This window comes from Lactuca sativa, chromosome 6 (assembly GCF_002870075.4).
Source record: "Lactuca sativa cultivar Salinas chromosome 6, Lsat_Salinas_v11, whole genome shotgun sequence".
Lineage (NCBI taxonomy): Eukaryota > Viridiplantae > Streptophyta > Magnoliopsida > Asterales > Asteraceae > Lactuca > Lactuca sativa.
In genome coordinates this window covers 197,999,601-198,071,689 of record NC_056628.2, presented here as the reverse complement: position 1 = coordinate 198,071,689, position 72,089 = coordinate 197,999,601, and the positions used below count along the sequence as shown (strand labels likewise).

Below are 72,089 nucleotides of genomic sequence, written 5' to 3'. Positions count from 1 at the left end.
CGGAATTATTTCAAATCTGATAGGCAGTTTTGTAAAATTTGCCAAAAATAGTAGAAATATCGTATGAAAACATGAGAATAGTCATTTTAAAGGTAATAGCCTGAACGTTTTGCATGTAAAACAGTTTTGAAAAATATTACCATTAAGGAGGTCAAAACAGTTCGAGATTGGACTAAAACTTTTCTGTCAATGGCTGATTTTTGAGTTTAAGTTATCTAAGTTTGTTCACAACACTTGTTTTTGCTATTTTAAGTGGATAAATCTCATATCTACAAGTTTACAAGTATTATATGTGAGGACACATACTTTTCTCAAGGTTTATATGAAGATCCAAGTGATAAACTTCATTTTCAAGTAAAGATCTAAAAGTTAAACACATAAACATGCATATATACATAGATCTAACACAAAAGCACTTGTATCCTCCCCCTAAAACATTATAAAACCGAAAACAATGGGGTATGAACTCACCTTGGGGTTTTTGAGATGTAGAAGAAGAAGATGATGAAACTTTGAACCTAGCTTGAGTTTTTGGTGAGATCTTGAAATTGTGAGGGTTCTAAGGAGTTTATCACACAACAAAGTGTGTAAATTGAATGTTATAAGCAAAATCATGAAGCAAAATACTTGAGTTTTAGTCTAGAACTTACCAAGTTATGAAGGCTAGAAGAGAACTTCTTGAAATCACACACAAAGTCACGAAATTTGAAGGAAAAATGAGGAAGTTTCTTTGAGTTTGAGAGAGAATATGTTGGAGATGAAGTTTGGGAATGGGGTGGAGAGGGAGGGAGGGGCTGATTATAAGGGAGAAAGAGAGAGGAGATAGGAGTGGACCTAGGCTTGGTGATGTGAGGTGCATGGAAGTTTGTTGAACATTAAGCTTTGTTACATGTTGTGCTAATTTGAGGTGGCATGCATTATCCCTCATTTCTTTCTTCTTTTTTTTATTTGTTTTATATGGGCCAACTAAACCAAGGAGGTTCTCGGCCTAATTGGAGGCCCAAAAATAGGGGTGTTCAATTTTTTTTTGCTTGGCCCACAAGAGTTTTCGACCACTAATATTCTATGTAAGGGTTTTGGCCCAATTAAGAGGTTTTCGGCCCAACTAAGGTCCTAGTATATGTTTTCGGCCCAAAAAGGCCCAATAGGAATGTCTTTGTCCAATAAGGGTTTTAGGTTGAGAATTTATGGGTTAAGGCCCAAAAATGATTGGGCTTGGCTTATTGGATCGAGACTCTATGCCAACTTCTCCAAATGTGACTTCTGGTTGCATGAGGTTCAGTTTCTAGGACACATCATCAACCAGAACGGTATCTTGGTCGATCCATCCAAGAGAGAGGCGGTGATATCATGGTAAGTACCGAGATCTCCATCTGAGATTCAGAACTTCCTCGGTTTTGCGGGATATTACCGGAGATTCATTCGAGACTTCTCCAATATTGTTGTTCCTCTCGCTAAGTTGATGAGGAAGTAGGTTGTGTTTAATTGGTGGTCTTAGCAGCAGGACTGTGTGAGGCACCGGTACTTGCCCTCTCTGAGGGAGTTGAGGATTTCGTGGTCTACTATGATGCATCAATTGCAGGGTTGGGTGCTGTGTAAAATTAAAAGTTTAATTCATAAATTGATTAGAGTAATTATCTTAGTAATCATATATCCTTATCTTGAATTTGTGAATTATCCTTATGTTTTTATTATATTTCATTATTTGATTAATTAAAAGATAAAGATTAAAAACATAATTGATTTATTAAATTAATTTTGAAATTTTGAAATTTGAATTTAAACCTAGTATTTTGAAAATGTTTTTAAAATACACCTTATACTATATGTAAAATTAATAGTTTAATAATTATTATATGTATAAGACTAAGTCAGTCAAATCGTTAGTACGCCTCATTCACGAAGTCATACTATAAAGGGGAGTTTAAGGAAGCGGTCTATAAAATGACCAACATTGGGTATCCATTCTTACCCACCGTTCTCTTATATGGTGGAGGGTCATTAGCCGAATGGATTTGATAAGACATAACCTCATTAATAAGTATAATTTTATTAAAGTAACTAAAGCATCTTTTATAAAATCTCACTTGTTAGAAAACTCTGATTATTCCTTAGTTATTAGGTGATGTTCGGATTGTTATCAATGGTATCAGATCTATAGTTTCAGTGAATTTGGTTTGGTGTATATATTCCTAGTCTTAAATTGTGAAAGATAAATATGAAGCAGAGGGTATGAGCTAGTTTTGTGATAAACCATGCTAAAGTGTTTCAAATTTGATAGAATTCTTCACTTGTTAGGAAACTCTGATTATTTTCTAATTAATTAGATGATATATGTTTGGGTCATTTCGGTGTGCGTGTTGGGCACGCGCGATTACAACTACTAGTAAGTCCCAATGATAAGGAGTTAGTAACTCCTCTCTTCTCAGTTTCAAGTTATATCGATACTTTATATAGAAAAACATTAAGGTTTGATTGTTAAGCCTCTTAATGGATATTCTTGTTTATAACATAACACATGATTTTGTTTTTAGTTCATGATCCATCAACTCATAGTTATTATTGTTGAACATTCATCGGATGCATATAACTTCAAATTTGTATGAAGAATGCATATAACTTAATCAAGGCATTTTACTAACGGTTTCTATTATTTGTGTTAGTAGTCAAACATGTTTTATATGTTGTTTATTTACTTTTTAAATTTTGAATGATGAAACATGTTGTATTTATATGTACATTCAATTTTGTTTTCATATGGAATTAATATAAAGGAAAAGAGGCAGTGAGAAGAAGTTTTTTTACCGGAGCCGGCCCTAGCCAATTGTAGGCCCGGGGTAAAGATTAAAAAATAGTTTATTTTGGATTACTGTAATGTTAGAAGAGAAAACAAACACCTAAAAGTTTAAACAAAATTATAAACTATAAAATTACAAAATTAATATTTGTATGTCTTTGTCTGCTCTAAAAACCACAACCAATGTTAGAGTAATTATTGTTTTTGTTTTATTATAAACCCTAAACAAACATTCCAAAATAAATAAATAAATAAAAAATGCTAGAAGTAGGAAACTCAATAAGGCTAAGGCATTATGAAGAATTCCGGTATTCAATTATTCTCCACTTAAATGCTTTAAATAAGACCATTGTTTATTCCAACCTTTTTTTTATTTGGCAATTCATTAATTTGGTTTAATTTTCAAACACATAGCAAACAAATGGACCACTTGATAATTTTTACGTTTAACTATTTCAGACTCATTACCTGTAAATAGGAATTACACTATAAGTGGACTCCAATCGAATTCGATTGAACGATGTCTGGTGTCTAATGGATAGATTATTTTACATACTTAAATCAAATATCTGTAACGACATAGCTTCATGATTTGTTTGATTGTGAATTATTCGACCAAGTTCCTCGTTTTATGGAGTGCTAGCTAGTCCAAATAGTTAAATAAAAGACGATACATGCGGTTGGGTATCAATTACCTAAGATTGGACACGATCAAGATGAAGGCAAATAAGAATCTTCATCCTACTTTGCTTATGGGTGAGAAGATGAAGTGAGGGGAAGTGATTATGTACGCTCCCCAATAGACAAACAATGATACTGAAAGACTCTCTTTGGTTGAATTGTTTGTTTTGGCAATCGCAACAAGTTAAGAGCCGAGTGACATTAAATTTTATGCAATGGATTGTATTTTATGTATATGATATTTTATTTCTATTATGAGACATGAAATGCAAATTTAATTTAAAAATTAATAAATATATAAATATATTTTTTTAGAACAGTTAAAATTATGATACGCAAAAATGTGTGTCATCTTCATTTATGACATGGTCTTTCTTGAAAGGGGTTTCCTTTATACACATTGCGTGTCATAAACACGCGCGTCGTAAGGTTACGACAAGCAAATGCGTGTCGTCTTTCTTTATGACAGGGCCTTCCTTGATACGCATTGCGTGTCATAACCGCAGGTCGTAAATGTGCGTCGTCTCTCTTTATGACAGAGCCTTTATTGACGCACATTTGCGCGTTGTCTGAGCGTTTTACGATGCGCAATGAGCATCGTAAAAGACTATTTTTCTAGTAGTGAGGCAAATAATAATCTTCATCCTACTTTGGTTAGGGGTGAGAAGATGCAGTGAAGGGAAGTGATTATGCACGCTCCCCAATAGACAAACAATGATACTGAAAGACTCTCCTTGGTTGAATTGTTTGTTTTGGCAATCGCAACAAGTTAAGAGCCGAGTGACTTAATGATGGACAAGTTATGAGACTATGAGTTAACGCAAGAGCTGGAAGAGATAGTAGATAACATGGTTAGAGATAGACCAAGCAGAAGGGGATAAAATGAATCAAGCTCATTAAGTGCTAATGGAGGACAGGTACAACTTAGAAGTGACCAAGGTGGTTAAAGACATGAAGGTTTGTTACCTTAAGTTCTTCGTATCGATATCTGATTCCGAGGACGGAATCATTTTAAGGAAGAGAGAATTGTAACGACCCAAAAATTCTTCCATCAACAACTTTAGTTTCCATTATATGGATATTTATTTTTGTTAAGTTATTTTGGTTCTATGTTACAAAAATATGAAATAAATTAATTAAAAAGGGTGTCAATTATTATGAAAGAATTAATCAATAATTAATATATATATATATATATATATATATATATATATATATATATATATATATAATATTTAATTTGAGGAAATTTTAGGGTAAATATAATTTACTTAAGGGCCTAAATGAAGTTGAGTTACCGATGTGTCAAAAATAAAATCAAGTTGTAAAGGAATAGAGGTTAGGGTAGATTATGAAAATGTGAGGAAAGATGAGGTATTATTATGGAAACATTACAAATGAAACGGAAGATAAATCTCCAAAATAGAGCCCGTGCATATCCTTCCGTTTCTTACGTTATGAACCTTCCATAAACCTATACTATCGGCTCAATATTTTTTGCTCTAGGGAGGCGCTGCAGTAAGAGAGAAAATAACAAGTAGAGAGACGGGACGAAAGGAAGGAGATCATCATGTATGTGATCTCTATATATGAGGTTTTCGACGTTCGATGTCCAGTCAAATTCTCCAACGATCCCCAACGCTGGAAACAAGATGCAAGAAGAATAGAAAACTAGAGAACGGGGAGGAGGTGGGTGCTTACTATTCCCGAATCTCCAGGACGTAGGTAAGGACCGAGCAACAACTACTTTTCAACGCTGTGATTTTTCGGTGGTATCGAGAGAGAGTGAGGTTGTTGTGTTTACCTAATGGAGCACCGTCAGTAGAAGGAGAAAGTAGCAATGATCAAATCTGATGGGAAACGAAGGAAACCCCATGAAGCAAAGGAAGATATATATTTATATATAGACGTATGAGAATGATGAGATTAATTATAACATTGATTTTTGTTTGGAGTATAGAAGCATGAATGGGATGAAAGACTGCATCAAGCAATGATCCGCTCCTGGTATGTAGTGGTGTGGCAGGAGATAGTTAGGAGATGGATTTTGTAAGGGCACTGTGGGCTATCTCATCGAATTAATGCAATAACTTAAGGTTTCGACAGAAGTTGCATCTGAATGGAACTGGTTCAATGGCTACGTGGTGGTCCGGGCTTAGAAACAATAGAGGTGGTCTTCTGTGGTGGGAATAAAAGTATGAAAATCATGACGACAACCAATTCATGATACAAAGTCGTGATTCGTGGGTTTCAATAAGGTATCATTGATTACCTTCTTATATATAAGTTAATGTTGGATATATAATATTTTATATATTGAATAGGTAGGTCAGGTGTCATGTATTTAGCATATATGTGAAACTTAAAGGTGGATGAAGCATAATGTCACCATTTAATTAATTTACGTAAAGAATTATTTTTATGTAATTAATCAAATGGTGATAGAATGTGATCTCTAACAAAATGATAAAAATTGCAAACGGCAGTATGTATGAATTTGGTGGTAATTTAATGTCTATGTAAATATTATAACCATATGTAGTTATGTTATTATCATATACGTAAAATGATATTTAGGTTATTAAACTATAATTTAAGATAGTAAAAGCCTAAACTAAATATTACAATAATTATGGTTTAGGTGTTTTGTTGAATTAAGGAGTTACGATGTTACGATTGGAGCGATATGTAATCTGCAAATTACGAGGTGAGTTCATAGTTTTAACTCACTAAGGTTGCATTATTGAAACGTGCAATCCGTAGATGGTGATTTGATTCATTTTAGGAGACAATGTCATTACTTGTGCTTGATGATGATATGATATTTGTGATGCTAATATATGCTTTGTGCTAATGTCATGATATGACGTAATTGCTATATTGCTTACACTTTGATGTACTTGATGTATATGACATGCTAGCTTAAGTTGCTTGAAATATGATGTATGGTTATGTTTTGATGTCCTAGTTATGAATACATTGCATGTTTAATAAACATTCATATGGTATGCATTATATGACTTGCTTAATTTATAAATGACATTGCGGGATTATGCGTAGAGGGTTTGGGTAGTTCATGATCGTTGCCTAAAACCTTATCCGGATCATTGAGGATGCCTACTAGGTTGAAAGAGTACCTATAGGAAGAACTATAGCCACAACGGTGATTAGTTGCCGGTCTTTCTAGATGACCGTGTGACACATGGTTTGCGGGCACTTCGGTGTTCGTGGGCTGGAGTGATGTTGGTCCCTCGTTCGCAGCCAGCGCAAACATCACGTGGGAATCGGGAGGTGTATCGTTGGAATTGACACTGTTTGTACCGATCCTGAACGACACAGCGGGGTACTTGTACTTTGCAAAGTCGGAGTAGCGAAAGTGGAGTCATGGGGTTGGTGTTTCGGGTGAAAGTCATGAGCCACTTAGAGCATTTGGTTGGCCGTGCACACAAGTAGTGAACGGGGTGTTTCTCTTGGGTTAGGTAGCACTAAGAGACACTTTTCTATCAATCGGTTGGATAGATATAATAAAAGGTTAACATGTAACAAAAGGTTGGTTGCATATTAAAATGTTGAATATATAACAAATGTTGGTTATTAATCAAAGGTTGAACAATTAATGGTTGCTTAAATATGAAATGTGATTATTTATATGTTATGCGGTTGCTTATGTGGTATTGGGTTGATCATATGTGTTATGTGGTAGAATTGTGATTAAACATATATGCATCTTTGCGGTTGAATAATTATGATATGCGGTTGTTTTCTAAGTGGTATTTGTCTATAATTTTTATGCTTCATCATAAAATGAATGATTGACCCATTTGGGGTTTGTATGTTTTATGTGCAACTTTATGAACTCACTCAGCAGGGGCTGACACTTGTATCTTTTCTCTTTTGTGCCTTGATTGGTGCAGGTAGTTTAGAAGATTGGCTTTGGTGACAGGGGTTCTTATGGGTAGTAGATTTATATTAACGATACCACTCTTGGACACGTTTTTTATTATTTACTTTAAAAATACTTTTGTTTACAGTCTACTGGTTTGAAATTATGTTTGAATTTTTGAAGTAACGTTGTGGTTTTGAAAATGTTTTGATATTAAAAAAAAAAAAAAAAAAAAAAAAAAAAAAAAAAAAGAAAGAAAGAAACTAAGTCTTCCGCTAACGTATTCTGTTAAATAAATGTTTTTAAAAAAAATAAATTGGTAAAAATCACGACGTTACAAGTTGGTATCAGAGCCATGCTGTGAGTGAACTGAATACAGAGGACAGTGTTCAGACTCACAGTGTAGATTGGCTTAGTTAGGTGCTCTAGGATTCTTAAGGGGGGAGGGTGTGTGTTGAGAGTTATATGTTATTTTATATGCCTTTAGGACATTTTTTTCCGCTTTCGAAGCATCCTCTCTTCTTTCTTGCGGATCCTGTAATTGTTAATATCTCTCGACGTTGGGGGGAAATGCTCATGACCCACAAGATTAGTTATCCCAAAGCATTCATAGTTCGAATAGTGTTTCACATATCGAGGAAATGGAAGATTATCTTACGGTGATGATTGGATTGCATGTATTCGGCAAGCCTTGCAAGTTGTTTATTTATCGTTGGTCGATGGTGGAACAGGAAGAGATGTTTTATTATAGTCTATGGACTCTCTCAGGTTATGGAATCCATGAAGTAAAATAGGTGAACCGATCCTTAACCTAAACCAGTGACACGGATAACTTCGTGGTAATACCAGAAGCAATATATATGTGTGAACGTTAGTATTGGGCCCGTACTATCATAAGCACATGATATATATTTGGGACTGGAGGAACCACAAAGTAACCTGAGGACCTGGTTATCAGCACTCAGAGTTGGAATGGATGTAAGTTTGGTGATCAACTCGCTACGCCCAGCGTACCCAAGTGAGTCCGCGTCCAAAATTAAGCGTGCGAGTACGCGCAGCGTGCTCCTCAATACACCCAGCGTACTCACAAGCCTAACTTTTCACTTAAGGGACTTAAATTGACAACTTGGGAAAGGAGAAGGGTTAAATAGCTTTACCTGAATTTCGGGATGTTACAATTCTCCCCCACTAGAACCAGACTTCGCCATCGAAGTCTCATGTCGAAAACAACTCTGGATACTGCTCTTGCATCTCCGAATCCGACTCCCAAGTCAGTTCGGACCCCCTCCGATGTTGCCACTGGACCTGAACCAGGGGCACCTCCTTGTTCCTCAGAACTTTGATCTTCCGATCCAAGATTGCGATCGGCCTCTCAACATAATTCAGACTCGCGTCCACCTGGATATCCTCTAACGGTACCACTGCCGACTCGTCGGCTATACACTTCCTCAGCTGAGACACGTGGAAGGTATCATGAATCTGGCCCAATTCCGCAGGTAGCTCCAAACGATATGCTACTCTGCCCACCCTCGCGATTACCCTAAAGGGCCCAATATACCGGGGCCCCAACTTGCCCCTCTTCCTGAATCGAATCACTCCTTTCCAAGGAGACACTTTCAGGAGTACAAAATCCCCGACTTGAAAATCGAGCTCGGATCGTCGCCTATCCGCGTAACTTTTCTGGCGACTCTGAGCTGTCAACAATCTCTGCCTGACCTGTTGTATCTGCACTGTCGTCTGAAGCACTATCTCAGTGCTGCCCATAACTCGCTGTCCTACCTCTCCCCAACAGATAGGAGTCCGACATCTTCTCCCATACAACAACTCAAAGGGAGGCATACCAATGCTCAAATGATGGTGGTTGTTATAAGAAAACTCATCCAATGGTTGTCTGAATCGTCTGCTCACTCTGTCCGTCCGTCTGCGGGTGGTAAGCGGTACTGAAATACAGCCTCGTGCCCAACTCCTCGTGGAACTTCCTCCAGAACCTGGAAGTAAACGTACATCCCGATCTGATACAATCGAGATCGGCACTCCATGCTGTGATACCACCTCTCTCACATACAACTCTGCCAGCCTCTCAGCAGAAGAGCTCTCACTGATAGAAAGTAAGTGAGCGCTCTTCGTCAGCCGGTTGACGATCACCCAAATTGCATCAACACCCTTCGCAGTCCTTGGCAACTTGGTGATGAAATCCATAGAAATATGTTCCCACTTCTATTGGGGAACCTCAAGTGGCTGCAAAAGGCCATGCGGTCGTTGGTACTCGGCCTTAACCCTGCGACAGGTTAAGCACCTCTCAACAAACCATGCTACATCCCTCTTCATACATGGCCACCAATAATCATTCTTCAAATCCAAATATATCTTAGTGGCCCCGGGATGGATCGAAAATCTCGATTTATGCGCCTCCTCCATCAAGGTGGTGCGCGCTCCGCCTGCATACGGCACCCAAATCCGACCTTGAAGGGTCATCAGCCCACGACTATCAGTAATGAACTCTGGCACCTGCCCAATCACTCGCTCCCTCTTCCGGTTCTCCAGTCTCATGGCCTCTACCTGGGCCTCCCGAATGGTGTCCAACACCGGAGTCATCACTGTCAACCGCATGCAAATATCTCGAATCGAGGCGTTCTCCGCCCTACAACTCAGGGCATCAGCTACAACATTAGCCTTGCCCAGGTGGTACAGGATCTCACAATCGTAATCCTTCACCACATCCAGCCATCTCCTCTAGCGCATATTCAGATTGGGTTGGTCCATCAAATACTTCAAACTCTTGTGGTCCGTGTAGATGGTACACCGAACCCCATACAAATAGTGACGCCAGATCTTGAGGGCGAACACCACTGCCCCCAACTCCAAATCGTGGGTGGGATACCTTGTCTCATGAGGCTTCAGCTGCCTCGACGCATACGCTATCACATGCTCCCTCTGCATAAGTCCTGCACCCAATCCCGATATCGATGCGTCACAATACACCACAAAATCCTCCATCCCTTCCGGGAGGGCTAGCATCGGGGCTTCGCACAATCTCTGGCGAAAGGTCTCAAACGAGGTCTGCTGCTCCGGACCCCATGAAAAAGCAACACCCTTCCGGGTCAACCTAGTGAGAGGCACGACGATCTTGGAGAAATCCTTGATAAATCTCCGATAATAGCTGGCCAACCCTAGAAAACTTCTAATCTCGGTGGGTGATCTCGGCACCTCCCATCTCATAACCACCTCAATCTTGGCCAGGTCGACCAATATCCCATCCTGGTTAACGAGGTGTCCCAAGAACTGGACCTCTCGTAACCAAAAATCACACTTGGTGAATTTGGCGAAAAGCCTCTCCGACCTCAATACCCCGAGAATCTCTCTCAGATGTTCCTCGTGTTGCTCTCTAGATCTCGAGTACACCAAAATATCATCAATGAACACGATCACCGACCGATCCAACATGTAACACCCAGTTTCCCAGGTATATTGATTTATGTTGTATTTATTTAATTATGTAAGGTGACTCGACGAGTTGGTGCCTAGACTCGTCGAGTCTGGTCGCGACTGGATGACGTGGTTAATGAGGGGACTCGATGAGTCAAGGGAGTGACTCGCCAAGTTAGAGCTGACGAAAGAAACCCTAATTTCTCAGGTTTGGGACCTATTTAAAGGCCCTTATGGCCTTCATTTGCAGCTACCAGTCCATAGAGAGAAACCCTAGAGTGCTTGAGCGTTTTGAGAGAGAAGGGAAGCCATTCTTGACCTTTGTGGTGTTGTTTAGCAAGAAGAAGGAGGTCCTAGCCAAGAGGAAGCAAAGGAGGTTGCTATTCTATGAATTTGAAGCTAAGATTATCGTATTTGAGGTATTAATTCGGCCCTTCTTCTGTCTTATGATGAATAAATGGATTTAGGGTTTCTTGTGCCCTTTACTAAGTTGATTTAAGGTCCAAATAGTCCTTTTCTGGTGATGAGGCTTTGGATCTGGATCCATAGAGGTTTAGAGAGCCTTACTCATCAAGCTTTATGAAGAGCAATGGAGGTTATGACCTTTGGTAATGGTATTTGGGGCTAAATCATCATATATGGTCATATGGATGTTGCATGTGCATCAAGATAGAGACTTTACGTAATTATTGAACTTGGGATGGTTAGATCTAAGGATTAGAGGAATAGATCTGGCCTCGGAAGGTTTTTTGAGGATGTGCATGAAATGAACTCGCCGAGTCCATGAGCAGACTCGACGAGTCGGAGCGGTTTGTCCTGTGACTCAGATCAGTGGATGACTCGCCGAGTTAGGTGAGTGACTCGGTGAGTCGCAAAAGATTCAAAGGACTTGAGTTCACATATGGACTCGACGAGTCCATGCAAGACTCGACGAGTCGGGTCAAAGGTTGACCGTTGACCAAGCATTGACCAGTGTTGACTAGTGTTGACTTAATAGTGTTAGTCAAACTAAGCCAGGGAAGTGTTAATTAGAGATGTATTTATGTTATTGGAGGACGATAGGTTGGGGAATCGAGCACGAGTGATTATCCGACATCAAGCGAGGTGAGTCTTCTCACTATACTGTACCCAGAAAAGTACCTATGTGTGACCGGAAGGTCTTGTATGCTATGAGATGCATGTATTGTATGTTATGCGTTGCATGTTCTGATTTCGTTATGTATGTGATATGTATGCTATGTATGATATGGGCCGGAAGGCATTATGACATGGACCGGAAGGTCGGGGATTCAGGGACCGGAAGGTCGGTATGAGTAGGACCGGAAGGTCTAGTGGGACTGGGACGGAAGTCCCCTGAGACACATGGACCGGAAGGTCGTGTAGAGTATGGCCTGGAAAGGCGTATGTGTGTAAGTGGTATTTGGGGAGCTCACTAAGCATTGATGCTTACAGTTGTTGTGTTATCTGTTTCAGGTACTAGCGAGGACCGTGGTAAGGCGTCGGCGTGACCCGTACACACAGAGAGAAGATTTGATTTGTGATCCTGGGATATGTTTTGAATTGATAACTATTGTGGAATACTTTTGAGAATGTTTTATATATGAAAAATTGGTTGTTGAAAAATGAAAATTTTGTTTTGAAAATTACATCGTTACACAGCATCGGCCTGCACACCCTGTTCATGAGATCCATGAACGCCGTCGGTGCATTGGTGAGCCCAAAAGGCATCACCACGAACTCGTAATGGCCATAACGAGTTCTGAACGCCGTCTTTTGGATATCTTCATCCCGAACCCTCATCTGATGATATCCCGACCTCAAGTCTATCTTGGAGAACCAAGACGCCCCCTGCAACTGATCAAACATATCGTCGATCCTTGGTAACGGATAACGGTTCTTAACCGTCAAATTGTTCAACTCCCGGTAATCAATACACATCCGGTGTGAACCATCCTTTTTCTTGACAAAAAGGATCGGCGCTCCCCAAGGTGACCTACTCGGTCTAATAAACCCTTTCCCCAGCAGCTCCTGAAGCTGCAAGGATAACTCCTGCATCTCTGGTGGCGCAAGGCGATAAGGCGCCTTGGCGATAGGTGCTGCCCCTGGAACTAAATCGATACGGATCTCTACTTGCCTCTTAGGAGGCACACCCAGCAATTCCTCGGGAAAAACATCCGGGAACTCGCACACTATCGGAACCTCATCAATCGAACTTGGCCTCCCGACGGCCACTCGTGTGTCCATCACATAGGCTACAAACCCGCTGCAGCCCTGCTGCAAACTCTATCTCGCTCTGGCAGCCGAACAAAACGCTGACCCGCATCGGGTACCCTCGCCGTACACCGAAAGTACTCCCCCACTAGGGTCTCGTATCTTCACCAACTGACGCTCGCAGTCTATAACAGCCCCAAATCGGCTCAACCAATCCATGTCCACTATGACATATACGTCCCCCATTGCAATCGGGACCAGATCTATCGGGAACTCCACACCGAAGATCTCAGGTGTACATCCTCGAATCACATCCGTAGCATACACCGCTCGCTCGTCAGCTATAGAAACTCGCAGAGGTCGACTCAACACCTCTCGTCGGATACTGATGTGTGACTAAATGCCAAGGAAACAAATGACCGACTTGCACCCGAGTCAAATAACACCAAAGCAGGTACAAAATTCACAAGAAAAGTACCTACGCATATCATAATATAATCAAAACACCTCAAAATCAACATAAAATAATGAAAGAATACATACCAGCCACAACATCGGGCGCTGCACGGACCTCATCCGCTGTCAACTGGAAGGCTCTCCCGCAAGCCTTCGGTGCCTCGGCCTTCACCGGCCGAACCTCAGTAGTGCGCATGGAGGCAGGGGCAAATCCCTGCGGAGCTCCCTGTGCTGTCCCTCACAGCTGCGTACACTCGGCCTTCCGATGGCCCGTCTGGTTGCAATGAAAGCAAACCATAAATCCCTTGGGGCAATCCTTGGCTATATGCCCCTCCTTGCCACATTTGTAGCAAGCACCAGATCGACAAACCCCATCGTGTCCTTTGCTGCACTTTCCGCAAGTGCGGCCCTTCTGGCCTCCAGATCTCGAATCGGCGGGCTTTGCCCGCTTGGCTGCCGGCTGAGACTGTGTAGGCCGCCTATCCATCCCCTGAGACTCGACCTCCTCCTTGGCCTGCGTCTCCAACCCAATCTCCCTCTTCCAGGTATTTCCTGAAGCTCAGCAAATGTACGATAAGTCGAGTTCGATACGAACTCCCGAATATCCCTCCTCAGAATGCTCAAATATCAGCTCATGCGTGCCTGCTCGGTAGACATCTGCTCAGGGCAGAACATCTCCCTCTCATGAAACTCCCGGGTAATTACAGTAACCGAATCAGTACCCTGCTTGAGGGTCAAGAACTCCTGAGCCAACCGCTCCCTCTCCACAGGGGGGAACATACTCGTCTCTGAACATGGTGGTGAACCTCTCCCAAGTCACCTCAAAAATCTCCGCAAGAGTGAAGCTCGCCGTCACGAACTTCCACCAGTCCTTCACTCCCAAGCGAAGCTGGTTCAGTGCGAACCGTACTATTAGATGCTCCGGACATGAACAAGTGTAGAAGCATCCCTCGATATCAGAAATCCATCTCATCGCAGCGATCGGATCCTGCGTCCCATCAAACTCTGGTGGCTTCGTGTTGCTGAACTCCCGAAACAACAATGAGTCACCTACTTGAGGCCTGGCAGCAGCCACAGCTGCAGTAGCTGCAGCAGCCACAGCCTCAGTCACTACTTCATACCGCTCATCGAAGGTCTCAATCAATGTGGTCTTGATAGACCCAAACATCTCTGGAATCTCAACTCGGATGGCAGCAGCCACCTCCTCATGAATCAGCCTGCGGATCTCCTCCTCGCTAACACCACTGCTCTCAGGTGTGTGGCGTGTCCCAAACATGATGTCTCTCTAAAATACAACATAAAATATCAGACACCTGCTCGAGTGTACACACACTCGATATCCCAATCCTACTTGATCCCTGGTACCCTAAGGATTCTTACTTGGGTTGCGTACTGATCCGGTGCCTTCGGTAGTACGGGCCCAAAACTACCGTCCACACCGCATCAATATTCATCCAAAGTCCTCCTCCTAGGATCCCAAATCCCAAGTACTCTATTCTCTCTCTATACATAGTCTACTCTCTAACAGATCTCTCATAAGCTCCTCGCTGCTATTTATTCACTCTCAAGCATCTCCTAGCAGCAAAATCCCTAAGCTTAGGCATAACAAATCAGACCACTCTAGTCCTAATAAGAATACCTAGCCTACTCTAGCATGCATATCATATCATAACATATCTCATAACTCATAATGTAAGGGTATTTTGGGAAATCACCGTTCGGGCGTTGGCTGATCGTACACACTGCCCTGCTCTGCTTTTTCAAAAACTTTTTACTCTTGAGAAAAATTTTGTGAATTTTATTTTGAAAACCTCTCAAATCCTTAGTTTGAGTTCAGATACGCCCGAAGGTGCACCCGAATCCCTCAAACCAAGGCTCTAATACCAACTTGTAACGACGTAAATTTCAAAACAATTTTTTCACATTTTAAAAACACACTTTCATTCATAATTGTTATAAAATGTCATTGTATCATATAACAACTCATAACATCACATCCCAAGATCATAATATCTAAAACTCCTCATGTGTGTGTACGGATCAAGCCGGCGCCTTCCCGCGATCCTCACTGGAACCTAAAACACATAACCAACACTGTAAGCATAAATGCTTAGTGCGTTCCCCAAAATACCACATACAACACATACGCCTTTCCATGCCATAACTCTGTGGAACCTTCCGGTCTAAGTGTCTCAGGGGACTTCCGTCCTGAATCCCGGTAGACCTTCCAGTCCTACCCGTATCGACCTTCCAGTCCATAACCTCCTGACCTTCCGGTCTATGTCCTCTTGACCTTCCGGCCCATATCATCTTGACCTTCCGGTCCTTATCATACATAGCATACATAACACACACATATCACATATCAACATATAGCACATATATCTCATAGCATACAAGACCTTCCTGTCACACTTAGGTACCCTTCCAGGTACAGTATAGTTAGAAGACTCACCTAGGTATCTCGGATAGTCTCGCACTCGAACGTACTGGTCTAGCCCCCGCCTAAACACATAACAATACTCTTAAATAAATAACGGCTCTCAAAGGCTAGATTAAATCTACTCTACCATTTCCACAGAAGGGTAAAAGTGATGGGTTTTGGTCATAAGAACATCTTGTGTGCTCATACAAACCCTAATGCTTGGATCTAGGTTTCTCTATTGTACATGCAATTCATCCAAGACTATAAACCCTAATTCTAGCATACAAGTAATCATATTAACATAAGAACGGGTTTAAAATATTACCTTGATTGTTATGTAGCAATAACAATCTCAAATCCTTCTTGTATTGACTTTAGAAAGCTTAGAGTCACAAATGTCACTCCTCTAATGGTTCACAAACACCAAGAGCAAGAGGATGAAGAAGAGAAGAGAAGGAGGTTGCCCAAAACGTGTGGAAACCCTAGAAGGAAGCTTATCCACGTTTTTGGGGCATAAGGGCTCTTTAAATAGTGAGGCTATTAGGGTTATCTAACAAGGAAACCCTAATTTGGATGCTTAAGCCCTAAGCAACCCATGGACTCCTTTCCTTAAAGGCCGTGGATGATTTCTAATGGGTTTCCCCATAGAATTCGTCCAACCTTATAATATAAGGCAATCCATAGCCCAATTGCAATTATCTTATAATTACAATTCTAGTCCCTTAAGTTTAATCAATCTCTTTTAGTAACAAACTTAATTCTTATTAATTCTTGACTAATATTAATTAAACAATATGATTTCTCCTTTAATATATTATTCTCATAATATATTAATAAATCATATTTAATCCTTTCTCTCCATAATTCATCCTATCAAGTTGCTTTGGTGAAGGCAACCCAAAAGGACCATGCACCATCGGGTCAAGTACATACCAAAATAGTTATGAACTTAGACACTAATCCAACAGTCTCCCACTTGGATAAGTCTAATAACTATTATGCGTATGACTTCAGATCTTGATCTGCAATCGTAGCTTTCCAAAGCTGTTGTCAACTCTGATCCTATCAGATACACGTGTCCTTTAGATAAGGGATCATATATTCCTCCATTCTAGATATCGTATAAGACATGATTTCTAATCATTTTTTTTGTACTATTTCTCGATTTTCGATTTATGACGACTGATTAATTGAACAAATCAAATTAGCCCTAGCCCGGCCGAGCATTTATGTTTGTCATCACTAAATCATCGAGGGACCCAAAGATATCGCTTTTATCCTACTTTGGATAAAAGGAACGGATAAACTTTGATACAATGCTTGCTTGCACTCACTCACCGAATTACACACAATAATATGTTTTATAACACCAAGTTACTAGTGCGTTTACATATTATCAATGTGCAACCGATTTTCAAGATACAACTCACACGTCTCGGTTTTAAGAATATAAGATGTAATCGTCTCACCAATCACTCGTGATACAATTCATGGAGTGATCCAAGTGAGCGTGGGTTTAATCCAATGCTCAAATCATATTCATAAGCACTCATGAACGTTGCAACAAACATTTGCTTATGTCTAATACTCTTTAGACATTCCACACACCAATTCATGACAGTCTTCATTCATACCTACTTCCAACATATGAACGACTGTGGCCCGTTCAAATAATTTGACTGTTCTCAACCAATTAAATTATTTAGGAAGTCAAAACATGCAAAGTGAAACACAAGGATAATACTAATCCTATATGGCGTCAAACCTTTGAGTATAAATAAAACACATTTTATTTATCACCATATCGATTACTCATTATTTGTTGTTTCGGGTAATCAACTTCTTACTTGAATTATTACTACACTTGTCCCATGCTCCTAGCATGCACACAATGTTTACCTATGGTTCTTACTTTGTGAAATAGATCAAATTGAACACATTTCCAATCATACTCATTTCACAACTCCGAATCCTTTTCACAAGTGAAAGAATATCAAATTCTTGCCACTTATGGAATATGTTAGATTCTAACATTTTATGCAACGATCCTTTTGTAATGTCACTGCACTAAAGTCACAATGACTATTGCCAATGAAATTACAAAGTCCTCTATCGGAGATTGTTACAATACAATTCCTTAGATATGATGTCTCTCACTCAAAGTACATTCCTTTAAACATCCTTTTGCATAAAAGTTTCTAATCTAGACATAGATTTTCTATATTCAATTCCCAATATGGACACGTTTCCATATTTTCCATATGACAACTCATTCTTAATAGAATCTTATCTATTCATAATAATGTCGATATGGTCCATCCAATACTATACTTCCAACTACTCACAAGCGACCAATCATCGGTGAACTTTGCATAGTCCTTTGATAGTTGTTTAATTATCTTAGCCAAAACCGATTCTTGTCCTTTTTCCCTCTAAATGCGCTAGAAATTTGGAAAATTTTAGAATGGTCAAATATTATAGCATTTGCAATCGATCCTATACCCGAAGCGTATGGGACATGGTGCATAATGTCTTACATAAAGATCTGATACTTTATCAATCTTCTGCCATAATATTTTATGTGCTATGTTCTCACAATTAGAACTATGAAGAGGAATGCCGTAATCATAATCAAAATTTGAAAACACACTATGTATCCTTGACTAAATTTATTAACCTAAGCCTTTAGATTTGAAATGAAGCATAATATTCTCTCCCTTAATTATAGCAAAACAACTATTCAACCCTTACAACTTTGCAAGGTATGATTCTTGTTTTCTATAATTAATATTGCTAACTTGCAATACTTGCCTTAATAACCATACAATCATAACATTTATGCTCCCACTATCAAGATGATTATTATAAACATAACACTTATGCTCCCACTAGCTTCGACATGTATTCAGAAACCAGCTTAACTTCCAGAAAAACAATACTTATTGAATTTCTTAAGTTCATGTTTCTAATACCCAATGCTTTGATAATATTTTATCAAGGCTTCTTAAACTTATACACCTTTGCCATAGATAGCTTATATGTGTGTCTAAACAATACAGACTAATTGCCAAATCTCACAATTCGAATCATGGAAAGGGATACCGTAACCATAATCGAATTCGAGAATACAATTTCACAATCACTATCTTCTTAAAATCTCTATTAGTGAAAGCATTTCCTCACAGTCATTTTCATGAATGAGGGAATCTTATGACACTTAGATTTTAATGGTGTATGTGTTCCTATCCATGTGAATTTGTTAAAACCAAAGTTTACGACAAATTCAAACTCATATGGACCGAACTTTCTTAATCTTGATTTCTTTGCCTTATGGTAACACAGCTGCCCACCATGTCTTCCAAGTAGTTTAGCAGCTCACCTTTTCATATCATAGAACTCACATGCATAATTAACTTAATTGGAACGACATAAAAACAAAATAATGTCAACACGATAGGTTGTAAACCTCAACTCGTGTGCTAGTGGTGATCGATAAGGTTTATTTTGATTTGTTCTTGAAACCTTTCAAGATCATTAAGACTCCCACAGACTCCTTGACATATAAGATTCTCTTGTCAATAAACATTTCTTGACAAACAAATATTCAAAAGTTAGTGTAGTTTTTATCAAAACACTTCATAAATTGGTCCTAGTTGGTCTTTGTCTTATCCGAGACATCACAACTTTCCATATTTGATAAATGTTATAAACCTTCCTAATACTTGTCACTCAATATCACAATCTTAACTCTAAGACTTGTTTTGGAACGAAGTATAATTGACTTTCTGATTTTACCATTTCTTCAATTCTTGATTCCTCTTCTTAGACATACAATTGCACTAAGACTCACTTAGAGGATCAATTGAGATATGGTTCTTAATCATTAAGACATATCATAAAGCATAAAAGGTACTCTCCCTTCTTCCTAGAATAGAGAAACTTTTATCTTTCTGCCTACTTGATTCTTCTTATTCATTCTGTTATTGATTTAAACTCTTTCAATCAATTCAGAATTACACTTAATCTTATAAGTATAATCATATTTACTAAACCTTTAGTAAATCATGACGAATATCTTTGTTATTCTTGTGGTGGAATTGATCAGCACGCAACTTTGTGTACTTGATCTCCTAGTTCTTCACTTGACACTTTGTCAATGAATTAGTCTAATTTCCAAATATGAAATTTCGCATTCATCTTGCAACCAAGTTGCATGATTCCAAGTTTCTGTCCAATTGAAACTTGGGCGATGAGAAACTTTCCATATTCCGTAAATTTTCGACATTTTCACAAATAACATAGTTAAGAATCAAATCCATTATTGCTAATAATAGAAACAGTTTAACATCAATTTTTTCATACACGCCATTGTAAGGATAAATAAATAAAATTTATTTTATTGCGGAAAAATTTGTCCTTACAATGCAATTCATTGAAAAACTATGCTAATACATCTTTCTTAGCAATCTAATTATAACTCTAAGTAGCAGCTCAAGAATCTAATCTTCAAGTAATGCGATCGAAATCCATTCCTTCATGGTTAGATTCTGCTCACTTCTTCCCTTAAGCTTCCTCTCTTTTCTTTGATCCTACAAAACATCAATTGTAATCTTATCACATTATGTATTAAGAATCTAGAATAGGAGCTTAAAAGAGTTAGTCAATGGATTTTACCTAAAGCAGAGCCATACGTTTTGACTCTCTCATCTCTTAGATCTCTTAGGTAAATAGGGCAGCTTCATCTCCAATGCCCCTTCTCTTGGCAATAAAAGCAAATTGACTCTTTTGGAACAGCACATGGAACTACTTCAGATATTTCCTTTCTCTTATGATCAAACTCTTCGATCATGGCATGTCTTTCGTTGTCATTGCCTATATCCATAGAGGTCTGGAAGGCAGATTCACCAATCAACTTTGCTTTTCCATTGCGCCAAACCATTGCTGATTCAGCGACAATAAGCATGTAGGTGAGATCTATAAGGGTCACGTCATGGTTCATCATATAGTACTCTCTTACGAACTCACTATATGAGTAGGAAGCGACTGAAGAACCCAGTCAACAGCCATCTCCTCGCAGACAACGGATCCCAACATTCTTAACCAATCAATGTGTGACTTCATCCCTAGGACGTGTGCACACACCGACTTTCCTTCTTTATGTTTACTTGCCAAAAGGGCTTGAGTGAGCTTGAACTTTTCAAGCCTTCGAACTTGTGGGTTAGGGAGAATAATTGGAGGAGGTGGAGGAAGTGAAGCATGATCTCTTGTTCCTCGATCGAATCGTGGAATATCATCTTCATGTGGAATGCTTGTTCCACGGGATTTGGGAAGACCATAGTTGTCATACTTTGACATCTACAAAACGGGAGAAAACGAATTCAAGTTAGTTGATTGAGTCCTTAGTAAATCACCCAAATGAGATACTAAGGCTAGGACCCAACACAATATGCTACAACCTAAGAAAAGGGATGCCGTAATCTAGTTGCAGAATATTTGAAGGTAAGTGAATGATGATTCACTAATTTCCACCATGAAAAACAAAAAAGAAATTTAAGTTTTAAATCTATGAAAACTCCTAGATCCTTTGAGATTCATTGAACATTTCAATGGCATGTTTAAATCTCGATATGCCCCTCTTGTTTGTGACTGGGATGCCGAGGATCACAAAGCGGGTGTGAATAACCATGCAAACTTACATGGTGCCCTCATATGTTACAGTCACCTATTCGATGTGCCGGTAAACCACACACGCTCCACCGAACTATGACAAACATTGAGTCACCCTTTGCTACCTTTGCTTAGAACCATTTAGTGTGCCGGTTAACCACACACGCTCCACTAACGTCTTCGCAAGGGCACAAAGTGTAATTTCATGGAATTGCATCAATTCACTTTTGCCTAAATAACTAAGATTGGGAATTTGTAAAACATTTAGTTACTTTTGTACTTCATTATACTTATAATGGAAGGTTTTGTCCTATCCTACCCGTTCGACTAACGACCCTCCACTAGTCAAGAGTGCGGTAGGTAAGAGTGGATACCTATTCAATCGCCATTTTATAGGCAATTTCCTTAAACACCCCTTATAGACCAGTTTCGTGAATGAGGCCTACTAACGGTAAGACTGACTTTTACTCATACATATATATAATGTTAGACTTTTAATGTTATATATAGTATAGGGTGTATTTTACACTTTTAAAATACTAGGAGGTCAAATTTAACAATTATACTTTTAATTCAATTAAATTGTAAACCTAAACTTTTATGGATTTATTAAACCTCTTTTAATTACACACCTTAATTAATTAATAAAACCATAAGGGTGTGATTTGAACTTTTCAAAACAATACTAGGGTTTTAGAATTTAACATTCCTAATTAAACCTTTAATCAACTTTTAAATTCCAAAACTTGAGGACAAGTTTTGAAACATTTCAAAACATTAAGGTTTAGAATTTAAATATACATCAAAATTAAACTTTTAATCAAAATTTAAATTCCAAAACTTAAGGGCAAGTTTTAAAACCTTTTCAAAAACATTAGGGTTTCAACTATTTAAATTTCAAAACTAAACTTTTGAGTTCAAATTTAAACTATAAAACCTAAAGGGGAAAAATTGAAACTTTTCATAACATAAGGATCAAATAACAAATAATATAAATTAAACAATTAATTTCATCATTATCTATATTTGACCTAATTTTCAATTTCTTGCAAAATAAGTTACCCAATTAATACAAATAATCCAATCTTTATCATATAAGGAAGTTATTATCTAATCAATTGGTAATTATCTTGTGTTTTGGCAAGGATATGCTTTAAGAAACAATAAAATTTGTATTTTATAGGTTTAAAATGAATATGGTAATTATCCTTAAACAAAACAGCAACAAAATCCGAAGTTTCCTCTGTCTGACGCTCCGACTTGTCGAGTCACACTTTGGAACTCGCCGAGTAGGGCTGACTCGCCGATTCCAAGTAGTGATTCGCCGAGTCAAGTCGAACAGTAAGCCAGAATTCGATTTTCAGCTACATAATGCATCAATACAATAGAAACCAATCAAGGCTCTGATACCACTGATGGGTTTTGGTCATAAGAACATCCTATGTACTCATACAAACTCTAATGCTTGGATCTAGGTTTCTCTATTGTACATGCAATTCATCCAAGACTATAAACCCTAATTCTAGCATACAAGTAATCATATTAACATAAGAATGGGTTTAAAATATTACCTTGATTGTTATGTAGCAATAACAATCTCAAATCCTTCTTGTATTTACTTTAGAAAGCTTAGAGTCACAAATGCCACTCCTCTAATGGTTCACAAACACCAAGAGCAAGAGGATGAAGAAGAGAAGAGAAGGAGGTTGCCCAAAACGTGTGGAAACCCTAGAAGGAAGCCTGTCCACGTTTTTGGGGCATAAGGGCTCTTTAAATAGTGAGGCTATTAGGGTTATCTAACAAGGAAACCCTAATTTGGATGCTTAAGCCCTAAGCAGCCCATGGACTCCTTTCCTTAAAGGCCTTGGATTATTTCTAATGGGTTTCCCCATAGAATTCGTCCAACCTTATAATATAAGGCAATTCATAGCCCAATTGCAATTATCTTATAATTACAATTCTAGTCCCTTGAGTTTAATCAAATCTCTTTTAGTCACAAACTTAATTCTTATTAATTCTTGACTAATATTAATTAAACAATATGATTTCTCCTTTAATATATTATTCTCATAATATATTAATAAATCATATTTAATCATTTCTCTCCATAATTCATCCTATCAAGTTGCTTTGGTGAAGGCAACCCAAAAGGACCATGCACTATCGGGTCAAGTACATACCAAAATAGTTATGAACTTAGACACTAATCCAACAAAAAGACCATTTTACCCCTCCATGACCCAAAAGTCCAAAGGTTGACCAAAACCCTAAAAGTCAACGAAAGTCAACAAAAGGCAGTACGCGACGCGTACCTTCTCTGTACGCGGGGCGTACGCCGGCGAACCACAATCGGGGTCTCAACCCCTTACGCTGCGCGTACTGAGAGTTACGCCTAGCGTAAGTCTCAGTTTCAACCATTTCATGGATTTTGGTCTTAAACAGTTAAGACACTACTTCAACTTCCAGATCTGGCTCTCCTTGATCCTCTTATCCCATAAAGTCGGAACCTTTAAGCCTTGGCATGGCTGTAAAGGTCCCTACACCCTCTAACACCTTTCCTTTTTCCCTCCAAAGCTCTAGATCTCATGCATGGCTCCATATTTACGTCTAAGATTGCATTTTTATGAACATACAACAGTTATAGTCCTGAAATGTGATAGAGCTAGGCCAATGGAGACCATTTGCTCATAAAGTCTCCATCTTGGGACCAAAAACCCTAGAAATTGGTCCAAGAAGCACACAACACAAATAACAAGACAAGCTTTGAGCATTTTACCTCAGGAAGAAGCTCCAACCTCTGAAAAGCTCAGATCTATTATTTCCCACAAGCTTCTAGCCTCCAAAATAGCATCTTCTTCTCTTCCACCACCTAGAAATGACACTTAGAAGCTTAGAATACCAACACTCTAGCTAGAAACGAAGGAGGGCACTCTTTTAGGGTTTCACTCTCTGGAATGGAGGCTGAGGTCAAGGCCATAGCATTCCTTTTATAGTGCACAAGCCTCAAATTAGGGTTTTCATCTGGGCTCGCTACGCCCAACGTACCCAGGCGAGTCCGCGTCCAAAATTAAGCGCGCGAATACGCGTAGCGTACTCACAAGCCTAACTTTTCACTTAAGGGACTTAAATTAACAACTTGGGAAAGGAGAAGGGTTAAATAGCTTTACCTGAATTTCGGGATGTTACAATATCTAAGCATCATAGATGAGACGATTTCCAAGACAATGCAATCATATGATGATGTGATGAGAAATGAAAAACTAGCAAAATCTAGAGACAAAGAAGTTAAAAGAATGATTGCGATAAATGAAAAATAAATTGATTAAGAATTCCCTCCTTTTTTTTGCATTTAGCAAATGTGACTTATCCTATCCCCCAATCATCTCTAACTTTTGGCCTTATTTCTCTCTTACCAAATTTCTCTTATCGGTTATATATATATATATATATATATATATATATATATATATATATATATATATATATATATATATATATATATAATAAAGGAAACATTTTTCCTTTCACCGCATCCATTTGAAACTCCCATGACTTTTCAATTTCATTCTAATAATGATTATAAGTTGGTTAATAAGGTTAAATAAATATAAAACATAAAGTGAAATCATATGTAAACTAAATTTCAATATTGAAAGAATATATTTTTTCTACTTATAAAGTTATGTTTTTAACTTTTAACATATTATACTTAATTTATTAGGTCTAATATGTTGTTGTATGTAAACCATTATCATTTTAAAGCTATAACTTTTGAATAATTTGTATAAAATACTTAAACTATTAATTTAAATATAACCTTACAAGATCAACTTAAATATAAATTTTAGTTCAACTTAAACAACCTAAAGAATATTTTGTAAATAGTTAAAAGTGATAAATTATAGTGTCTTTCTAATAATGATTATAAGTTGGTTAATAAGGTTAAATAAATATAAAACCTAAAGTGTAATCATAAATAAACAAAATTTCAATATTAAAATAATATTTTTACTTTTACTTATAAAGTTATGTCTTTAACTTTTAACATATTATACTTAATTTATTATATTTAATATGTTGTTGTATGTAAACCATTATTAGTTTAAAGCTACAACTTTTGAACAGTTTGGACAAAATACTTAAATTGTTAATTTAAATATAACATTACAAGGTCAACCTCAATTTAAATTTCAATTCTACTTAAAAAACTCAAAGAATATTTTGTGAATATTTAAAAGTTATAAATTGTAGTGATAAATGCAAAAACTAAATTATAATATCAATTCAACAAAAATATTTCCTAAAGATATTTTTATAATCGTTAAAAGTTTTCAAATAAGTAGCTTAAAGTAACTTATAATAACAATAGTTAAAAATAATTTTATATAAATTATTATATTGTTACCTTTGAAATAAAAAAAAAAATTGTTTGATGTTTTAAATAAGTACAATGATAGAAATAAAAACATTAAGCAAATAAATTTTAAAAAGTCAATTAACAATAACAACAATTATAAATAACATTAAATCATATATTATGTTTAATTTTATTCATGAGTACCCCGCGGGTAGATATCATTCAAAAGATTGAGATTATGCAGTTTTAATAGATGTATATATTATTATATAATTCAAAATAAGCAATATATTATATAAAGTTAGTATACGAATTATTATATCAAATTTAACAACAACATTATTGTTATATTTAAAAAAAAAACATATATATTTGTAAAGATTTCAGCTATATAGATGCTTCTGCGCAACGCGCTGGCATTCGCCTAGTATATATATATATATATATATATATATATATATATATATATATATATATATATATATATATATCCTCCTTAATAAACGAAGGTTTTTTTGTCACATGTCAATTTTTTCATGAGTTTTGACATTTGTCATTTTGTGGTATTTTTGAAATAAATATTATCCACTTGTCAAATTTTAGTTTGTTTCAATTTTTAAATTTAAAGTCATATACTTATATATGTAAAGTATTAAATATCATATATATATGATATTAAATTGCAATAAATATGTTTATTCTTTTCTTATTTTAAAGTTGTAGATTAATTTTTTTTTTTTACACTTTAATGCTTAATCTTTTTAAATCAACCTGTGTAATACACGGATCGCACACCTAGTATATATGAAACATGGGCCCATAAAAGAGTTGTAAAACTTTATTGTGTTGAATATAGAAGATTATTATGATTGTATCATGTGTATACTCTTGTAGAGAGTTGCAAAATAAAAAACAGAAAGATTCGAACGTGGGTGGATTTGTCATGCCAAAAACACACGACAAACTCTTCAACCAACTAAGTTGAGATTAACCTGTGCTCAATTGATAAGAAATTTGAATATATATTGTTTATATCCATATATATTAATTATAACAGTTTTAATGCTGGGCCCCAGGATTTTATGAGGCTCGGGACGGTAGCCCAGATTGCCTTTACCCAAGGCCGGTCCTGTTGTCTGAAGCTATTGTTGAAATTATGAGCATTGACTCGTAAATTTTTGCTTTGTAATTCATGATCCGAAATATACATTGTATTTATCTATTTCCAGACAAGTAAATGTTGTTTTGTATATTAAGTTTATTTATAAGAAACTCTTCTTAAACTTGATATGATTCTACTAACCCCTCCTCTTTCAATTATAGATGATCATTATGTTATATTGTGTTATTTATATAAAACACATGACCAACAAACAACAACCCACAATTGGAACAACAAATTTTTCATTGTGGGAACTTTTTAATGTGTTCATCGAAGATGACAACTTTAGATTTGTTCATTGTCTCTAGTCACCTCGAGACCCACTATCATTTCATTTAAGTAAAGGTATGCATGGAGTAAACTTATGAAATTAAGCCAAGAAATTATAGTAAAACTATTTTGGGCTTATTGGAAAAGAATAACAGCACAGGTTGAGTTAGTTGACTTCGTTTGGAGTTCCGCCTCCAAGGCGCTGTTTCTTGTTTGCTTTCCACGCATCGACACGACGGCGTTTCGTGCTCTCCATATACATCGCTTCCTCATCGGTACACCTTCCAAATCGAGATTTGCAAATTGCAACCCAAATAGCCAAATTTATACATCGACGATTCTCACAGACTCATCACCATCACCTAAAACCCTAACAAAGCACACATTATCACACACACAAACACATACTTTTTTCTTGTAATGTCGAGCAATCAACGATTCAATAACAGGAGTTTGCCCAACAAAACCCAGCAACAGAGATTCGTACCTAAAGCGGCAGCGTCCCAAACTCACAATTCGAAGCCGACGCTCTCCGATTCTCTTCGGCAACAGCAGCAGCAATCATCTTCATCCGGTACCAGTAAAAGTTCCAGTGGGCAGCGTGGGATTCAAGCTGGCAATTTTATAAGTTACTTGCCGCAGGACGAGGCGGTTGCGGCGGGTCTAGGGGTTGCGGAAGGGGGTCTGGATCCTGTGGAATCTCAGGGAGTTGTTGATTTGTTGAATAGAGAGTGCTCTATCTTGCTCAAGTTAAATCCCAAAGATTTTTGGAGAGAAGGTTTTTCCAGAATCTTAATTTCGTTAGATTGCTTAAATCACGTCAATCGTTGATTACTCGTGCACTTCAATTCACTTCGATGTAGTGTTAAGTTGCTTGCATATTGGCTTCCGTCAATCAATGAGCAAGAAATTGCGTCAAGACGTAACTGTAAATTTTCGCAACGGAAACCAATCGCAAGTTACTTACCATTGCTTTGATGCACAAAAAACTTACAAAATTTCGTGAATCAATCATTCGTTACTCGTGTACTACTTGTGTTCTTACAGATTGTTGTAGTCTATCATGTTAAATTCCTCACGTTTGTTGGTGTTTCTCTTTCCATTTGATTCAGTGGCTAGTGATACTTCTCTTCATGCTTTTCTGGAAAGTTTCTTGAAGTACAGAAGTAGATGGTATGACTTTCCTTATCGTGGCGCCAAGGGAATAGTTGCAGGGGTGATTGTTGGCGAGCATGAGCTAAGCAGGCGTGTATTCATGATTCTCTATCGCATGTATGTCTAAGACTCTTTTCTGAATTTTCACCACAATTTTGACCACATCATTTACTTCAAGATTGCATAACTTTCCTTGTGAAGATCTTCAAATCGCGACCCTGGTGCCAAGGCTTCTGATAGTCTTAGTGCAAAAGATCATGCAGGTGTGTCCCATTTTAGTATATAAGCTATAAACTTACTCTGACATTTAACATTTTATAGAATCCTTGTTTACTAGTTATACATGTAGTCATTTTGCAGGAAAAGAAGTTGCTTGACTTGCCTAAGCTGCTAGATATTTGTGCAATTTATGGTCATGAGAATGAAGACTTGACAAAGTTAATTGTAAGTGCTTACAAAACAACAAAATAAGTAGTGAAAATACCAAAACTACCCTTCATTCAACACAATCACCATTTTTTTCAGGTTACAAATGCAATAAAGGCCCAGCCTTGGATCCATGATAGCTTCAATGCTGTTATTTCTCATTTTCTTAACATAGTTCATACCATGTATGAGCGATGTAGCACATCCTTAGAGGTAGTTTCCCTTAAGCTTTTTTTTAATACTATTTTTTATGTTTGCATATTGAATATTTTTGTCTGTTGGGTTGAAGTGTAGGTTTTATTGTCTTCTCATAACGCCCAAGATGATGGTCTCACACAACTTCACTCTGACTATCTTGAGGTACTTGAAGCTTTTCTTTAATTGAAACAAGTAGTGATTGCTTCTTTTTATGCTTATCTGTATACTTTCTTTTCCTTTTTAGGTAATGGATTTTATAAATGATGCTATTGTATCAATGGATGCTTTGGTTGCTGCTTACAACCATGCTGCTGTATTTTTCTCCTGCCCTGTTGAAACAAGGTACAGTTTCACTTCCAATTTTATAACACTAAATCTTGATTGTTGACTTTTTCATGACACCAAATGTTGATTGGTTTTCTTGTTGTAGTTTCGGAAGCGATGAATTGGTTCAAATTCTTGCAAGATTGCATGATTCATTGTTGCCAAATCTGCAGCGTGGGTTTAAAATACTATTTTCATCAAAGAAAATTGGAAATGAAAGCATCTCTTCAGAGATGTTACCGAAAGTTGTGATTAGTTTGAAGATGTTATCATCTCGAATTGTTGATTTTTGTTGGAAATTAGTGAATTTGTGTTACTTAAATGAAGAATTGTTTGTAGAAAGTGCACGTCTTCCATTTGCCTCAAAGATTTTTCCTGCCCAAGTGGAAGATCCAGTCATCAGGGCAGATATTTTGGTTCAGACATTTCGTGAAATTAGTGAAGAATGTTCAATTGTTCAAGAAGAAAGGAGTGTAAATTCTTTGCTTCAAAGTGTTGAAAAGAAATACCAATTGATGGATAGACTTCAGCTCCTAGTGAATGAAGGTATGAATCTTTTATACTTGATTCGATCAGAGGGAATGGAATGTTTCATTCCATTCCTGTGCTGATTCCATCATACCAAACAGTAACACAATTTCTTTCTTCTTTATAGGTTGGATCTCACTAGACAAGGAACAATTCCAGTTTCTTTCCGGAATCATACTGGTCCCCACAACCATACAAATACCAAAATTACCCTCCACAACAAACACAAAGATAGAAATGGATGAAGACAACGCGATAATCGAATCCAAAATCAGTCAAATAAAAGACCTTTTTCCCGATTATAGCCAAGGCTTCATTTCCGCGTGTCTCGAAGTATACAACCAAAACCCTGAAGAAGTCATTCAAAGAATTCTAGAAAGAACACTTCATAGCGACCTACTTTCACTCGACCCCACTCTACCTATACCCCCACCCCACCCCACCCCACCACCCCTCCCCCAAAACGATAAAGGAAAAGGAAAACTAATCGAACTTACACCGCCAACACCCACAAAATTAATGGGCCAGAGCCCAGGCCCAGGCCCATCTTCAACTTCATCTTCTTCGATTGGGAGATTCATTAGAAAGTCAAATACAAACAAACCGGATTCTGAAATTCTTAACACAAAAGATGAAGCTTCCAAGAGTTTTGCACTGCAATCTGTTGCTGAGTATGAAGATGAGTATGATGATTCTTTTGATGATCTTGGATTGAGTGTTGTGGATTCCGGACTTGATGATTATAGTGAGAAAGTGAATTCCAATGATACTTCGGCTTCAGAAGCTTCTAGATGGGGGTCGAGACAAAAACCTCAGTTTTTTGTTAAGGATGGGAAGAATTATAGTTATAAAGTATCGGGTTCGGTTGCAGCTGCGAATTATAACGAGGCTAACATCGTAAATCAAGCACAGAAAGAAACGATTCATGGGCTTGGGCGGGGTGGTAATTTACCATTGGGTGCTGTACAAAAGGTGGTGGAAATGAATGATGTGGTAGGAGGACGGGGGAGTAACAAGGGAAAAGACAATAATGCCCCTGTGAGAACGAGTGATGGGGTGAATCGAGGGAGGGGATGGGGTAGGGGTAATGTTGGAAAGGAGCAAAATGTGGTGGAGGGGAATGACGGGGAGGATGGTGGTGAACGTGGAAGAGGTGGGAGGGGGAGAGGGAGGAGGGGTGGAGGGGGGAGGAGTAATCATTACAGGAAAGATCAAGCTATGAAGAAACATTTTTCTGGGCTTGGTGGGTTTTGAGTTTGTTGGTTGAAAACATGTTTTATGGAATGGGGTTATTAATGGTTAACCCATATATTATTATAAATAGAATACGGGATTAATCCATGTTTATGTTTTTGTTTTTTGATTAGAGAAATTAAAATATCCTCCTACTTTTTGTGCCTACTAGTAATCTTTTTATTGAAGTCTCATTCCCAAATATAAGTATAATCTTCTACTAATGTCAGATACACCAGTAATTATCTTAGATGCACGTACAAAAAATATCATTAATCTTTTTTTGTATGTGTATTTACAAATGATCTTTTCCAATATACAAAAAATACCATTGGTGACTGGTTACAATGGGAATAGGTTTGTTGACGATTTAGCATTTTATTTTTATATTTTCTGAGATGGCAATTTTGTTGTTTGTAGTTGAAGTAGTTTTTTAATATATGGTAGCAGTTTACTGGTTTTGTGATGGGATCCAGTCTAATGAAGAAATACGTTTAGTGGGCATCTTGTAACATGTTGAATGTGTTGTTTAATCAATTACATTGGAGTTTAGTGAGCAATATCTTGGGATTAGTTCACTAAAAAATTTTGCACAAGTACTAGTCCAATGTATATACATATAAAAGTCCACTGCAATGGGAACTTGAAAGTGTTACGTGTGCACAAGTAGCATATTCAAATGTATATACATATAAAGTTAAAGAAAAACAGATTAAGTCCTGAATTGAAGATCATTTCGGTTTAAGTCCATAACTAAAAGGGCATAAAACTTTTTTAAAAAATGCGTATATTAATGTATATACATATAAAAGTAAACAAAAGCTTATTAAATTTTTAATTGAAGATCAAAAAAAAAAAAAAAAGTAAGTTTTTAATTGGAAGACAATTTTTGTTTGTTTTTGTAGAAAATCTCTAATATGTTTCTTCTGTAAAAGTTAGTAAACTAGATATGATTTTTTTTAACATTTTTCCCACTAGTTTAATCACTTTTAGATTAATTACAAAAATCATTCATATTGCATGTTGAGTTTTATGGGTATTATTCATAGGTTAAAGTCAAATTTGGGTAACTAACTATTGTTATTTAGCGATTTAGGTCGCTATAAATTTACATGTCAAAATTATCCTTTTTTTACCTGATGTAGCCAATTCGTGTTGATTTGGCATTTTTCTGTCCACCTGGGTTGTATATGTGTCAATCTACCTGGCATAAGTTGGTTACCCATTGTACGTATCATATGCATATGCTAATCTTTACCCTATAAGTATTTGCTATTATCGTTCACACAAAAGAATACAAGTATTGTATTCCAATACATTATAAACATTAGATATAGTTGAATACACATAACACAAATACAACAAATGTCAAAGCCATATACATGATGTATCACCATTTGAATATTCATTACAAGAAAAGGATACAAATGAATTCAGGTATCCAGCTTATTATTAATAAATAATATGCCTTATTTGGTGTCATAAACACAACTAGTTTCCCTCATCTTTTTTTAGCAAAAGTGACTCGACATCAACTTTTTCTAAGCAATATACTAAAAAAATAAATCTTTTTTTTTTTTATTTTTTGCATAATAAGGTTCCAGATCTGTAACAGAATGATGCTGTGGTTTTTCACTCTTCATCAAACCCCGAAGCATAATGACCCGCATTCTTATCCTGCTCAAATTATGAAAAAAAAATTAAAATTAAAAAAAAAAAAGCTTTATTGCATAAATAAACATTTCACCTTTAAAAAGAAACAAAAAGCTTACCTGTGATAACATTCTTTGCTTATTGAGGTACTGTGTCCTTGCCTTGTTGAGGGCTGAATTTGGAGACTTGTACATCCTCTGTTCCAAGACCAAAATAAATAAATACAGCCTTTTATAACAAATTAAATAAGCAAAAACCAACTTCATTAAAAAAAAGAACTTAAAATCAATAAAAAAAAAAGTATATTTATAGCAGGAACGAACCTTCTCAGTTCCAGATACACCTGAGATAAGCTTTTTCTTCGGTGTGAAATCAAACACATCATGAAGAAATTCATTTTCCTGTTTAGGTTACAAAATAATCCTTCATTAATATCAATAACAAGATATCAAAATGAAAAAAAAAAAAACCATATACATAATAATATAATATACACTTATAGGTTTTAAAGTACGCGAATCAAACCTGCATGTGTTTAATAAATCCTCCTCGAAGAAAACGCTTTAAAAAGTTCAGCTGTCAAAAAAAAAAAAAAAAAAAAATTAGCGCTTAATATTGTAGGTACCAAACACAATGTGTGGAACATTGTGTTTGATAATCGTATGCATCAGGCACACCGGGTGTGTGATGTGCCTGATGCATACATTGTGCGTGATATGTATCACGTACAATGTGATTAATACATACTTGTATTAATTGGCACCATGTTGTGGTGGTAAGCGAGTCTCCACCAATCTTCAAAGATGTTTCGGGACTATAACCATCCTATTTTTTTTTTTTACAAAAAAAATCATTAATAAAATCATTTAACAAGACTAAATTCTTCTAGAAGGTGGTATAGAAATAGAAAGTACCTCGAGGAATTCTAGAATGTCCCGGAAGGTGTTGCGTTGGTTGTTAAGATCTTTCTTAGTCAAACCCTTTCCACCTGCTTCAACCGAAAGATTCTTAACTTGATTCAAGACTTTTGCTCTTAAACCATGAATATATGTAACATCTTTATTATTCCCCTCTTGAATTGAAAATTTCTCCAAATTTCCAATTTCAAAAATTAACGCCAGTGCTTCACCAGCAGCTATTCGTATAGATCTGTCCTCCTTTTCTAGAAGTGTAGAAAAATAAGAAATTGACCTGCATAACTTTTATAAAAAGTTAGTTCACAGTTCTAGTTCTCTCTGACATGACATAACAAAACAGGTTGTACTGTGGTTGACACAACAGAACAAGTGATACTGTGTTTGACATGACAGAACAAGTGGTACTGTGTGTGATATGACATAACAGGTTGTACTATGTTTGACAAGACAGATGAGGTTTTACCCTTGCCAACTTTTGGGATCAAGTGTCCAACCATCCATTGTTGTAAGAAGAAATGACCAGGCGGATACCATAGCTGTAATCACTGGTGGTGATGGTTTAGTGGCAACAACCTTATAGAATAATTTATATCAACATAAAATAATTTATAAATATAAAAAAGTTTTTTTTAAAAAAAAAAAAAAAAGAGATGCATACATTTGGACCAAGTTTGGGATGAACGACTTGCCACATTATTTGCATGCATTTATCGGTTTCTTCTGGTTCATTTCCTCCAACAAAAGTTATCACAGCCAAGCAATCTAGCAACTAGAATTGTTTTTGAAGAAAAAAAAAACGATAAATAAAGAATCAAATTTATATTTTTTTTAAAAAAGGTAGAAGGTTATATGAAAGTTAACCGATGCTATTTTTGATGATTCTGAACGGGATTTAAGAGCCTCTGAAATTGGAGAAACTGCTTCTTCTAATATTTCTTGTGCTTTTTTACCAGAGCCAACAGTTAGAGCTAGTAATCCTGTTATTAAAAAAAAGTATAAATATTTATCGCACTCTATAAAAGTGGTAATCAATATGTTATTAAAAAAAGTAGAAATGTGTATAGTATACCTATGGCATGAGATGCTAAAGCTACCTCTTTTGCTGAACCCTTTTTGACAGAATTCAGACATTGATGAAGCATTGTTGCAAATCTAAAAGAAATGCAAAAAATAAATATGTTGATTATGTCATAAATAACCATGAAAAGAAACCATAAATGTAAAAAAAAAAAAAAAAAAAAAAAAAATGTTCTTTACTTCTTTTCAACAAATTCATGAGGCAAGCTGCTGTTGAAAGCCTCTATGATTGTCACCAAAGCATTCTCCCTTGTTGATCCCCTTTAAATCAATGAATTAATCTGGTCAGCTATATATATGGGTGTTTCTTACTTGATAAAGAAAAAACGACTTAATAGATAAAGTCAATGAGATTTTAGGGAAAAAAAATACTACCTTTTTTCGTATAAAGCATCCAAACTTTGATCTAACACACTTTCTTTATCAATTTGCAGTTCCTCCCCACCATTTCCCAGCATTTGATCCGAACGGATAGTTGATGAAGAACTTACACTATCCGTATCATCACTATCAAGCATTGCAGCATTCTTACGCTGATTACGACCTGTAAAAATCGATTGAATTTTAATCAATTTTAAATGCCGATGAACAAAATAAAGTATGTTGTAGTTTATCTCAAGCCGATTAGGGGAAATAGAAGTTTGTATGATCGAGAACGATGACAAATCACAAATTCGCAACTGGGTTTATACCCCTAATTATTTGGAAACCGATTATTCATACCAAGGAACCAAGATTATGATGAACAACATCAGAAAAGATATAGTATTGAACAGAACCCTAATTCAATTGAGCCTGGTAAATCACCTAAACAGACATAATTATATCAAAATGTTATAAAATGAATGAGTAATGATAAAAGATTGTTACTTACGTTGTTTACCCATTGGAAACAGCTAATTTAAGTCGTCAGAAGGACGTACAAGGTCGACGATGAATAAGAAAACGTACAAAAAAAGGCAACTGAGAATCAAGAATAAACCGAATTGTTGATGATAAAGCGAAAGACGATGGATCCATGAAAGGATTTGATGCTAGAAAGAGACGACGATGAATTTTTTTGGATGAATTTGTTGTTTCCCGGTGGGAGGAGAAAGAGGAGCAAGGCTGCGTATTTGTATGGATGATGTGGACAGATGTTGGCCTTTGGTTTCCGGGAACAGTTGAAAGGCGTATGCACCAAACCCAATTTACCGGCTGCGGATTTGGGGGTGATACCGCCGTGAATTTGGACTGGAAACTTCAATTCTCTCTAGAATCCCATTAACGCAAAAGGCAGAAGGGTCAAATATTCTTGCGTTCTTCGACAACCAATCAAGTTTCTTTAAGTACCTTTAAATCATTGGTCAATGTAAATAATAAAGAATCATGGATCTTGTGTTTTTCAACTTAATTAATTATCATCACGTTTTATTACATATGGTTCTAATCACTTTTTATTTTTACTATTTAAACGTGACTTTTATTTTTTTTATTACCAAAGAGATGTGTTTGAAAAAAAATATTTATCAAAGCTATCAAATATATTTATCAAAAGAATATAATAGTTAAAATATTTATCAAATTTTTTAATTTTTTCTGAAAAATTTCAACTATTGTTTTAATACTTATGTGATCCATATCCAACTCTTTTAATAAAAATGTTAATAGGTATGGGTCTTTAACGGGTAAACGAATCATAAAATATGATCCAAACCCATTAAATTTACATGAGTTTGGAGCATATCAATGTCAAAACCCGTTCCATTGTCAGGTTTAATCGGGAACAATCTAACTACTAGATGCATGGGTGCTTAATGGTTAAAGACTCATAAGTATTGTTTTTGCTTTATAGGATGAGAGAAAGGCTTTCATTCTTGTTAATTCTTACATGCAAAAAACGTAACATAGAGGAGTTTGAGACTCTCTTATTTTGGTTTATGCTTTAAAGATTACTCGCATTTCTTTAGCTCTTTTTGGTTCATATTTTGATATTTTGATATGAACTAAATATTATGAGTTTTTTTAAGAGATTTACGATACTAGCATCTTACATCAAGTTGGTTTCATGTAGGTGTCTCAAATGTTTTAAATTCTTCATCAACTTCCAAGCCTCCCTTAGAGGATTCAAAGTCTACAAAGGTTGTTGAATTCTTCTTCTTTTGTGTTTGTTTTCATTCCAAACTTTACAAGAAGATTCATGGTTAGTTATAACTAGTTTATAATTGTTCAAAAAAATATAACCAAGTATTCCGTTGCTAAAATCTTGTTTTTGAAACTAATTTTTGAATAAAAACCCAATAAATTGTCCCATCCCAGTAACAAAGCATTGTAACAACATCCATTTAGTAAAAATGAACAAAACATAAATCTAATAATATTGAATCAAATAAATGTTGAAGCAAATAATATTGAAATTCAATCACACACTAAGAATAATAGTATACAAAACCTACAAGAATTCCAAGTGTTTGTTCATGAGGAACTCCAGGTAATTGGAAAGAGTGTCTTCATGTTTTCTAATCGGAAGTGTGAAATAATTCACAACAAAATCATTTGTACACATGCTTACAGTAGGAATCAATAAAAATCACGGTAAAAACCATTCAATCATAGTAGAATCAAAGCAACAAAAATCAATTTTCTGAAGTAAAAAACCTAGGACTTACCGGCGATGGATGTAGCCGACATCGATGTAGGACTCGATGGTTGTGGATATTGTCGGAATCGAAGTAGAGTTGCATAAAATTAGGACACCGTACGAGAGAGATATAATTTTCGCAAAATCATTTAAACGTATAAAAATAAGGGATAAAATAAAGTCAAAATTAGCCAATTCAACATAAAGGAAAGTTGTAGTACTTGTCGATAGCTACACATGGATATAAGGAACGTCGAAAACGGAGCTCGTATGAAGAAGTTACACAATTTACAAAAATCAACATCACACAAACTTATAGAATGGGCATTATAGACCAGGGAGAACAGACATGTGTCAGCATGAGAATGGGCCACGACGACAGAGCACGACACGCTCCATAAAAGCACAATGTACCCTTATAAATTTCGACTATAAATACCACATCCTGTCTCATTTGATTTCCACAACAAGACCAACACTTTTGTGATCCTTCCTTCCTTCTTATTTCTTAAGAAAAAAATTATCTTCTTTAAAATTATTATTTAGCTTAATATTCTCCCTCGAATTCGAGCAGTCCCGAGCCCCTGACTACTTTCGACAAAATATCGATTAAAGCACGCTACGAGAGTGAGTTTGTGGCCCATTCTTACGGTTTTCAAATGTTTTACGCGCGCGCGGTAGGGGGGGGATGGGGACATTATCATTATCATAATTATTGCTACTTATATATATATATATATATATATATATATATATATATATATATATATATATACTATTAGTGATTTAATTATACCTAGAACCATTAGGATGATATTATACTTGGTAGTACCTTGCCAATCTTTTAATGATAATATTATGCCTAGTTGTTACTCTGACCAACTTTTAAGGATTATATTATACTTAGTCGTTATGTTGGCCAATTTACTTGGAAAACATTATACCTAGCTATTACTTTGGCTAACTTTCAAGCACAACGTCGTACTTAGTCGTTATGCTGGCCAATTTTATGTTGGCAAACATTATTCCTAGTTATTACTCTGACCAACTTTCAAACACAACATCGTACCTAGTCGTTATGTTGGCCAATTTACTATCAAAAACATTATACCTAGTTATTACCCTAGCCAACTTTTAAATACAAGATTGTACTTAGTCGTTACACTGGCCAACTCACTAGGAAAGTAGTATACCTAGTCGACACCCTGGCCAACTTTTGGGATAACATTGTACTAGTAGTTAGAATGTTCGGATATCATACAGAATAAACTATAATTATATATAAATATGTAATAAGTATAACTAACGAAAAACAAAGCCACGATACGACTACACAGAAACAACCATGATACAGCTATACGAAAATAAAATAAGCTAAACTAACTCAAATATATGTATATTATAATATATATTAAATACAACTAAAGATAACAACGAAAAGTAAGATACACGATATGACGACAACACATTACACATTAAGGCTAAACTAAATAGTTGTTAAATGAGACACTTCACTCTTTTTAAACCTAATTAGTTTTTAGCCATACCCCAACCTATAATCATGGATCTTCACAACAAAGTATCGTGCATGACATTAGTTAATCCGAGAATCGATTATAAGGAACTCATTGTAACATTGTTCATCACCCTTAAATTGATAAGTAGTACATACTATATGTAATAATACTACGGACGTTCGAAAAAAAGGAACATCTTAAGCATCCAGTTCTAGGATAGTACAATATCCTATTAACCCACCTCCCTATGTTAACCTACCTCAATAAGACAGTTACTTGTTAACCTACCTTTTGAGATACAAGAAGCAAGATAGAAACATACAATAAGAAATGCCTAATGTCGTACATTTGATAGGGAGACGCCTAAAAAGAATGATAGTAAACAATAACCATAAGATAGAGTAAGAAAGAAATAGTACCTACAAACAGTCGAATCTTACTCTAAAAACCATAGAAGCCAAAATACTTTTATAACTATATATAGTTATGTATAGAGATTATTTTCAAACTATAAAACCTATGAACTCACCAACATTATGTTGACATTTCAAAGCCCACATGTATTCCTAGAATACTGTGAGATAGAAGATTGCACTCCCCGAAGAAGCGATTTATTGATGGAGCTACTAGAAGCTTAGTATCGTTTATTATCATGGCTAACTGTAGAGGCGCCTTTTTATTAGAGATTCTAATAAAACATATCATGATGTACTATTTTTTACATAATGAAGGTAATATTTATGTTACATCTTGTTTTGTACTGTTCAATGTATGTTCAATATTTTTGATCCAACATCCTAACGTCGCACGGCTCGAAGATCCGCCACCGACCGAGGGTGTGACATGTCACTATATGATTCGTTTATCTGTTACAAGTATTTATGTTACATTTCTTTGGCAACCGTTAGTTGGCATATGTTTATAAATACATTTCAAGTAGTTGAACAAAATGGTTCAAGTGTTGAGAACTTATCCACTAACGTACCTTGATCTTTGTGTCCTGTTGTTCGATTGATCGACTTCGACCAACGTTGGCGGTTGGGGTCATCTTTTACACTTTCTAACCGTTCTTTTGACTCGTCCAACGTTAATTTAAGTGAATTTTATGATATTAATTTAGAGAATTAAATATCATCCTACTTTTCTTCCTAATTATCTTCCTACCCATTTAAAAATATGACAAGTGTCCTAAAATATCATTAATTTTATCTAAACATGATATTTGTCACCATTTCATGTGGGTAGGAAGATAAGTAGGAAGAAAAGGTAGGAGGATATTTAATTTCTCATTAATTTAACTAAGATGGAAAGTATGACTTCTCCCGAAATTCAAATGAAGGAACCTCTAGTTGTTCCAAAAACAGAGGATCAAATCGAAAAGGAAAAGCAACAATCAATGTAAAGATCATCGAAGTCGATGAGGAAATTGACAAAGTTGCGAGGATGTTCGTGAAGAAACATAAAGAGTGTGATATGGAGTTGGGTATGGAAAAGTTGGTTAAAATGGAGTGGAGAATATTTGACCCAAGATACCAAATGTCTATTTTGCTTTTTAGTGAAAGCTTCGATATTACAAAATTTTGCTTGTCTTTCGAATTCTGGTTTTCCATTCCCTCCACCAGGTTTGTATTTTTTTTACTTTGATTATTAAATACATTATATATTTTTCATATAACAATTGCATCACTTACATTTACAGATAAATGTTACCTTTGAGACGCTGTATACACCACACTCATGTGTTAACTAAGAAAGAAAGATTCAACCATGCTCATGCACATACCTTATTCACTAGTCCACGAGTGTTGGTCTATATGGTGCCACATACACGAACACTAGTGCATTAACCAAAACATCATAACCTCTACTGCAATATAAGGTATTGTTTAACCGATTTTCGATACCACCGTACATTAATTAAGGAGGAAAGGTTGAACCATGCTCGCGTACAACTCAAAAGTGTTATTGAGCGCACTTATAGTGTTTTGAAGACGAGATTCCTAATCCTAAAGCAAATAGCTTATTATCCTCTTCCAATACAAAAAGACATAGTGATTGTTTTGTAACACATAATTTTATAAGAATATATAGTATTTGTGACATCCCCATTTTCACGGACAGAAAAGACCGATTTTTGTTTATGCTTTATAAAAATCAGAGTACTTCTTTTCATAAAAATGTTGCGGAATTTGTTCCCAGAAAAATATGATAAATACGTTATCAAAACATTTTCGAAGAAACGTATTTTATTCATTTTAAAACGTTTGGGATGTCATTGTCAATACAGGAACATAAGCATAAACAGAACTTATATTTATTTACACTAGTGATCTACATCTCTTTAATCTCTCAGTGTAATGTCACTTCATATTGACACATGTGATATAAATAAATTGAGTGGGTCAGGTTGGGAAACCTGGTGAGTCCATAGGGTTTTCAACCCACAATAATATAATTATTATGTTTAATCATTAAATAGTTAACCCAATTACCCATCCCCATTATCTTCTTTATTCTTAAGGATCTACCCTAAGAATCAGCTATTTCTTGTTCATTCATTCCTAAGAAGTATCCTAAGGAATAGGTATGAATTCCATCGTTGTAAATGACACATCTGTCAGGCACAACTGCTAGTTTTGTCACTTAGGCGCAACTGCCAAAATTGTGACATTCTCTATGGGGCGCATCTGTCGGAATAGTCCTTTTAGGCGCATCTGCCAGGGTTATGAGGTTCTCTATTAGGCGCTTCTGTCGGTAGAGTCCTTTAGGCGCATCTGTTAGGGTTTTATTGACAGTATCGTTTTCGAGAGTCCACTCGCAATACATATCAATGGGTTTTTAGAGTACACCGGTGAACACATCGTTCACAACACCTACAGGTTGCGAGCCTGCTAGTGTTCCACTGGATTGTCTAGAATAGTCCGTGGTTATCATCCATACTCTGCTGAATGACAGGGCCATCATTTGGGAAAAAAGGCTTCTCACATCGTCCACCTCTTACCCTCACCTCGCGGTCTATTTCACCTCTCAATTCATCATTCAACTCATATTTCATCTATTACATCTACCCATGTCTTACCCCAACATTTTCGTAGATATATAATACATATATAGTTTAAATCATTTAAAACGTGTATAAAATCGTTCATCCAGCATAGACAACAAATACTCAGTTAATATGCACACATAGCACGTAATTTATATAAAATACTTCATATCTATGTGTAAGATGAAACGGGCCATGCACTCACTTGATTAGGTGGTGACTCGGTACTTGAACAACACTTCGTTATCTCAAAACAATTTTTTTTCCTTGACCAAAACCTAGTATTAATACCACTAGAATTTAGTTTTAACGTTAATCGCGACTAATTAATAGTCTAGCTATTATTACTAGAGAAAATGACAAAAATAGCCATTTACACTAATTGCATTACAAAAATAGCAAAAAAAATCGAAATTACAAAAATGGCCACCCATTTCGCAGATGAGAAGGTCCCATCTGCGAAATGGGCTTCTCATCTGCGAAAGTACAAGTACCTAAAGCACAGTTGTGCTTTAGGTACTTGTACTTTCGCAGATGAGATTTTTTTTTTTTAATATTTTTTCTGTATATATAGGGTTAATTTCGCAGATGGAATAGGTACATCTGCGAAATCCTCTGAGTCTATCTGCGAAATGGTGTATTTTTTTTTTTTTTTTTTTTTTTTTAAGTTTGACTATGAAATGAATTGGTTTGACTACGAAATCATGTTGCTATTCAATCATTTTTTGAGCAAATTGTAGAGAGAGTTCCTAAACAAATAACAACCAAAATGATATTTTTTCTACAAAAGTTTTTATATAGCAACATGATTTCGTAGTCAAACCAATTTATTTCATAGTCAAACTTAAAAAAAAATAATAAAAAAAAAATACACCATTTCGCAGATAGACTCAGAGGATTTCGTAGATGGACCTATTCCATCTGCGAAATTAACCCTATATATACAGAAAAAATATTAAAAAAAAAAAAAAAAAAATTCTCATCTGCGAAAGTACAAGTACCTAAAGCACAACTGTGCTTTAGGTACTTGTACTTTCGCAGATGAGAAGCCCATTTCGCAGATGGGACCTTCTCATCTGCGAAATGGGTGGCCATTTTTGTAATTTCGATTTTTTTTTTTGGCTATTTTTGTAATGCAATTAGTGTAAATGGCTATTTTTGTCATTTTCTCTTATTACTATTATATAAGCGTTAAATAACACTCAATATAACTCATAATAATAGTCCAAATAGTTATTTTAAGGTCCTAATAATGTTACTATAATTAAATAAAAGCTATATTAAATATAGTATAGGCGTAACTCACTTACAGCGGGTTTTTATTAAAAACCGGGCTTCGCTGGAGCAGCGTTTCGGAGCCGAAAGCTTTTTCTTCTCGGAGCCGTCGGGCGCTCCGGGGCTTTCTTCTCGTGATAGGGAGGTTCCCTAGACTTGGGAGGGGTTTAGGGAGGTTATAAAGAAGTTAGAGAGAGAAAGAAAGGTTTGAAGGTGTGAGGAAATTATGAAGAGTTCATCTCTTATTTATAGGAAGTGTATAGTAAAGTAGTCTCCAAGCTTCGTCCGTAACTTTTGCATACGAGCTCTGTTTTTGTCTGTCTTTTTACCGTTGAGTTCCTATTAATGAGATCTTCAACTTTCATTTAGACCTCGTTGGCTAATTCTCATTCTATCTCGGATTTACAAAACTGTATAGAATTCGCCGCGCTCGAAAAGTAGAGACTAAGCTTCGTCCATAACTTTCGCATACGAGCTCCGTTTTTGTCTGTCTTTTTACCGTTGAGTTCCTATTAATGATATCTTCAACTCTCATTTAGACCTCGTTGGCTAATTCTCATTCTATCTCGGATTTACAAAACTGTATCGAATTCGCCGCGCTCGAAAAGTAGGGACTAAGCTTCGTCTATAACTTTCGCATACGAGATCTGTTTTTGTCTGTATTTTTACCATTGAGTTCCTATTAATGAGATCTTCAACTCTCATTTAGACCTCGTTGGCGAATTCTCATTCTATCTCGGATTTACAAAACTGTATCGAATTCGCCGCGCTCGAAAAGTAGGGACTAAGCTTCGTCCATAACTTTCGCATACGAGCTCTATTATTGACGTTCTTTATATCCACACGTTGGTATTTACGAGTACTACAACTTTCATTTAGATCCCGTCGGCTAATTCTCACTCTATCTCAGATTTACAAAACTGTATCGAATTCGCAACGCTCGAAGAGTAGGGACTAAGCTTCGTCTATATCTTTCGCATACGAGCTCCGTTTTCGACTGTCTTTTTATCGTTTAACTCCTATTAACGATATCTTCATTTATCATTTAGATTATTTTGGCTAAAAATCGACCGATCTAAAATTCAGATTTCGGGCTGTGCACTGCTATGCTAAATCTTAGAAAAATCATAACTTCCTCATACGAAGTCAGATTTGGATGTTCTTTTTATGCACACTATCGGTTTAACATATACTACGACTTTCAGTTAGATCGCTAAGGCTAAATCTTGCTCTATCGTAAATTCACTATTTACGCCTCCCGGTATCGTGTCGGTTCCGTCGCTAAACTTCGACGAGTCATAACTTCTTCGTTATAACTCGGATTTCGACGCTCTTTATATGTACGGAAACCTTGTAACATATACTAAAACTTGGTTGAGATTATTTATTCTTAATAATCTTTTGTCGAAAAGTCATTTTCGACCCCTATTGCCTCTAAATTGACTAGCCCGGATCTACGGGCATTACAGTATTCATGATCAGTTATTTATGGACTTTAAATAAGACACTATGTTTAGTAGTGAAGTACAAGATTGAGAAAATGATGACCAAAATGCACTCGATGTTCAATAGGGTAACCAAGCCATTGAAATATATGGCTACTTTACGTGACAAAATTGTTAATCAATTATATTAAGTTTATATGCAAAAGATTATTTTTAAGTTTTTATGACATTTTTTATATAATTATACAAGTTCAGTAATCATTCATTAATCACTAAAAACATTTTCATCATTAAGACATAGACATTCATATGCCTAAACAAACATCAATTTATAATCTAGATATAGATTCATACATAACCTATGCATCATTCAAATATAAATTGTCCAGACGTTACCAAAGAGCCCCTTACCCTTCAATTGTGAGAAGGCAAAGTAGTAAAGTACATACCCATCAAAACCAAAGGAAAAATCAAATAGAGCTTCAGAAGAAAATTTCGACAAAAAGATAATATATTTGCATTAAAAATAAAAGTTTACATGTATTTTCTAACCTATACGCAAATTGTTCCCATCTAATCCTAAAGATAAAAAAAAAAAGGAACAATACACAAATGAAAGAACAAACATATGCATATATGACACTCACCTACTCTCTCGTTTATTGACTTAGCTCCATGATAAAGGGCAAAGTTGGAATTTCCAGTATTGTGTTAGTAATTTGTTTTTCGGTAAGTGGTCAAAGCGACATCACCTTCAGAGTCTTGTCATTGTACCCGGACGTACAAGTTGTAATGCATGTGCTCTCAGACTACATTCTTGCACCTATGCACAAAGAAATATCCACTTAATATAAAAAGTCTCGGTCGTTTTACGAATCTGTCCTCATTTACTTTTTTTTTTCATTCCATTTTCATATGAGTTCCTTTATTTTCTCAAATATTTTTTAAACCCTTCATAGGAAAAAAGAAAACCACTAACAAGACTTGCCTCAAAGAGTGTTGATGTTGAAAATAGATCCTTGCATTGATCAAGCAAAAAGCATTCGCTTTTTGTTGTTTGTTGAAGTTCAAATGCCAAAAAATTCACAGTCTCCACCTGTTTTAATAAAATGTTTCATGTAGAGAAAACAGAAGTTGAAAAAAGAAAGATTCATGGAGTTGGTTGTTCCACTTCACCTTAGTTACTAAAGAGCATATGGAGACTGATATTGTCTGCATCACATCAACAGCTGAGAAAATGGCGTCTTTCAAATTTTCAACATCAGCCTGTAAAATCAATGAATGTAACAATTTTTTTTTACAGTTTTACTTTTTAAGATCATTAAGATTTGAAGATCATACCTTTGCACCACATAAAACTGGAAGACAAAGAGAGCTAGACTCCAGAACCTTAATAGCCCCACCTAAGGAGATGGAGTGATCCTTTTCATTTTGATCCCATTCATCCAAATATGGCATCTCCATTTGTCAAAAACATACGATCAGAATTAAGAACACTATTTTATATTAAAAATAGGGGAAAATCAATAACAAAATGAAAGTGACAATGAAGTGAATTGGCATTCTAACTTGTTTCTTGAGGATAGAGTGCAACTTCAAGTCCTGATTCAGCTGTTGTATCTGTAATCTTTTGGATATGACAGAATGCCACATCTTTGAGATAGTCACCCATGCGTTATACAGACTTTTCTGAAAGAAATAGTAATGGTTTCAGATAAAAGTTACAGAAAGGATAACTGTATGATATCTTTATGGTGGCGAAGATCAATTGAAAACTCAAAATTCGGTGGCTGTTACCTGAGCAGTTGCTTGCTGGACAACCATGGCAGCATCTACTTTAGCATTTGCAAACCGCCATTGCAGATGTTTGTTATGAAACAGTCTTAACGCATGTGCATCAACAAGCTTGTTCTCTCCCACCTTCCCTCTCCTTCTGTCAGCAGAAAAGTTGAGAATTGAAGGTGTGTTTAGCAAATTACTTTTAGATCGTACTCCATTGCGCATTGAAAATGGATTGGGATTTGGCTTGTGCTTCGATGCAGGGAGTGGAATAGCTCCGCCGACTGGAAAAGATGGTGATGCTCGTCGGGAGAGTTTGGGACCATCATCTAAAATCTTATATCCGGAGATCAGCTTATTGCTATTGGACAACGGTGGTGAAACAGACTCTGGTTGCACTCGTCTAAGCAGATTAATAGTTTCTTGCCAAAACCTAGCCGGAACCACCACAGCACGACGCCCTCCACCTCGAACATTACACAGGGTGCTCCCGGAGGAAATACTCTCTGTATCGGAAAAGGCATGATCGGAATTATCAGAATCATATACAAGCTTATTAACAGTTTCGTCGATCTCTGGAATCTCTGTATTACGTTTCAGTTTCGTCTCGATGAATTTTCGTAAAGCCCTATCAGCACCGGCTGTTCCAGTTCCAGTTCTAGATCCACTTAATTTCGTTTCAATCGGCTGCGAAACATCGGAAGTCTTAGCCGGCGTCGCTACAGCCTTCCTCCTTTCCGGTGTACGATTTCTCAATCCATTGTGCACCGGCTTCGCCGCCTTGCTAACCGGAAGTGCAAACGATTCACCTTGAAACGAAACCAACAAACTCCTTGCAGACGTTTTCGTCACCATCTTCGCGCTCGCTGACGTCACAACTGTACGTAAATTTCCAGTATGACGCCGTTCCGCTGATTGATCTCGCTTATTACTCACCGCAGACACTGTCGTTACGGAATTCGTTCGAGAAACAATCGGCGACGGACTCCGCCTCCTAGGAGTACACACAGAATTTGGAGACGACGACGTTGTTGTAGAAGAGGAACACGACGACGATGGAGATGACATCGTTGTAACTGTATCAGGAGGTGAAGAAGAACCAGAAGACGAGTACCGTGACAGAGGAGGACCATTGTTGTCACTCTTTGAAGGCAATAGCGGCGCACGCTTCGACCTTGCCGGTGCCGGAGCCCGTGATGAGACCTTAAGATTAGGTGTTGTATCGGTAGAAGACACAGCAGCAGCAACCATTATCTCGCATTTCTCTAACCAAAATGTGCAAAACAAATCTCTAATTCCAAGACAATAGCAAATCTGGTAACTCAAATGATATATGGTAATGAATGAAATCGAAACAGATAGAACGTTATTTAGAATGCATAATGCATTGGTGGTGACAATGGGAATATGGCTGTTTTCCGGCGAGAAGACGAGAGAGAAGATTTTGTTGAAGGAATGTGTGTGTACGTGTGTGTGATCAAGATATATATAGTTGTATAATTATAATCAAGAGTGTTGGAATCTTCTGTTATATTATAGTCACCATAACATCAATGAAAATGTGTTTTAATTGCATTAATTATTATATGGTACATCGACACCATTTAACCTAGATGATAATATTTTTTGATTAAATGGAATTTTGTCGTTATACCAGTTGGTTGTGTGTTTGTTGTTGCATCACTCAATTTGTGGGTGGTTTAGTTAATAAATACAAATTACTTTAGTCAAATCATATTATCTAAAGATAATTTACTTTAGTTTAATTAAATTTGAATTATTTCTATAACAATTCTATGGTTTTCAACTTTTCATGTAGTAATATCAGTGGAAATAATTATAGAAAAAAGATGTTTGGAGGAAGATGTGACATAAAAATGGTGGTTAAGAAGTGGTAGATGATAACAACTAAAAATATAAATAAAACTGAGACTAAAATAACTTCATGTTGAAGAATGTTAGTGCATGTACCAACCAACTTTTAGCTACTTGCCATTACCAGTTCGGAAGCAGATGTTTCAATTTTTGTTTACCAGCTTGAAATAATAGCACAACTACTTATTACTATATTAAGGATAAATTTAATAACGACAATAAAATATATTATTGTAGCAATTTACTCATTTGTTTTTGTGGACAGACATGTAATTATTAATATTGACTATTTCTTTTTTGTATCATAAAATCAAGCCTTTGCAACTATAAAAAGTTTTACAAAATAGTTTAATATATATGAGCTTTTGGACTCTATTGAGAAAATCTATAACATCGTATGTGATAAAATCACATGTTTTAGATTGTAACCAAAACAATGGTTTCATTGATATTTTTTAAACCACCACCATTTGATGCAACACATAATGTGCTCCAATGTATAATGGATTAATGGATTGGTTGTATAATAATACATTTAGAACATCTTTACATACAAACAATGGACATGTTTAAACTTTAAACACATATAATTGAAATCATTAACGTGCATACACCCTAACGACAAGTCTCCATACTTTTTTTAAGAAACAACCTAAGGAAAGACTACATGTAGCACCATCATTGCCATGATCCGGTTCGGGAGGTGGATCTTGTTGGATTAGGTGTCTAAGCCCATCGGAATAGTCTTCCTACATCGTTGGGGTATAGTGGTTTCATCATCTGTTTTGGTAAGAAGGTGGTGGCCTAAGGGGAAACTTATGGGTTCTAGCACTACCGACGCAAGAAGAGGAGCAGTAGCAGAAGGATACGGGTGTAGTTAGGGATGAGCAAAAGGACCGAACCGGCCGGAACCGGACCCGACCCGGGAACCGGCTTCGGCCAAAATCAAGAACCGAACCGACTCGGCGGTTCTATCGGTTCCGGTTCTACCGGTTCCCGATTCTTGTCGTGTCTTCAAATGTTGGAATCGGTCCTTGAAAAATAGCATCATACGGTTCCGGTTTTTGTCAGTTCTACCGGTTCCGGTTATATCGGTTCCGGTTCCTACCGGTTTCCAGTTCCAAAAATCCACAAAAATAACGTCCCTGTCCCAGCCCAACCGGTTCCATCGGGTTCCGGTTCCGGTTCCGGTTCCGACCGGTTCCCCGGTCCATATGCTCATCCCTAGGTGTAGCCGCATGGGTCGTTTGACCATTGGAGGTTTCAAGAGAATTGTATTCTTCGCATGGGTCGTGCTTGATTAGAGTTCAGTGGTTCTGCGAGGATTCGCCAGTCAAAGTAAAAGTTAAGGATTCTAGTCGCCAACATGGAAACCCAAGGAGTTGGTATAATCTCGTGGAAGGTGAATTGAAGTATCGAACTCGATCCGATTCCAAGAGTACTCTTCAAGATTTCAGAGGATAGGCGATCTCAGGGTTTAACATGTTAGTGATCACTAGCATTTGTAAGCACATGTTGTCATCTGTGGATTATTAGAAAGCAAGAAGGATTGGGAATCCTTCAATTCTCACGTGCCGTGAAGACTTAGTTGAATCTAAGTAGGGGAGAATCGATCAGGTATTCAGGAGCAGAAATCGCTATGAAACTAGGATGAGTTTCGCATCCCCGTCAGGGGGAAGGGCGGTCGAGTGGCCGTCTAGGTTGAGGATTGGGTGAGTTGGGAGTTTGGAAAACGTTCCAACATTTGGTTTACGCTTTTCCTTGGCATCGGATAGCAGGTTTCGGGAACCAAGTTAAAGCTCCAAGTAGTACTTGAGTTCAATTGAGTGTTAGGACGAGTGTGTGTTCGACCTAGTATGGAAAGTGATGTAAGACTGTAGGGTAGCCGTAGCATTCACTAGCGACCAGTTAGTGTGGGAAGTGTTGTAAGTCTGCGGGTGTAGCCGTAGCATTCACAAGGTTGGCAGATAGCGTTAAAGTGTTATAAGACTGCGGGGGTAGCCGTGGCATTCACTAGCAATCAGATAGTATGGAAAGTGTTGTAAGACTGCGGGTGTAGCCATAACATTCACTAGTGGTCAAGTAGTATGGAAAGTGTTGTAAGTCTATGGGTATAGTCGTAGCATTCACAGGGTTGGTAGATAGTGTCGGAGTGTTGTAAGACTGCGGGTGTAGCCGTACCATTCACAATGTTGGTAGATAGCATGAGTGTGTTGTTAGATCGTTGAAGGAACAATAGTAACCACCAGTTCGGGTGCAGTAGTGATGACGTGGCAAGTCCACGGATTGGGTTACGAAATTACATAGATGGATTAGATATGACTGATCCCGTGGAAGACCGTGGGATCGCCACAGCAGGTCGTTTGTGATAAAGTGATGTCCTTAGTCATGTAGCAATCACCCTTAGCCTTGGATTGGGTGACATCAGGACTCGACATATGGAGCTGATCAGCTAGATCAGAAGGTCGTTAGAGCCACAGTGGCAAGATAGCTAGTAGCAGCTATAGATAGGTGGGGATTTCATTCGGAAATCGTGAGGGGCGACTGTATGGGAGCCTTTAGCTCAGTAACCACCAGGTAGGAACCCGGTATTTCAGATGATTGGCAAGCGAATTGAGACCAGGGAGGTCTCGGTTCATTTGGAACACAGACAAGAGGCAACATAGTGTTCAGGCAGAAGTAGAGATGTGAGGATTCTGATGTGTGGAGTAGTTTGTTGATTGAAGGTGCTAAGTCACTTACAGTTGGATTAAATAGTCTCAGGGTAATTGATTTGACCCTGTTGCGCAGCTCTCGTATGAGTCTAACCGTTGCAGGGATGTATCTTCTACTCGAAGGATTATCTGAGCCTTCTGGCGAGTATAAGTGTTCTGCAGTGGTATGTGGTCAGCGACTTTGCTCCGTTCGAGATAGTAATGTGATCAGGGTTTGGAAAGCAAGTGGGATTGATTTTATTTGAGATAGTGATGATTCAGTCTTCACTAGGTTTGAATAATTATTCTAAAGATTCATTGAATGATCAGAGTTGGAAGGGTTATGACTGGGTTGCCATCAATGCGAGCCCGATAAGGAGTTGTTTAGCATAGGCGAGCTGTCGGGAAGTCAAATTATTGTAGATTTCAGGTCTCGAAAAGTGGAAGCGGTTTCGTGGAAGCATGAGGTTTGTTTCTTCAGGATGGAATTTCGGTTTGAATTTTGATTATCTCGGTAAGGTTGTCTTATGCGCAGGATCATCGATTATGTTCCTCATATCAGTAGTTTAGGATATGGGTTTTAGTAAGGAATGATTTCGAGGAAGAAATCTAATTTAAGTGGGGGAGAGTTGTAACACCCTGTTCCAAATCGCTTTCCTAATTCGGGACTGTGGCCTAAAGATAGGTTACCATAAGGCTTAGGGCCTTTGGAAAAGAGATATCTAGACCTTTTTAGGTACAAATGATGTATTGGAGGTAATCTAGGAGTTTGGGTTGTGCATTGGAGCCAAGGGGCATATCGGTAAAGTGGCAATTCGAGCTCTTTATGAATTTTGGATTTTCGTTCGGATGGTTTTGAGGTGAGGATGAGTTGATAGATGTGTAGATCTTCTCGCCACATTTTCGTGGATATAAAGAATGTCAAAAATAGAGTTGAAACGGAGAAGTTATGGCCGTTTGAAGTTGGAGTAGTTCGGGTGAGTGATCATTGACTTGTTGACCAAGTTCATTTAAGGCTCACGACGTGAGCATGAAGGGCTCACGACGTGAGAAGCGTCTGATACACTAAAACCCTAATTTTCGGGTATTTAAAGGTATGAGATGATTAAGGTTGCTCCTCCTCAGCCTCTTTCACTCCCAAGACCTCTGGAAACCCTAATCTCAGTCCCTATTGAAGTCCTTCGTCATTTTTGTGTTATAGTGGTTGATTTCTTTGAAGAAGAAGAAGAAGCTCTTGGGAAGTTCCTTTTCGCAAGATAAGCTCCTCCTAGTGGCACTCCTGAGCTCATAAGCTTTTGTAAGTCTCAAAGATCCCACATTTTTCCTTCAATCTTGCTAGATCTAGGTTATGGTTACCTTCTTTGCATGGGATCTGGAAGTATCATGCATGGGGTCCATAAAGTTAGCAACTTTATGGGCCATTGAGTCATTTGTTATGCTAGAACCCTTAGATCTGGATTTTGGTGCAAGTTATGGGCTTCAAGTTTGAATCTTGATGTTTATACCCATCTTTGACCTAAATAGTATTTAAGTTATGTATTGGACATATGTGACTAAAAAGCTTCGATTTTTATGGTCCTTGGGGTTAAGGAAGACCCTCTAGACTGTCCCATGTTAAGTCTTAATGGATTAAGAGCTTAATGCTCATTTTTTTGTCAGATCTGGACTCACGATGTGAGGAATGAAGCCTCACGACATGAGTATGTATTCGAGGAAGTTCCTGGACTGAAACCACGGCCTCACGACGTGAGTGTGAAGGGCTTACGATGTGAGCAGCCCCTGTGCAAGTTTTTTGTAAAGCCCCGTTTATTTATTAAATCAATAAATAAAATAATGAGCGAATAGTAGCCCTAAAATCGATAATTATATAGCAAGGTGTTGATCTCGAGGAGCTAATCGTTATAATTTTAGAAGTTGGGGGTTAAAATGGTAAGTTTCAAATTTATTTTGTAAGAATTTATGGAATCAGGGGTTAAAGAGTAACTATTAGACTTATTTTGAGAAGAATTCGTTATAGAGGGACCATTGGTAAAAGTTATGGACTTGACTTGAAAGGAATTCCAAAGTCAGGGTGGGAAAGGTAAAATATGGACTTAATTGGAAATAAAAGAGAAAGGGAGGGGCTAATAGTGTCATTATGGAAAATTAGTTAAAGGATCGGGTATATAACCCATCCCCTCTTCTGGAACCCTAGAAACGCATTGCAGCCGCCAACCCTCTACCACCTTATACCTCCCTCATCTCCAGCGGCCGTTCCCTCGTCCGTCGATATTGCTAACCACCGATCGAGTGACTCCGGCAACAAGCGTGAAGGACGAGACTGTGGCTGTTGTTGCTATTTCCCGAATGCTACTCTTTTTCTCCTTCTCTTTCTTCCGATACGATCCCCGTTGGGCTGCATCGCCATCACTAAACACCACCTGTGGCTTCGTCGCTATTGCTGCTGCAATCGTGGCTCGAGTCGCTGCTCTAGCAATCACAAAATGTCCGTCGTGAGCACCGCTGTTGCCGCCATTTGGCACGTTTTTTTGCTCTGGTCACCATTTGCCATCTCGAAATGTCGTTGTGTTCGTGTGTGTGGCCTTTCGGTCGAGTAGGGTTGTGAAGAACCACCATGGCAGCCGGCCATGGTGGCTACTACCGTCCACATGTCGATTAATTGTGGCTGCCATCTCAGATTCGCTATTGCCACCGCCGAGAGCCACCAGGTGGGTGGCTGGTGTGTGAACCACTCTTCAAAATGTGCGTGTGTGTGTGTTTTTTGTGTGTGTGCGTCGTGAGTGGCTTGTTTGGCCGGAATATCAAGAACAACCACCGCCACCACCGTGAGGTGGTGGCTGCCGCCTTGAAACACCATGTGTCGTAGTGATTTTGTGTGTTTATTTCGATTATTAGCCTTGTAAAATGTAATATGAAATTTGAATAATAAAAGGAATTGAAAACCACCACCTTAGGGTGGTGGCTGCCGCCACCGGCCGCCGTGTCGGGTGGCGGTGTGCTTGACTTGTGGATTGACTCGATTGGGGATGCTTAAAACCCTAATGGGCCTTGTTAGCCTAATGGGCCAAATGAAGCCAAATGGGCTTAGTGAAAACCCTAATGAGCCTAATGGACTCTAATTGACCCAATAAAACCCTGATGGGCTTGATGACATTTTGGTGGGCTTGATAGGCCCAATAAAGCCCTAAATAACCTAAAAGGCCAACAAATTGATAAATGGGCTAATATTTGGATTGGAAAACCCTAATGCCAATGAAACCCTAACTTTAAGAATTAATCGGGTCACACACAAGAATTATTTAATAACTTGAGGTATTAAATAATAAACTTTGGCAAAGATTAATCTAAGCGATAATGGACTTAATGGATTAAGTCCTTAATGGGTTAAGTAGGAAACTTAACCCTAATCATCATTTTATGCGAAACCCTAATTTCACTTGGGTTTATTGTTGGGACTTTCTTTTGGGCCTTGAGGGTTGGGTAATTAATGGGCCATCCAAAGTCAAGCCAATGAATTAGAATAATTTGATGGGCCTGGGGTAAGGCCCATGTAAGGGGCTTGCGCCCAATTTGGAAAATTAGGCCATAGATGGGCCATAGTTTGGGCCTTAATGATTATATGATGTTGGGCCTTAGAATGAGACTATGTATAGGCCTAGGCCCAATTTGGAAAATTGGGCCATGTGTTGGGCTTTGATTCCTAATTGACTTTGGGCCTTGGGCTTGAATAAGCCAAGTGAGGGGTAATGTAGTAATTACCCAAAGAATGTACGTATGGTTATGTATTGGGACCCAATTATTAATTGGGTGTTATTTTGGTGTTGACAGTTCGGGAATCTGTCAGCCAGCAGCTAGGGTCGAGTCTGCGGGACTTCAGCAAGTGTGGGATTGTGTCTTCGGGACTTCAGCAGTGTGAGGTGAGTTACCTTCCAGTAGCGGTGGGTCTAAGGCCACAATGCCGGCCCACCAGTAGGAGACGTATGATAGATGATTGTCTTTGTGATATCATCTAGGTTTGCTACTACCTTATATGTTATATGCTAGCATGATATGTTATATGTGATAGTAGTAGAGTTCGGTTGTTAGGACCGGAGGGTAGTCAGACACCCCAGATACGTCTGACAGTATGTTATGTTATGTTTATATGCTAGCATGATCTGTTATATGAGTTAGAGGTAGTAGGAGGGGAGCAGTCCCCGAGTTCAGTTGTTAGGACCGAAGGGTAGTTCAGGCACCCCAGATATGTCTGATAATCTGTTACGTTATGATATCTGATAGTAGTAGTAGTAGTAGTAGGGGGTGAAATAGTCCCCGAGGTTCGATCGTTAGGACCGAAGGGTAGTCAGCACCCCAGAATGGCTTAACATGGGTAGGTCGGCACCCCAGAATGGCCGTACCGAGTAGGTCGGGCACCCCAGAAATGTCTGGCAGTATGTATGTTATGTGATTATGTGGTATGTGGTATGATGGGGGAACTCACTAAGCTTCGGGCTTACGGTTTTTAGTTTTGGTTTCAGGTACTTCGTGTTTAAAGGAAAGGAGCCGGCTTGATCACAACGCATCACACTACGGTTTTCCGCACACGAGATCTTTGGGATTACACTCTGATATTGTTTTATGATAACACGTTTGATCATTTCTACTTTGGTTTTGACATGACATGATATTACAGATGTTTTATTACATTGTTGGTTTTATAATGGCGTATTTAAAAATGAAATTTTTGGCCTGTGTTTTTGGGATGTTACATTTTTGACTCTTTGATTGTAAGCTAGCTTGGTATTGGACTTGTCTTTTGGATTGGGCTCATAATGGGATAAGGATTTTAGAGTAATGGACTTCTGGTTGGGCTTGCCTTGCTAGGCTTGACCTAATGCGCCTTGAATGATGAATTGGGCCTTAGTGGTCCCAATGTAGTTAGGCCTTGATTGGGCCCAATAGGCTTAGACCTTTGAGCCATCGGAAAAATCATTGTGTAACATCCCACAAATACAGTCTGGAAATTTCGTTAAATTTAATAATAAAAACCATAGTCAATAAACCTCATATAAAAATCGTAAACAATGTATATGTCACACCCCAAAACCGAGAACGGCGGAAACGTTCTGGGGCGGAGGACGTCATGTAAAGTATCACAACACAGTATAATAGCAAACAAGCAAACAACATCATCCATTGCATTAAATATATAATTTTAATACAAGTGTGTTTTCAACAGTTATAGACACCAAAAATGTAAATCAAAATAATAAGATGAGTCTTGAAAGCGCTCCATCTTCTCAAAAGCTGGACTCGGTACCTATCTACTGATGACCTAAGAATACAAGTTATTTTGAAAGAGTTTATCAGCATTAAAGCTGGTGAGTTCATAAGTATTTAGTGTCGGTGTTTGTATCAAAATGTTTGAACGAGGTTTAAAGTACGAGTTTGTAAACGTTTGTAATAAAAGTATATGAATGTTTGTAAGTGTTTTGTAAAAGTTTGTATCTTCTATAAAATCCTATATTTCCTACTAAAAGTAGCCTTCTACTAAGGCATAACTGTTTTGTATGTTCGTTTCTTGTAAAAGTGTGTAATTTTCCCAAGTGTAACTATCATTATCAAAATATAGTTTGTACATTAATGTTTAAGTGAAATGATCACTAAATATATGTAAAGGGTAAATTAATGTAGTACCGTAGTGTTGTATTATAGGAATTACTTTTGTACTAACTACCTTAAACCGGATTTATATCAAGGTATTATGTGATTAATTTTACCATACTATCGACTATGAAACACGACAATGTAAGTCGTAAAAAAGTATGACGTTTGGCACCCGCAGACCTACAGGTCCGGCTGTAGCTAGCAGCAAGGTGTAGGATAGTCAATCTAGTATAGATCTATACGTAAACTCATGCTCTCCCTCCAATAGACTCTGGCTACAACTCGGGCCATGACATTGAAGGCATGCTCCGATACAGTGGATCACATTTATGTTAACGTATTAATGTATATGTAATGTATTGTTACCCGTGCTAGTATCGTTGTATATGTTCTCTTTCTAGTATAGTTGTATATGTTCTCCTTCCAGTATAATTGTATATGTTCTCATAATAATATAATGTATATGTTCTCATAGTAATAAGTAATGACTCATGAATGAACTGAATCTTGTATAATTCGTAGAACTGAAGTAGTAAGTAGTATAACCCTAAACTACACCTATTATAGTTTATTAGTAAATTGGATGAATGACTGAATGTACTGAACTGAGATATAAATCTTTATGTCTACACATATATACACAATATATAAGTAAGGATTCAACGACACTCGGACAAACAACCGGGTACTTTAGAACCACAACCCAACAAGGACAGGAAGTAAAGTGGGTTATCTCTCCTAAGTCCTTCAAACCTTATTTATATAACTATATATGTAGTAGGAAAGGTTTTTAACAATATATAAGTTTAAAAGCATGTAAAATAGTTTGATAACAGTTTAAAGTCATTTGCTTGATAAAACAGTTTAAAGCATGAAAAATCCATTTGCATGTTAGTTATTAATCACATGTGATTGATCTAATAACTAACATGGTTCAACTTGTATTCCCCCCATAAAGCATTTAAAACATTTAAAAGCATTTCAAAGGTTAGTTAAAGGGGTATGAACTCACTTGCAGTGAGTGGATTGGATTGAAGTGTCGGATACGGTGCTAGGTGACAAGTGAAGACTTGTGCACACCCAATGAGCCTAGTTAACAGATAATTACACATACATGTATCCAATTAGTCTATAAACAACTAATTAAAAAAGTTAAGACATCCTTAGACAAGTTAAACACACTATATAAGTGTTAAAAGTCCCAATGATTGCATATAAGTGTTGTAGGGAAAGGCTAGTGTGCTTGGGGTTCAAGGAAAACTCCATTAGGGAGTTTACGGTTTTGTGGTCACAACCAAAGGAGTCTACGGTCGTAAACCCTTGAGTTTACGGCCGTAAGCTCACACCCTTTTGACCATTTGATGTTTGAAGCCTTAAAAGGTCCCTAGAAGCTTTTCTACTTGAAGTATGTGTCTAAGGAAGGAATTAGGGCACCATTTCACTCCTATTTGGAGTTTACGGTTTCTAAACCATTTTCCTTTGAGTTTACTACCGTAAAATCATAAGGTTTATGGTATTTTGGGGTTTTCAAGTTCTTAGTTCATCAAAGAATGTATTAAAACAAGTTTCTAAGGCATTGGAAGGGACTAAGCACACTTTGGCACTTTTATTTGGGGTTTGCGGTCCAAGGACTTCTTGGACCGTGAACACCATGTTCTTGGTGTTCTTGATACATTTTCTTGATGTATGGAAAGTTAACAAGTTTAACAATACACTAGGGTAAGAGTACTTACTTAGTTAGAAGCTTGAAAGGTGCTAAAGGCCCAAGAACACTAGTGTGTGTTCTTGGTGTTTTGGAAATCTAATCAAAACACAAAAATGGATGGATGAAAAGATGTACAATCACTAGATTAAGTGATATACTAACTTGAAAGGGCTAGAACACCTAATAGATTGAAGATCTTGAAGAAAAACTTGGATGATACTTGAGAGAGTTTTAGTGTTGTTCTTGAAAGTGAAAGTAAAAAGTGATGAGTTTGGGGAGGAAACACATGCTTAAGGCATGAGTTTACATTTTTTGGGGGAGTTTACGGCCCAAACATAAAAGTTTGGCCGTGAACTTCTGAGTTACGTGGTATTTGCGGCTTTGAAATTTCAAGACCCGAGACGACACTTCCTTTCACTTGTTCGTTTAAAGAATAATTATTAAAATAATCAAACGAACTATTCATTTGATAAAAATGAATAATAATGAAATTGACTTATAAATTGAAGTGATTGACTTTTAGGGTTTGACCAAAAGGAAATTTCGGGTTGTCATAGTATCTCAGAATATTATAACTACTGTCAAGTATATCAGAGTATAAACATCCCAGGCTGAAAAAATGGTGTGGGCACTGCAATCTTCCCGAGCTCCTCTTTTGAAAACTGAGTACCTGAAACCAAAACTGAAACTGTAAGCACGAAGCTTAGTGAGCTCTCCCAAACTACCACATTCCGTACAATAACATATAAAGCACATACTGGGCCTTGCCCACTGCATCGAATCGAAATCCGGAACTGCATCGGACCGAAGTCCGGAAACTAACCAGGGCCATGTCCTCTGCGTCAGACCGATGTCCGGAAACCGCATCGGACCGAAGTTCGGAACTAACCAGGGCCTTTCCCTCTGCATCAGACTGAAGTCCGGAACCTGCATCGAACCAAAGTCCGGAACTAACTGCATCGGACCGAAGTCCGGAACTGACTGGGACCTTGTCCCCTGCATCGGACCGAAGTCCGGAACTGACAGAACATAACATAGCATAAACATATCAACTAGCATGAACACATATACTGCATACTGCATCGGAACAGGGTCTGGAACACATAACACAAAACATGCCTTAATCACAAAGACACCAAGCACTCTAACTACTGCATCGGACCAAGGTCCGGAACTACTCCTAACTAAACGGGCCGACATTGTGGCCATAGACCCGTTCCTACTGGCAGGAAACTCACCTCACACTGCTGAAGTCCCGCATACTCAGTCCCACAATGCTGAAGTCCCGCAGACGCGACCCCAGCTGCTAGATGACAGATTCCCGATCTGTCAACATCAAAATACCACCCAATTAATAATTGGGTTCCATTACATAACTATAATTACTTACTTTGGATAATTACTACATTACCCCAAGCTTGGCTTACCCAAGCCCAAGGTCCAAACCATAGGCCCAAAGTCAACTAGGGATCAAAGCCCAACATATGGCCCAATTTTCTAAATTGGGCTCAAACATCTACATGGGCTTCCCTTAAGGCCCAATTGTCTAGTCCAGTCCAACATGTCCCATTCTAAGGGCCCAATATCATACAACCCTCTAGGGCTTAACCCACTAAGGACTTAATTCATTAAGTCCATTATTGCTTAGATTAATTTCTGCCAATGATTATTATTTAATATTTCACTTATTAAATAATTCTCGTGTGTGTCCTGATAATTCCTCAAATATTAGTATTTTCTCAATTAGCCCATTAAGGACTTAGTCCATTAAGTCCTTTATTCTACTAAATAAATGGCCTGAAATAGTTTGGGCTTAATTCACAATCCAATCCCAATGGCCCAAAAGTGGGTCCAAATATGTCCAAGGCCCAAATACTCATAATTAGGGTTATCCACCCAAACATGGCCCAATAGGCCCAAAACGAATCTCTAAGCCCATTAGGGTTTGCTAGCGGGGCACCACCCACTACCACCTCGGGTAGTGGTGGTTGATGGCGGCTCACGGTGGTGGTTACTATTATATTTTATTATTCATGCTAATTACAATTACAAGGTTTTTATCCAAAAATAAACACACACACACTAACACACACAGCCACACCATGGTGGCCGGCGGCGGTGCTTGGTGGCAGCCACCACTTCACGGTGGTGGCGGTGGCTTTTCTTGATTTTCCGGCCAACAAACCCAATCACACATCACGAAAATAACACTCATACGCCTTAACTGATTACAAAACACACATGAACTTGAACAGAGCACACTTGTACTCACATAAACATGAACATGCCAGCTCTTCGAGGTGGTGAACGGCGGAGCAGCAACGGTAATAGCCTCGTATCGGCGGCAGCCACCATGGCGGGCTGCCATGGTGGTTTTTCGTGCTTCCCACCGAACAGAAACCCACCACACACACCCATAATCCTACCGCAAACCATAACTCAGCCACCATTTCACGATGGCATGCGGCGGATAAGACGAAATAGAAGGCGAAAAGTGGCGACTCTCATCAGAACGGCAGCAAAAGAAATGGAGAGGAGAAGAGAGAGATCCACATGTCTTCACCCGAGAATAGAAACCGTAACAGGAGGTGGCGGCAACAACTGTAGGGCAGTCTAGCGAGCACACGGTGGTAGCAAGCCACATATCTTCCGTTCCTGGTGGCCCTCATGGTCGTCGACAGCAAGAGTTCCAGTAGGGTGTTGCGTCTTCGACAGTAGCAAGCAGCGACGCCGGTGATCGGGGGAAGAAAGGGGGTAGTGGCAGCTGGAAGTAGAGGATAGAGAGGGTGACGGATCGTTAACGGAACTTAGGGTTAGGGTTACGAATGAGCAATGCAACAGTTATATACCGTGCCTTATCAAACTTCCTTCCATAATGGCAGGAATGGCCCCTCTCCATAATATTTTTTTTTCTTAATCCAATATTTACCCTTTAGCCCTTGATCCCATAATTTCCTTTCATAATAAGTCCCGAAATTACCAACCAGCCCCCCTTAAGCCTTCAAACCTTTTTCAATTTAAGTCCATTAATTACCACACACACCCTGACTTCTGAAATCCTTTTCAAATTAAATCTAGAATTCACACTTTTAACCTCCAACTTCTAAATTCTTCACAAATTAGTCTGGGACTTACATTTATTAATTTATTTAAATAAACGGGGCGTTACAACTCTCCCCCACTTAAATTAGATTTCGTCCTCGAAATCATTCCTTACCATATCTTATACGCCAAACCAGTCTAGTAAAATGGTCACCATCCTGGGAAACCCTAGCCCTACTAGGGTAGCCATGACCAGTCTTCGCAAAGCCCTAAAACCCTCAGGTGAAAAAATTCCTCGCAACAAGATTACATGTACTCTATCTGAAATTTGCTATCTCTAGATGATCTGAACCTCTAACAGGCCACTCATACTAAATCATCATAGATGAACCCCGCGGTGGGTGACGAAGAATTACTTAGCAATCTGTTACGCTTATCATACATGAGATCCTCAATTACCATTAAAGTTAGAGACCCAAAACTGTCTGAATCCCTGATCTGCCTGAAAACACTGAACTGCCTGAAACACTGAACTATCTGAACACTGAACTGCCCGAAACACTGAACTGTCTGAACACTGAATCGCCTGAAACTATATGTTGCCACATGGCTACTTCCCAATATCTACCGAGACCTACCTGGTCTTAGTTTTTCGCCAATCATCTAAAATATCGGGTTCCAGCCCAACTGCGGAGCCAAAGGACTCCCTACTTAGCCGCTTCACACGACTTCTAAACGAAATCCTTTTCTGGAACTAGTTGCTACTAGCTATCTCGTCACAGTTGCCCTAACGGCCTTTTGATCTAACTGATTGGTTCCATGCGTAGAATCCTGACGTCACCAAACCAAAGGCTAAAAGTGATTGCTACCTGACCATTGGTAGTCTTATGTCATAAATGACCTTAAGCAGTCCACTGTTTCCTTGCTCTCATAGTTGTAGTGACGCTTCTACAGTCTTATCACTGGCTAACCAGGTCTAATCCGTTTGGTTAAAGTCCGAAATCCAATCTGTGGATTTCCATCTCCTCAGTGCTACACCCGAACTGGTGGGTGCTACTCTCCTTCCCGCATCCTAACAACGCACTCACACTATCTACCAACCTAGTGAATGTTACGACTATACCCGCAGACTTACAACACTTTATCACTACCTGGCTGCTAGTGAATGCTACGGCTACTCCCACAGACTTACAACACTCTAACACTATTTGGCTGCTAATGAATGCTACGGCTACACCCGCAGACTCACAACACTCTCCATACTAGATCGAACACGTGCTTGACCCGCACTCAGTTGGGCTCATGTCCTGACTGGAATCCCTAACTTGATTCCCTAAGGATTGCTAGCAAACATTACGGGAAAACGATCTCCTCATTGGCAAGTTTTTCTGAACTTCCATCTCATGCTATCCTCAAAACCATACAGCCGCTTATGCTGTCTTCCTTCCAAACAAGGATGCGAAACTTATCCCAGTTTCAAAACTGCTCCTACTTTTGAATCCTTGGATGATTCTCCCCTACTTTGATTCAACTTACGTCTTACATCACACAATTCTGGAAGGATTCTCAATCCTTCTTACCATTCTATGCCCAATCTGTTGAAACCACGCTTACCATTACTAGTGTTTCAATACTAGCCAGTCCAAAAGATTACACCACCTCCAAGAACCTGAATAAATCTCCGGTAATAATCCGCTAAACCCAGGAAGCTCTGAATCTCAATTGGAGACCTCGGAATCTCCCACTGCATCACGGCCTCTAACTTGGCCGGATCGACTAGAATATCCTTATGATTGACAAGGTGCCCAAGAAATTGCACCCCGCACAACCAGAACTCACAATTGAAGAACCTTGCAAAAATTCTCTCCCTGAAGTCTCTAGCACCTCCCTCAGATGCTTCTCGTGCTGCTCCTCAATCTTGGAATAAACCAAGATGACGCTGTACTTTCCCAATCCCTTAATCTGGGGAATTGCTCTATCACAATTCGCTAATGCTTCTCGGCATGCAATTGACATATGACATGTCTTGAAAATATAATTTAGACACAAACCGAGGATAACTCAGGGTTACACTTATTCAAACCCTTGAAACGAAAGGCTCCCTTGTGCAGTTTCCCGCAAGTGTTGCACTGAATCTGACCCCGCTGGCCTCTCAGAAGCTGATATGAAATCTACGGTGTCCTCCCGAGACCCCTCACTATAAGCAACTGATCTGGTTCCCTCTTACCAATGTGCTCCAAGTCCATATCTCATTCTCAAGCTCAAGAAGTCATATCATTCAGGGTCTTGCACCCCGAGATACTCAGGATCTCCCTGCTATCATTCTACAGTATGTTTTGATAGCTTACCTTGTTCATTTCCTCATCTGCTGCATACTGTGGTACCATATAAGCTCTTCCCGAGACTTGGCAGTGATCTCTGCCACAATCTTAGTCTTCTGGTGGAGATCTAACAATTGCGCCAACTGCTACGCCTCAATTGCCTGGGCACACTCTGCCCAGAATCTGGTCTAAAATCATCTCATGACATAGCATCAACCGCATCATTACTCAACTCACTACCAACTTCTTCCTATCAATCTCGTGCTCTATCCCTCAGGGGACAGGAAGTAAGTCAGATATTGTCTGCTTTCGAGACAATGTCTGGTACTAAAAGTGTTGGTGACATCTGCCAACCATCTGTTGCTAACAATGGGGTCCCTAATCCCCATGACAATCTGAAGCCTCACAAACTCTGAATTCCCGAAACATCAACGTACGGGTCTTTATCATGACTGCTATCTCAGTGCGTAATGCACTCGACCTCTCATCACAAATCTCTATAATGCCCTCCTTGATCGTACTGAGGATCACAAGAGTCTGGTCAATGATACTGTACATAATTCTCAGATGGAATGAACTCCCTCATCTGATCATCAATCTGCCCGACTCCAGAGTTCGAGCCTGATCCCTCGTCGATACCAGGACTACCAGCTTGTCTACCACGTAGTGTCACTATACTTGGAAACATACCACCACTACAAGTTCCCTGGTCTTATCTCAGCCTTCCTTGATTCGAGTACGGATCCTCTGCTTTCAGTAGTACAGGCCCATACTACCTTCCACATCTATCCGTACTTTCCTCAAGTACTGCCTCGACTCCACCAAGTCCCTTCTACTACTACTGCTAATCTCATGTTAATCTCATCCTAGGCTTGCCCTAGGGTAATCACCAACCCACTCTCCGCCATCAGTTGCATAAGAAGTCCCTGCTTTCTTCCCCTAACTAGCTCGCGAATACTATTACATATTACTCAGACTAGATAATTCTTCGAATGAGAGATCCTACCCTACAACGGTTGGACTCATACAAGAGCTGCGAAATAGAGCTAGGCCTAACCTTCTGAAATTATTTAGTCTTTGAAATATGCAACTTAACATATTCATTTACTAGTTAGTGAAAGACAACTAGAACTCCTAAAAGCACAAAGCAAGCAGCATTCGGGCATTGAGTACACATAATCAAGCATTTACTGCTCTGGCTATCATACTGACTAATCTGTACTAGCATGCAGTTCTCAATAAGCTAGTACACACATAATAGGTACATAAGGCATCCTTCCTAGATCATTAGCCCTAAACTAGCATGCAGTTCTCATAAAGTTGATACACATACAATAGGCACATAAGGCATCCTTCCTAGATCCTTAGTCCTAATCTAGCATGCAGTTCTCATAAAGTTGATACTTATATCATAACATGAATTTGTATGGGTAATTTGGGAGTACTTACTTGAGCTCGGCTGATTGCATGCACAACACCCTTTTCTCTTTTCAAAGTTCTCTTTCTAAAAATTCTTTTCGCTTTTTCTAAAACTCTTTTCTTTTCTCAAAACTCCCTTTTTATAAAAACTAATTTTCCTTTTGAAAATTTCTATACCAATTCTTTAGTTTGAGTTCAGACACACCCGAAAAGTGTGCCCGAATCCCTCAAACCAAGGCTCTGATACCAACTTTTAACATCCCAAAAACACAGTCTGAAAATTTATAAAAACCATAGTCAATAAACCTCATATAAAAATCGTAAACAATGTATCTCAAAATATTATAACAACTGTCAAGTATATCAGAGTATAAACATCCCAGGCTGAACAAATGGTGTGTGCATTGCAATCTTCCCGAGCTCCTCTTTTGAAAACTGAGTACCTGAAACCAAAACTGAAACTGTAAGCACGAAGCTTAGTGAGCTCTCCCAAACTACCACATTCCATACAATAACATATAAAGCACATACTGAGCCTTGTCCACTGCATTGGGTCGAAATCCGGAACTGCATCGGACCGAAGTTCGGAAACTAACCAGGGCCATGCCCTCTGCGTCGGACCGAAGTCCGGAAACTGCATCGGACCGAAGTCCAGAACTAACTAGGGCCTTGCCCTCTGCATCGGACCGAAGTCCGAAACCAACCAGGGCCTTTCCCTCTGCATCGGACCGAAGTCCGAAAACTGCATCAGACCAAAGTCCGGAACTAACTGCATCGGACCGAAGTCCGGAACTGACTGGGACCTTGTCCCCTGCATTGGACTGAAGTCCGGAACTGACTGAACATAACATAGCATAAACATATCGACTAGCATGAACACATATACTGCATACTGCATCAGAACAGGGTCTGGAACACATAACACAAAACATGCTTGAATCACAAAGACACCAAGCACTCTAACTACTGCATCGGACCGAGGTCCGGAACTACTGCTAACTAAACGGGCCGGCATTGTGGCCATAGACCCGTTCCTACTGGAAGGAAACTCACCTCACACTACTGAAGTCCCACAGACTCAGTCCCACACTGCTGAAGTCCCGCAGACTCGACCCCGGCTGCTAGATGACAGATTCCCGATCTGTCAACATCAAAATAACACCCAATTAATAATTGGGTTCCACTACATAACTATAATTACATACTTTGGATAATTACTACATTACCCCAAGCTTGGCTTACCCAAGCCCAAGGTCCAAACCATAGGCCCAAAGTCAACTAGGGATCAAAGCCCAACATATGGCCTAATTTTCTAAATTGGGCCCAAACCTCTACTTGGGCTTCCCTTAAGGCCCAATTGTCCAGTCTAGTCCAACATGTCCCATTCTAAGGGCCCAATATCATACAACCCTCTAGGCCCAAACTATGGCCCAATTTTCCAAATTGGGCCCAATCTTCCATTTGGGCCTTACCTAAATCCCAACTAAATATTCTAGTCCATAGTCATTCTTGGATGGCCCATTATTGGCCCAATTACCAATTACCCAATTGAAAAGCCCAACTCAAGGCCCATGTGACATTATGGTTTCACATAAAATGATAATTAGGGTTAAGTGTTTCTCACTTAACCCATTAAGAGCTTAACCCACTAAGGACTTAATTTATTAAGTCCATTATTGCTTAGATTAATTTCTACCAATGATTATTATTTAATATTTCACTTATTAAATAATTCTCGTGTGTGTTCTGATAATTTCTCAAATATTAGTATTTTCACAATTAGCCTATTAAGGACTTAGTCCATTAAGTCCTTTATTCTACTACATAAATGGCATGAAATAGTTTGGGCTTAATTCACAATCCAATCCCAATGGCCCAAAAGTAGGTCCAAATAAGTCCAAGGCCCAAATACTCACAATTAGGGTTATCCACCCAAACATGGCCCAATAGGCCCAAAATCAATCTCCAAGCCCATTAGGGTTTGCTAGCGGGGCACCACCCACTACCACCTCGGGTAGTGGTGGTTGATGGCGGCTCACAGTGGTGGTTACTATTATTTTTATTATTCATGCTAATTACAATTACAATGTTTTTATCCAAAAATAAACACACACACACATCAACACACACTAACTAACACACACACATCCACACCATGGTGGCCGGCGGCGGTGCTTGGCGGCAGCCACCACCTCACGGTGGTGGCGGTGGCTTTTCTTGGTTTTCCGGCCAACAAACCCAATCACACATCACCAAAATAACACTCATACGCCTTAACTGATTACAAAACAACTTCAAAACACACTCATGAACTTGAACAGAGCACACTTGTACTCACGTAAACATGAACAGGCCAGCTCTTCGAGGTGGTGAACGGCGGAGCAACAGCGGTAATAGCCTCGTATCGGCGGTAGCCACCATGACGAGCTGCCATGGTGGTTCTTCGTGCTTCCCACCGAACAGAAACCCACCACACGCACCCATAATCCTACCGCAAACCATAACTCAGCCACCGTTTCACGATGGCATGCGGCGGATAAGACGAAATAGAAGGCGAAAGGTGGCGACTCTCATCAGAACGACAATAAAAGAAATAGAGAGGAGAAGAGAGAGATCCACGCGTCTTCACCTGAGAATAGAAACCGTGACAGGAGGTGGCGGCAACAAATGTAGGGAAGTCTAGCGAGCACACGGTGGTAGCAACCCACATATCTTCGTTTCCCGGTGGCCCTCATGGTCGCCGACAGCAAGAGTTCCAGCGCGGTGTTGCGTCTTCGACAGTAGCGAGCAGCGACGTCGGTGATCGGGGGAAGAAAGGGGGTAGTGGCGGCTGGAAGTAGAGGATGGAGAGGGTGACGGCTGGTTAATGCCACTTAAGGTTAGGGTTATGAATGAGCAATGCAACAGTTATATACCGTGCCTTATCAAACTTCCTTCCATAATGGCAGGAATGGCCCCTCTCCATAATATTTTTTTTCTTAATCCAATATTTACCCTTTAGCCCTTGATCCCATAATTTCCTTTCATAATAAGTCCCGAAATTACCAACCAGCCCCCCTTAAGCCTTCAAACCTTTTCAATTTAAGTCCATTAATTACCAATCACACCCTGACTTCTGAAATCCTTTTCAAATTAAATCCAGAATTTACATTTTAACCTCCAACTTCTAAATTCTTCACAAATTAGTCTGGGACTTACATTTATTAATTTATTTAAATAAACGGGGTGTTACACATTGATTCAGAGAAGTACATGGGCTTTAGGGAAAGGCCCTTGTAAAGGTTTGGGCCCAATTTGGAAAATTAGGCCATTGATGAGTTTTTATGGATTATATAGTTTTGGGCCTTAATTATGGTCTTGTTGGGCTAGGGGTAAAATGGTCATTTTACCCTAAGATTTAGATTATGGTTCATGGTGTAGAACTTAGTGGCTAATTGGATTTTGTGTTGGTAATTGTTAGTTTGGGAAGCCATCAGGGCAGCAGCTAGGGAGTTCGGGCTACGAGTTTCAGCATTCGAGGTGAGTTACCTTCCAGTAGAAGTGGATCTAAGGCACCAATGTCGGCCCACCAGTAGGTGATTATGCATGAGATGATTGTCTTTGTGATAATTGTCTAGTTTGCGACTATCTGATATGCTCTATGTGCTAGGATGCTATGATATATGTTTTAGTAGTAGTAAGGGTGAAATAGTCCCCCAAATACCGGTTGAAAGATACCGAAGGGGTAGTCAGTACCCATGCATGCCTAGCAGTATGTTCATGATAAGATGTTATATGATAGTGGTAGCAGGGGGAATAGTCCCCATATTCGATCGATAGGGCCAAGGGGTAGGTCGGACACCCCGGTATGTCTAACAGTATGATTATGTTATGTTTCTATGTGGTAGTAGTAAGGGTGAAATAGTCCCCATAACCGGTTGAGATAAACCGGAGGGGTAGCTCGGACACCCCGGTATGTCTAACAGAGGTAGGTTAGGCACCCCGGTATGCCTAGCAGGGGTAACCCTGGTATGTTCAGCAGGGTAGGTCGGGCACCCAGATATGCCTGGCATGGGGTAGCTCGGGCACCCCGGTATGCCCGATAGTATGTGATTGTATGGTATGTGGTATGATGGGGGAACTCACTAAGCTTCGTGCTTACGGTTTTCGATTTTGGTTTCAGGTACTTCGTTTTCAAAGGAAATGAGTCGGCTCGATCGCAACGCATCACACTATGTTTTCTGCACATGTGATCTTTGGGATTGCACTCTGATATTGTTTTATGATAACATGTTTTGATTATTGACACTTTGGTTTTGACATGGGATGTTTTATGGATGTTTTTATACTGTTGGTTTTATGAATTATTAAACTAAAAATGAAATTTTTGGTCTTGAATTTTGGGATGTTACAAGACAGCTTGTTGTTCCTTCTCCAACTCCCAACGCTTACGTTCCAATTGCTCTAAATGTTCATCACACTCCACCACGTCACCAAGCCTCTGGTTCAACTTCTGCATCCACCAACTCTCCAAGATCCAGTTATACAGATCCCGTACGACGCTGACCACACTGCCAATTGTGTAATAAGCCAGGTCATGAGGCAATGGACTGCTAGCAACGATCCAACTTAGTGGAATATCCATCTCGCAGGCCCAATCCTCGTGCTCCATAGTCTCGTCAAGCCCACTTTGCCCAATAATCCAATCCTTCTAAGACAATTGATCCAAATTGGTACTTTGACACCGGCGCCACCGACCACGTTCAACCAGATCTCCAAAACATGACTAATGCTGAGGACTATCAAGGCACCAACAAACTTCAAGTTAGGAACGGTAAAAAAAATTATTTTGCATATTGGCACATCTACTATGCACAACCTTCGTCTGCCTTCTGTTCTTGTTGTTCCACAAATCACCAAATGTCTCCTCAGTGTTTCTAAATTGAGTTCAAACAACGATGTCTACTTACAATTTTATCGTACTCACTATTTTGTCAAGTCATTGCAGGGAAAAACTCTTCTAACCGGGGACATTAAAGATGGTCTTTATCGTGTTCCAGCCTCACTCAATAAATCCCCAAATAAACCTTCTCCTATAATGACACTTTCTGGAGTTCGTACTTTCCTTCATGGCTGGCACAAGAGACTTGCTCCTCTTCTAAAGCGTCTTCTGCATTCGTTCAAGCTTCCAACTTCATCACAGCCCTTCCCAAATGTCTGTGATTCATGCGAACTGGGAAAGAGCCACCGTTTTCCTTTAAATAATTATCATGTTACTTCATTAAAACCTTTTGATTTACTTTATTCTAATGTATGGGGACCCTCTCCATATTTTTCAATAAATGGAAAACATTATTTCCTTTTGTTTATTGATGACTGCACCAAATTTATGTGGATTTATTTCTTATCTCACAAATCTGAAGTGCTTCCAACTTTTATCCAATTTCATCAAATGATCAAAACACAGTTTCAAACTACCATCAAGAGCCTTCAATCCGACTGGGGAGGTGAATATCGTAGTGTTTCCAAATATCTCACCTAACACATGAATGAACATCGTGTTTCGTGTCCTCATACGCAGGAACAGAATGGGGCAATCGAGCGGGCCAATCAAGTGATTGTCGAGAAGGGCCTCACTCTCCTTGCGCATTCCTCACTTCCTCATGTCTTCTCGGAGCATGCATTCAAAACAACAACTTATATCCACAATCGCACCATAACCCCTGTTCTCCAATTCTAATCACCCTACCAAAAGTTATATGTTAAACCTCCTGACTATGCATTCCTTAAAACCTTTGGTTGCCTCTATTATCCCCTTCTACGCCCTTATAACAACCATAAAATCGATTTCCAATCATTACCTTGTGTCTTTATTGGTTATAGTGCTTCTCATAAGGGTTATTTGTGCTACCATGAACCCTCCTCTCAAATATACATTGCCAGACATGTAGTTTTCAACGAAGAAGTTTTCCCATTTTCATCTCACTCGTCTATCTCTCATCGTATACTCTCATCACCACCACCAAGCTCTGATGCTACCCAGTGCTTCTCACATTAGCCACCAATTTACCGTCTTCTTCACCACCCCAAACTCCCAACCCAAGTGTTAGTCTTCCCTCAGACCCCACTTATTCACCTCCTACTTATCCCACCTATCATCATTCAACAGTTAGTTCTCATGCGAAACAGATATGTCCCTCCACTTCTCATTATCGTCCATCAAACACCACAACCCATTCCATGGTTACTAGAGCTCGTTCAAATTCACTCCGTCCCAAGGCCTTCTCCACATCTACTTCTTCTATGTCCCATTTTGAACCCTCAATTTTTAATCAGGCAATTAAGTCCACATGTTGGAAAAATGCCATGCAAAATGAGTATGATGCCCTAATGCGAAATAAAACTTGGTCACTTGTTTCCTGTCCCACTGATGTTAATGTTGTGGGCTGCAAGTGGATTTACAGGGTCAAACGGAAGTCTGATGGCACAATTAAAAGACATAAAGCACGTCTCGTTGCTCAAGGCTACAGTCAAGAACAGGGCATTGACTACGTCGAGACATTCAGTCCCGTTATCAAACCTACCACCATCAGTCTCGTCCTATCTTTGGTTGTTTCCAACAATTGGTGCCTCCGTTAACTCGACATCAACAATGCCTTTCTCAATGGGGACTTGCAAGAGGCTGTCTACATGAAACAACCCCGAGGGTTTGAAGATCCCACCAAACCCAATCACGTGTGTCGACTCCATAAGGCATTCTATAGCCTTAAACAAGCTCCAAGAGCTTGGTTCACGAAGTTAAAAACATATCCGGTCACTCAAGGATTTCATGCCTGTTACTCAAACACCTCCCTATTTGTACACCACTCCTCTTCTGTAAC

At 38.3% G+C, this 72,089-nt stretch overlaps 3 protein-coding genes across 4 annotated transcripts; 1 reads left to right on the top strand and 2 right to left on the bottom strand.

Annotated features, from left to right (window-relative positions):
- The first annotated feature begins 27,489 nt into the window (after window positions 1–27,489).
- LOC111901739 (uncharacterized) lies at window positions 27,490–31,367 on the top strand. Of its 2 annotated transcripts, XM_052764817.1 has the most exons (9): window positions 27,490–28,113; window positions 28,448–28,607; window positions 28,692–28,753; window positions 28,840–28,934; window positions 29,016–29,129; window positions 29,211–29,276; window positions 29,359–29,456; window positions 29,545–29,984; window positions 30,094–31,367. In XM_052764817.1, exons 1-9 carry the CDS (start codon window positions 27,756–27,758, stop codon window positions 31,218–31,220), a joined length of 2,520 nt encoding a protein of 839 aa, XP_052620777.1. In that variant the 5' UTR covers window positions 27,490–27,755; the 3' UTR covers window positions 31,221–31,367. The 2 variants fall into 2 exon arrangements, with proteins under 2 accessions (XP_052620777.1, XP_052620778.1); XM_052764818.1 differs by lacking the exon at window positions 27,490–28,113 and having other exon boundaries at window positions 28,529–28,607; window positions 28,851–28,934.
- Window positions 31,368–32,556: 1,189 nt separating this feature from the next.
- On the bottom strand, window positions 32,557–36,163 carry LOC111901722 (uncharacterized). The gene is made up of 13 exons (XM_023897616.3): window positions 35,721–36,163; window positions 35,222–35,390; window positions 35,027–35,107; window positions 34,839–34,921; window positions 34,631–34,746; window positions 34,428–34,538; window positions 34,233–34,342; window positions 33,767–34,043; window positions 33,600–33,677; window positions 33,378–33,428; window positions 33,176–33,253; window positions 32,972–33,049; window positions 32,557–32,876 (listed from the first exon to the last, which is right to left on the bottom strand). Exons 1-13 carry the CDS (start codon window positions 35,731–35,733, stop codon window positions 32,832–32,834), a joined length of 1,290 nt encoding a protein of 429 aa, XP_023753384.1. The 5' UTR covers window positions 35,734–36,163; the 3' UTR covers window positions 32,557–32,831.
- A 9,085-nt stretch (window positions 36,164–45,248) lies between these two features.
- LOC111901711 (QWRF motif-containing protein 2) lies at window positions 45,249–48,004 on the bottom strand. The gene is made up of 6 exons (XM_023897597.3): window positions 46,547–48,004; window positions 46,319–46,438; window positions 46,091–46,207; window positions 45,926–46,015; window positions 45,738–45,845; window positions 45,249–45,572 (listed from the first exon to the last, which is right to left on the bottom strand). The coding sequence occupies exons 1-6, from the start codon at window positions 47,777–47,779 to the stop codon at window positions 45,504–45,506; spliced, it is 1,737 nt and encodes a 578-aa protein (XP_023753365.1). The 5' UTR covers window positions 47,780–48,004; the 3' UTR covers window positions 45,249–45,503.
- Between the last annotated feature and the right edge of the window lie 24,085 nt (window positions 48,005–72,089).

Coding starts and splice junctions, on each gene's coding strand:
- LOC111901739 (XM_052764817.1), top strand. CDS start 27,756: ATGTCGAGCAATCAACGATTCAATAACAGGAGTTTGCCCAACAAAACC. Junction 28,608..28,691: donor TTCATGATTCTCTATCGCAT/GTATGTCTAAGA, acceptor TTCCTTGTGAAG/ATCTTCAAATCGCGACCCTG. Junction 28,754..28,839: donor TAGTGCAAAAGATCATGCAG/GTGTGTCCCATT, acceptor TTATACATGTAG/TCATTTTGCAGGAAAAGAAG.
- LOC111901722 (XM_023897616.3), bottom strand. Junction 34,922..35,026: donor CATGAATTTGTTGAAAAGAA/GTAAAGAACATT, acceptor CATTTCTTTTAG/ATTTGCAACAATGCTTCATC. Junction 34,747..34,838: donor TTTAGCATCTCATGCCATAG/GTATACTATACA, acceptor TTTTAATAACAG/GATTACTAGCTCTAACTGTT.
- LOC111901711 (XM_023897597.3), bottom strand. CDS start 47,779: ATGGTTGCTGCTGCTGTGTCTTCTACCGATACAACACCTAATCTTAAG. Junction 46,016..46,090: donor CAGTTTTATGTGGTGCAAAG/GTATGATCTTCA, acceptor TTGATTTTACAG/GCTGATGTTGAAAATTTGAA. Junction 45,573..45,737: donor CAACATCAACACTCTTTGAG/GCAAGTCTTGTT, acceptor CTTTGTGCATAG/GTGCAAGAATGTAGTCTGAG.